This window comes from Mytilus californianus, unplaced genomic scaffold (genome assembly GCF_021869535.1).
Source record: "Mytilus californianus isolate M0D057914Y unplaced genomic scaffold, xbMytCali1.0.p SCAF_12, whole genome shotgun sequence".
NCBI classification, from domain to species: Eukaryota; Metazoa; Mollusca; class Bivalvia; order Mytilida; family Mytilidae; genus Mytilus; species Mytilus californianus.
Genome location: NW_026262604.1, coordinates 60644082 through 60716170, shown reverse-complemented (window position 1 = coordinate 60716170; position 72089 = coordinate 60644082). Strand labels below are relative to the sequence as shown.

Here is a 72089-nt window from a genome sequence, read left to right as displayed (position 1 = left end):
ACCTGTCTGATAAAATAAAAATCGTACTACATATGAAGTTAAGGTTTAGAAAACCTCCTACTGAAAATGAAATAAAGGACGATGGACCATTAAAACGTTTAAACCCGCTGCATTTGTTTGCATCTGATGTTCAGTAGTTGTCGTTTGTTGATGTGGTTCATAAGTGTTTCTCGTTTCTCGTTTTTTATATAGATTAGACCGTTGGTTTTCCCGTTTGAATGGTTTTACACTAGTAATTTTTTGATGCCCTTTATAGCTTACTGTTCGTTGTGAGCCAAGGCTCCGTGTTGAAGACCGTACTGTGACCTATAATGGTTTACTTTTATAAATTTTTACTTGGATGGAGAGTTGTCTCATTGGCACTCATACCACATCTTCCTATATCTATATGAAAGACATAATCCTCATGAATTATGATATCTGCTTACAAACTATGACGTATCCAGGTCTTCTAGTTTCTGAAATTTAAAGCGTTATACAAATAGCAAAAGGATGTAAATAAAAATTTATCAAATTCGTGATTCCGAAGCGTTTGCGTTTTTCTGGATTCACCTTCATCAAGAACGCTCAAACTAAAACATTTAAAAGTCAGGGATGTAAAAATACGTAACTTTTCGAAGCTTTATGACCAAAAGGGACTAAAAGAAAAGCTAAATTCATCTTAGATCAACATTACCTGATATATTTGAACTTTAGTTTCTAAATTATTTCCTTATTCATTTACGTATACGGGGATTTATATTGTTTGTTATAGATCATCTCATTGCCGAAGTGCTGATTAATGAGCTGTACCCTATACCCAGGGAGAATAACAGTGCAACATCCAAGGTATCGACCCAGTGCTAGAAAAGGAAAATAAATGTTTATAAATTTCGATCTCTTTTCTTTGTTAACCTTCGCCAGGAACGCTCAAACAAAAACATTGGAAAACCAGGAATATTAACATTCATAGATACTTCTATGACCTAAATGGACATAAAAAGAATAGCCAAAGGCATTCAGATCAATTTTGACTGAAGGAATTGGAACTCAACATTCGGAATGATATTTAGATTTATCATCCTTATGTCTCATAGTCTGCATCTTTCTACGCATACGAAACAAAAACTAGTAACAACGGGATATAAAACGTCCATTGCCGTGTTCACAATAATCTACAATGAAACTTTATAGACTCTGGTTTATATTCCCCAAGTCCTTTTTTCTATATCTGACTAAATATATAGCTTCTATAAGATATATACCCACAATTGAATTTTTACATGAAACAAACATCTTAGATATCATAAATTATAACTTAAATTCCTTCCTTAAGATTTAATATAAAAAGATTTTAGTCAATTTACAGATAATTTTAAAAACTCATAATGCAAATGTCTTCATTTTTATATGGTAGTACGATGGTAAAAACAAAAACTCTCAATTATGTACTGATGCAATGTGACATGCATTGCAATTTTGATTTTTTGTATTATGTCTATGGTTAATTTCACTGTTTATTTATCGGAATCCTTAAATAACTTTTTTTTATATTTTGCCAAAATGTAGGTTACCTCATATGAAGATATATCATTTATCATAGGTAACCTAGCTTTTTTAACTCATCTGACCCTATGTGACATTTGAATAACTACTATTTCTTTGGCTTCCGTTTTAAACTGTGAATACGATCTTCTCTAACACAACTGTGCCTACTTAAACCAAACTTAATGATAGTCTGGTATAAAACATAGTGCATATTTTTTTATTGCAAATCAAGCAACAATACTTAAACATGTATATTTTATAATGTTTATAACTTTTGTTGTTATCAATTAGTCCATTTCTATGTATATTGGCGTTTATTCTTGTTGCAGTTCTGTGTTTCTGTTGTTCCGTTGTTTTCCTCTTATTGTTGGTTCGTTTCCCTCGGTTTAAGTTTGTTACCAGGATTTGTTTACTCTTAATCGATTTATGACTTTTGAACAGCGGAATATATACCACTGTTGCCTTTATTTTGCAATACTCTTCAATACATATGTATTTGTATGTACAATTATGTATGTATTGTAATTGCACGACAAAACAAATATCATTGTCTTTCAAAACTTCGCTGATTTAGAATGATTTTTATAATTATTTCATACAAAGTTATTCTTCACAAAATCAAGAGAGGCGCTGGAAATTCAAGGTTGGTGGAGAACTGTCGTAAAAAGTACTTGTGATCAAATACTATAGACCAAATATAGTTAACCTGTTGTTTAATGTATCTGGCATGTCTGCAAAACATTCCTCACAAAAAAAAGAATCATTGACCAATGAACCATGGAATGAGTTTAATGTCAGATGATATCTGCCTGACAGATATGTACATCTAACAATCATTCCATACTCAAAAAAACAGTTGGCATTTTGTTCATAGTCTCTGAAAAATAATCAAATTAAAAAAAATGAAATACGTTTATCACTGATCGGTGAAAAGGAAATCCAAGTCAGATGAGATAAAATAATGATCACTTTTTGTTTAAAGTAAACCAATTACTGTCTCTACGACAGTATTTTAACCTTGATCACTGATATAACATTCATGAAAACTGTAGAAATATTTATATTTGATCTAAAATTCAAATAGTTTTAATATGACATGGTCTGTTTGAATCAACAAAAAACCATTCAAAAGTGTTTTGTACAATTTAGAATGAAGTCATAAATTACACTGATTTTTAAACTTATGATTAATAAAATTACATGCTACATTAACCTCACCTAAGCGTTATGTACAATCTATGAATGATCAGCAGTGAATAAAATTGGAGCATGCTCATAACTTTGTTTTAAAATCACTCTGGTTTCTCTAGTTTGCATCATTGTCATTTCCAACCATGTCCAAATGCTTATAATATTACTTAACCAAATTTAATTTGAAAAAGGAAAACACATATGCTTGGTTCAAATTTATTGTGCTCATTTAGTTTTTGAACTATACAAATAAACAAAACTCATTAAAGATACCAGGCTTTTAATTTTGTACGCCATACATCAAGGTTTAAATCAAATTAAGCGCATAAAATATTTGCCAAGGCATATTTCAATACATAATTGCATTTTGTGTTTTGTCTGTGTCTTAAATCGAAAATTGAAATACAGAACTGTTATCCGCCTGCAACAGCAGCTATGGCGGCGACGGCCTTAACCATTTGAATAAAACTTGATGTTTTTGAAAATACAAAACATGGAGGCTTCATACGTTGTATACAGATACCTTATATAACGTAGTTTCAGTCTGTCATATGTATATTTTGTTTGACCTCATTACAGTGATTGTTACGAATAAGAATAGATTGTTTCTCTCTTATTATTATAGATACAATAAATATATTTAGTGTATGATATCCTTACAAGGCATGCTTGTTTTTCAGATATGGGTACTTGAAATCTTATATATTTCATGGATAAATGAACAAGTTAACGTTTTCCTGGTCCAGTCCGTATTTCAAATACTAAAAGCAATTTATCAGCTATTGTGTAAAAAATGATAGTTAATCGTGCTTGGCCGTCTGTGAGGTTTCATCTGACCTTGACATCACTTTAATGGATCATTTGTCAATGTAATGTTGTTGTTTTTTTCCGGTTTCGACTGTTTTTTTCCGGTTTCATCCGACCTTGACATGATGTTTTGGTTTATTGGTGTTTGGAATTATTGTAAATGTGTACGTGTCTGTCTGAGAGTAGTAATCTCACATTGAACATAGTTCATGGTTTATTGGTCTATTTTAAATTTTCACGTTTAAGTCGAAATCACTAATATTATAAGCAATGGGTTAATTATTTTAAGAATATGTAATGATTTTAAGGTGTACCTGTCCTTCTGACAGGTGTCATATGTCCTTGAACTAATATTCATTGTTCATTGGTGTATGTTATATTTTAATTTTTAAGTCATTTTATCAGATACTATTATAGTTGCATTATTCACCTTGATTAAAAAAAACACAATAATTTCTGAATTAACAGTTATTGTGAAAAATATAACCATATGTACCTTTGACAAATGTTCAATGATCACATGTTCACGGGTGTTGTCAGAAAACTCCTCTACCAAATGTCTGAACATACAGGTCTTACTCACTAGCATCAAACTTCATTTTGTCTTACTCTACTCCCCAAGGGTGACTGGGCAATAAAGATATGGTCACTTTGATCTTCGTTCGACTGGCAGTAAAGCCCTTGCCAAAGTGGGGTGTCCATTAATTGTGCGAGATGTATAAGTAGGAAGTCACGTCCCATTAGCCTGTGAACGTTAAATTCGATACCTCGTGTATAGGGGGAAAGAGAGTCCCATGCTCTTTGCAGGTTAGCCAATTTGCAAAAAATATTACGGGGTCCGTAGTCGGCCTGGCGAAAGGTTTAATGGTTCTCCCTACTAAACTTAGCCTTATTTTCTGGTGCTGAACATGCATGATATATTTGTCACAGAACGTTTAACAACTCACAATAATTAAATCAATCATGTTTCTCTCTAATTTATACTCTATGTTATGGTTTGACAAACTATTGCATTATTCGGGACACGTTTAAAAATAGCCAATGAACCGAAAGCTTGCATATATTTTGTAATATTAATTTTTATTTTGCATTCAACGGTATTATGTAATATTGTTTTTAACCGTATCGGTGGTCTCGTTAGAGCGTGTTCGCCTCAAGTGCGAGAGGTCGTGGGTTCGAACCTCGGCAGGTTCACTCCGCTAAGCATGCGGTATTAAGGAGTAAGAGCAGTCATATTAAGTGTCGCATTTATTGTGAATCTTTAAAAAATCGTGTTTATCTATTCATAATATTTTAAGACTCCTACCATTTTTTTAACTTGACATACTAGAATTGAATAATATGCAATGTACATGTATTGACAACTTTCTTTAGTCGAAGAACCTGTCTCAACACTCAAAATGTCTTTTTAAATTTTGTGTTGAATATTACTGTTTTAATCAAAAATACTTGACATCCTCTTTTACTCACATCATAGCGTTATACTAAAAAAAAATATTGATACAGGGTTGCTATTTACAAGTAAGCTATTAAATCAAGAGTTCCAAGTGGTGAAGTTGAAATAATCCCTTCAAAAATTTACGAACGCCGTCACGAGTTGGTTGACCCTTATGGAATATTAGTTTCGCATATGACGACGGATATGTTGAGAGAGGCGAAAAATACAAAAAGGACATTCAAACTCATTAGTCGAAAATAAACTGACAACGTCATGACAAAAAAAGAAAAAAGACAAAAAAAAAAACAAACAACAGTATACAAAACATAACATAGAAACTAAAGACTGAGCAACACAAACCCCACCAAAAACCGGAAATATAAGCAGATCCTGCTCCACGTATCACACCCATCGTAAAAACCTGTGGATAAGTCTAATTCGGTATGTCAAGTTTGGGGTAAAGGAGGATATGATAATACTACAAATGCACTGAGCTTGTGAAAGAAAAAAACAAATAGTTAGAAATCACTAACATCGTATTCATATGTTTATATTGCATTAATGAATATATCTTTTTCTTCTAATTTTTGTTTTGTAAATTTAAAGGCTTTTTCCATTTCTAAGTATGTTAGATTTTGAAGACAATCCATATCAAAGTGCTACATACATTAACCATATTTGAATTTTACCTACTTTCTTCTATTTATACATGAAAAAGTGGTCTGCTAACGAATGAGACACTTACAACCAATGACCAAGGAACATTGATGTAAAAAAGTAGAACATGTAGAATTCTCCATTAGGGTATACAATGTATTATAATTTTGTTTATGTATTTTTTTACTAAAACATCAAGCTATTATTCAGTTAACATTAAACAAAAGAAATTGAAATCTTTATAAGAGTATATAAAAATGATCAAGTTGGCTTTTTTTAATTGTAATTTATTTCAGGTAGGTGGTAATAGTAGCTTTTTCTCAATTCCTCTGACCATATAGTAAACTTAGATATGCATGGTAGCTTATTTCGAAGCTGAGACATTTTCACATATGTGATTCAATTTTCGGGGTACGAAGTGAGATTCATTTTTCTGTAATTTAGCACACTCTGAAAAGCCTTTCGTAATGCGGCTTCTCGAGATAAAAAAAAATCTTATTTCACACTATTTTGTTGAAAACTTAGTTCTTTGCATACATTTAATAACTCCATAGTTTTTACACCTTTATTCAATGGTCATCTGCTCTCCAAATCAGGACAAAGGATAAGCTCAGTCACTTGTTAAAAATTGAAACATGTTCAATGTCACTTTACAGAGATTTTTTGTAAACACTTTTCTTTTGAGTTTTTTACTTTGAGGCGCATTAGGGATATTGACCCATTTGTCATGTATTAAAGGAATGATGCGATGGAAATAAATTTATCAGTTTTCAAGAGCTAAATCTATGTTCACGTAACCCCTACAATGGCTTCATTGTCATGATTTCAAAAATAAGTTGGTTAGATTGGAGGATATGTTTTACATAGTAAAATTATGACTGCATGTTTAAAATGAATGTGTGAGAAAATTTTGAATTGTATAAAACCATTAGTTAAAAACAGGTGTTTTCACAATTTCTATTATAAATATAAATCAATTGCTTTAAAAAAGCAATTGTAAACGGTCTTTCCCCTTTGAAACATGATTGATTGCTATGTGTGTTTGTTTGTTTGTTTGGTTTATGTTTGTTTGTTTGTTTGTTTGGGTTATGTTTGTTTGTTTGTTTCTTTTGTTCAATGAATGTTTTAACGTCTACCAGTCAATTGTTCACATTACAAGGAGAGACAGAGAAAGTAAAAAAAACACAAGTAACAGAAAGAAACAGGTTTAATATTACCCCCCCCCCCCCTAAATAAAAAGAGGCGAGGGACCCAAGTTCTCATTTTCAGACAAGGGTCCATATTATTGTGTTGGTTAAGTTTCTATATTTAGTTTGGAAAGTTTTAATTCTATTTCAGGTACAGCGCGCGTCTCTCGCGGCAGACTGTGACATCACGAGGCTGGTTTATAATAGCGAAAACTTAGCTTATTTATTTCTTTTTAGGTGGAGATGTTGGACAGACAACACATACTGATTCAATAAATAAATGTTGCTGTATATTTTTGCCTGTAATAAGGGAGATAGTTGTCAACTTCCGGTTTAAAAATGTCACTTTCAGTCTCACAGGATAGCTTTATTTACACTGATTTCAAAAATATATGGTTTCTATATACTTTTGCCTGTAATAAGGGAGATATTAGGTACTTCCGGTCTAGTGAAGGTCACTTCCGGTCTCAAATGATAGGTTTAAGTATGCATATTTAAAAAAATATATAGTTTCTAGGTACTTTTCCATTAAATAAGTGCAAAAAAGGCTACTTCCGGTTCACTCAAGGTTACTTCCAGTTGGTATTTTTCAAGGTCAACCAACAGTTTGCAAAAGACCCTATGGCTTTATCATGTACCAAGTTGGAGTAATAATCAATTAACCTTAAATTGAATCATTTCAGGGACAATAACTCCTATCAGATGTCATTGGATTGTTTCAGACCAAATGTATCATATTTTAATCACAATTAGGCAAACATTTTGCACTAGTTCTTTTATATATATCTTTAAAAGTGACAGAGGAGATCAAATAACAAGGAAAAGTCCAAATTTAGAATATGACCTTGACCTTTGACCTTGGCCTCAATTTCATTTAACTGAACCAAGGACCTCAAATCAATATACCTTAGGTCTCTATCACTTACCATTCATGCTATACATTAATGTATCACTTATGTCAAATACAGAAGTGGAAATAACTCTCATATGGAGTCTTCGTATAGCTTCAGTCAAATTGGACAAAAAATCCTGAGGATATAACGAGCATTTTGGTAAAATAAATTTGTCGCTTTCTTTTACGGTTTCGGAGGAGATGCAATAACAAGTAAAACAGTGTTCGGAGAGATAACTCCTACAGAGAAAAGTATTCGGTAATGCAGTGGTCAATTTCAAAGGCGCATAAACTGTGCGATATCATATACTAAACATCAAAGCAACATCTTGCGAAACAAAATTTATGCGCTAGTAATAAAAGTGGCGGAAGAAGCAGAAAAACTGAAAAAATTGAAGGTCTTTGCACCAGTAAGGATCTATTTTGATATGAAAATATTAGAATTTGGTTTTAAATGTCAATTTCAGCGTCAAATGACAGCTTATTGTACGCTGATTCCAAAAATATATGGTTGCTATACTTAAAATATAAATAAGGGAGATAATGTTTTCCTACCGGTTAGAAAAATGTCACTTCCGGTATTGTTTGATAGTTTACCTGACACCGATTCCAGAAATATATGGTTCTATATACTTTAACATTAATTCAGTACAAAAAATAGCTACTTCCGGTTTACACAAGGTAACTTCCGGTTGGCTCTTTCAAGGTCAAATAGATTGCAACCTAATGCTTAAAGTCCCATGGCTTTATCATGTATACATATGAGGTAAAAGCAAAGGTCAAAATCTAGAACGTTAAATATACCTATGAACTTGAGCTCAATTTCAAGGTCATAAATCAAAGACCTCATATCAAAAGACCCTGGTCTTAATTACATATGATAAATGAGTTATATCACCATACGTGTAATTTTAAATATAATAGAGGAGAAAACTCCCATTTAATGTCTACGTAACCTTTCAACTAATATTAAGTTGTTACGACATGTCGTAACTAACAATTCTGGTAAAATATATTGTCGATATCTTATAAGATTTCTGAGATTTAGTGATAACAATCCAAAATCAAAAATTTTGAACATGACCTTGACCTTTGACCTTGACCTCATTTTAATTTTTATGGACCAATGACCTCAAATGAAAGACCCTAGGCCTCTATCACTTATTGTTTTCCAGTTACAAATACATTTTACTTATATCAAATACAAAAGGGGAAATAACTCTCATATTGAATCTCTATACAGCTTCGGTCAAAATTAAACGAAACATCCTGAAGATATAACGAGCATTTTGGAAAAATAAATTTGTCGGTTTCTTATACGGTTGCGCAGTTTTAGAAATAACAAGGAAAACAGTGTTCGGGGAGATAACTCTTACATGGAAAAGTGATCGGTTACGCAGTGTCAGTTTCAAAAGCGTATAAACTGTTCGATATCATATACCAAATATCTAAGCGACATCTTGCGAAACAACAAAACAGCGAGGAAAAAAATTAGGCGGAAGAAAAAAAAAAATAATCAGAACAAAATCAATAGGTCTTTCCACGGAAAAGTGGAAAGACCTAATAATAATCAGAACAAAACCAATAGGTTATTCCACAGAAAAGTGGAAAGACCTAATAATCAGAATAAAATCAATAGGTCTTTCCTCGGAAAAGTGGAAAGACCTAATAACATTTACATTCTCTTTACTCTGATTAAAGAAAGATGTATTATCAACAAAGATTAGCCTGTTCATCTCTTTCAGTGTAGGTAACATATAATCTTAAGGTTTTCTCTCTACAAGTATGATTGCATAGCAGGATGTTATGATATACAAAGCATAGATGACACAAGATAAGAAATGTCAAAGTATAGTAGATACAAATTTCTATTTTGAATAGAATACTGTAAATTCAGAAATTAATGTGTGCATTTATTATTGCAATTTTTGAAGAAAGAACAAACAAGTGAGGTTTATTATTTCGATTTCAAGAAAATCTATATACACTAATATATATCGGATATCAGAATACGGCTTCTTATTATAGCGATTATAATCCAGAATCATTATTTGCAATAATAACAACCTCGCAATACTTTATGAATTTACAGTAATCAGTAAAAGAAATAATATAAATGCTGACTGTAAATATCTAATACACTGCAAATCTATGTCCATGTTAAAAGGTCAATATTTGGGAATAATACAACGAAACTAAGCTATTCTATATAATTTGATAATCTTTAGAAATAAAATGCCCAGTATAACCCATTTCGGGAGTAGAAGGGTGATTGCCAAACCCAAATGAACTGGTCCTAAGTCAGCACCATGTTGTTCAGTGGTTGTCGTTTGTTGGTGTGGTTTATAAGTGTTTCTTGTTTCTCGTTTTTTTATATAGATTAGACCGTTGGTTTTCTTGTTTGAATTGTTTTACACTAGTCTTTTTGGGGCCCTTTTTAGCTTGCTGTTCGGTGTGAGCCAAGGCTCCGTGTTGAAGGCCGTACTTTGACCTATAACTGTTTACTTTTTACAAATTGTGACTTGGATGGATAGTTGTCTCATTGGCACTCATACCACATCTTCTTTTTTATAGTAGCATGGGTTACAGTGCATCTCCTTGCCGACCTCTTCTTATTTTCATACGATTCGGAGGTCCTTCAGATACTTGTCAAAAACAGGAAATTTAAAGAAGCCTCATCCTTTGATTTCACATTCAGATATATTGATTTCGGTATTCAAGAGCTTGCAGCTGCTACTCAGACTAAACAAATGTCACCAGTGCCTGAGCAGAAAATTGATGAACCAGGGTTCTGTCAAAGAACGTCTAGTCCTTTTTCTTAAATGCTCATCGAAAGATACCAAGACCTTGTTGATAAATATATTCCGTATCAACTTAATAAATAATACATGAAGGTCTTGAAGTACATATTCTAGGTACTGAAGTTGTTTATCATATCAATTACGTGCTATAGTGTTCTTTTTATTGGCTTCGTATATTTCTAACCTTTACTGTTTAGGCCATTTTTTGGTTATATCCTTTAGGCGTGGCTCGGTATTTATTCATCCCGCCATTGTGTTATTGTGCTATGGTCATTTTTTGTATTATTGTCTATCATTTTCGCTTATGTGCTTTATCTATAGAGTGTCTAATAGTATATGCTATTTTTTTCCCCTTTGTTGACAAAGTTAATTGTTTTTATAGTGATTAAGATTATGACACAATGTTGACTGCTGTACTCCAATTTTTGACATTTGAACCTATCATGTCTGTTTGTTTTGCTCAAAAAGTGTTGGCAATATAATGGAATTCTATGCGACTGTCATACAAGTGAGAGGTTTAGCTAGCTTTAAAACCAGGTTTAATCCACCATTTTCTACCTAAGAAAATGCCTGTACAAAGTCATGAATATGACAGTTGTTTTCCATTCGTTTGATGTGTTTGAGCTTTTCATTTTGCCATTTGATAATGAACTTTCCGTTTTGAGATCGGTTTTTTGTTATTTCACATTTTCCAAGCCCGGTTTAAAAATCCGGGCTATCACAGCTGAGCAACTATTATATATCAGTAAATCATTATATATATCGTTGACGGATGAAATGAAAAAATCTGAATTTTTGGTTATTGATGATCAGAAACATAAATGATAACTGATACAGTGTTTATGGAAAAGACCTGAAAAAGTTGTCTTCATATGAAACAAACATTAAAAAAAAAGAAATTCAACAACAAAACAATCATGAGTTTCATCTGGAATTTCATAAAATTAAAATTTTTATGGCCTGAATTTTGGTCGATTGAAAAGATTTTGCTCCGGTGCTTTTTTAACAGAAACATGATAATACTGAAACAAATTAAATTACCGTTTTTGAAATTGTGATTGTTCTCAGTAGTCATTATTATTACACAGTTGTGCGTTTGTACCAAATTTCACTAAAATCAAAGTACTGAAATTATTAATGGTAGGCCATTTAAAAAAAGAGCCCTTTCACATGGAAGTCCTTAAAAACAGGTCAGGAGAAGGCTTTTCAGAAATAAAAACAAGACACCCAAACCCAACTTGTATGAAAATAAAAGGGCCATCAATACAACATTGCTACATTGTGCTTATTGTTAGATTGCAGAGTGTTGGGTGTTGGTCCCTACAACAGATTAAATCAACTTCAAATGAATTAACTCCAACTGGTTGTTGTTCAATTAAAATAGAACAGCGGATACGGAAGCTTCTCAGATTTTTTTCAGAAGTTGTACTGCCTCTATCAGAGATATCTTCGGCCTGGGTAAATATGATTTTGAAAGGCGAAGATAGTTTTTGTCAAGTACCTCTGCATAATATGTCTTGAACATATGACCTAGAATCTGGATCTGTTACTGTAGGTGTTAGGCCTACTCTTCCTATAGAGGGCATTTTTATGTTCTTATGAAATGGTCTAGCTGAGGATATCGTTATTGCAAATCCACTTGTTTTAAATTAGCCCCAGATTAAGATTAACATAGTTGATAATGTTTATTCTTAACCTGAAGTATTTCCTGAATGCGCTGATACCAAGGCCTTCAGTAAAAAACCTTTTTCATGAACAACCTTCTGATAAAGAGAACAATCTTTCAAATGTCTTTGAAATGGGTCTTCATAGCTTCTTTGCTAATTTACAAAATGTTCATCAAGATTAAATTTTTGGCATGTTAATTAAAAGTGAAAGTCGGGATCCTTTGTGTTTTGAGCGTCCAAAATGAAGGTAAATCAAGAGAGGCATTATGGACGCATACAATTTGTTGTATATTTATATCTTTCCAAGCACTTGCTCGATAACGCAACTGCTGTGCTTTTTGTCCCCGAGGATATCATCAGCGCAGAAGTCAGGTTTATCACAAAACTTATTCATCCTTGGTTTTCAAATTTTGGCTTCAAACGTTCCTGCTGAAGATAAATCTACAAAAGTGCATCAAACGCAATAAGTTAGAAGCGTAATATTAATTTTTAAGCCGAGACCTACTCGTTAAAGAAAAACAAATCTTGAATTAGTTAAACTGAATGATAGAGCCTTACCTAAAATTGAAACTAGAAATGTCCCCATTTTTTATTCATGTTATTTTGAAGGAGATAGTGTACAGATGCAAAAATGGAGATCTCTTGACGTTTAAAGATGAATGGTTTATCAAATTGTTGTGCCTTACAATTTACGGCAATGAGGTCATAAATCTCCGATGACTGGTTTTTCATGAAAACCAAAACACGTTACAGAATAATAGAACATTTGTATTAGCCATAGAAAAGGCATGATGTAGCAGATTTATTTTGATTATGTCAAGCATGTCAAATGATAGGTAAAAAAAATCAGAAAGTTTCATATATTCCCCCTCAGCCTACACGAGCCTATGACGAACTATTTACAATGTGGTCATAGTTGATTTTTAAGTTCATTTCGGGAAACCAGATCAGACAACCAGTATTTCTTGAAAAAATATGCGTGCTTCTATCCGTTTACCAGAAGGTTTTTTTTTAAATGTAAAAGCTTAAATGATAGCTTCACTTTAACTAATGACTTGACACTTTCAAAAGTCAATCTTAATGAATTCAATCAGATCAAGGGCCAAATTTAATGACTAGCTTGTTTTTACAAATATTGCACCAGTTAGATAGCACACAGTTTAATGTAGTGAATACTAAATCTCTACATGAGTGCAAAAACAAGTCGGGCACAATTGGTATTCAATTTTCAACCTCTCACCTTTATGACCAGGCATAACAATAAAAATCAAAACCTTTTAAGATAGATTTTAACTCTACATGAGTATAATTTAGCTTCAGTTATATTAAAGATTAGGAGAATGTCAGTATCTAAAGCCTGTTATTTTTTTCCAATTTAGTAAACAGTATTGTAATATTTTCGTTATATTTATTCTTTTTTTTAGAGGGGAGGTGTATTAAAAAATAACATTTTTGAGAAATTTAAAATTTTATTTAAAAATGTATAAAAACGTGTTTTGTTAGTTCTTCTAGGTAAAGGTTGTATGGTACCTGTCACAAGTCAGAGACCTATTTGTACTTAAGAATGAATAAATCTGGAACTGTTTAGAAAGTTATATTTGAATATATATAATATTTACAATGTTTCTTTCAAAAAGGATAATTTAATTGGTACTCATAATTTAGGATTGAAATTATAGCCATAGTGGAAAGTTTTTTTTAACTTTTTTGAATTATCAACTCGAACATTTCAAGTTACAACTATCCTTTATAGTGGTTCCGAAAGAACTTTACAAATTACAACATGGGAAACATTCGACTACCTGTTATATGAACTAACTTATATCTGAGGACTTACGTTTTGTGGACATGTTATGGACATTGAGGCCAGTCATTATATAAGTGTAATTTGTATTTGTTATTAATTATAATAAGATATATTGCTTGTAGTAATTTTCTTAACTGGATGAACTACAAAGAGTCCGTAACAATCTCTGAAATAAGTACATTCTTTACATCATATCCTATTGTTGTGTAAATAAAGGAAACAGTAGTCTACCGCTGTTTCAGTGTTTTTTCCTCTTATTTGACACAGAATGAATCACTAGAAATCTTGACATAATTAGTTATTAATAAGCGACCTTCGACATGCAATTTTATATGTTTCATTTATAAAGCACTCACATTTTGCAAGGCAATATTAATCAGCGTTCGAATGATTATTATCTGCACTATCTTTTCATGATATGTTTTCGTTCAATAATCAAGCGTTCTCTAAATATACTGCCTAAATTTACCCATTGGTACTTACATTGAATAAATCATATATAAACAGCAATAACTGTCTTTTCTTAATAAATATATTTCAGCCTTAGAAGGGAAACGTTTTTTTTCTTTCCTTATTATTTATTTTCCTTTTTTGGACGTCGAGGTTCCTTTGGCACGCACAATCATATGGTGTTATATAACCAAACGTATGCGCAATGCCCGTGTCTCACCACTAATTACTTAAAACAAGGAGGAAATGTTTAATCTAAGGCGACGAATTCATTGCACCTTGCTATCTGCGTATCGAAATCAATAATAAAAAAGGCAATATAATCATGATCGACTCAATGCCCTGTTCAAAAACAGGGGCTAGTGTACTTTAATGAAAGCCAAACTATTATGTGTTTTATATTGATTTTGGATTAATGCCAGTATTGGTAATCAATAAGTCATTTAAATGCCAAAAAAAACATAATCAAACTCATCAGATGAAAACAAACGATACTGCCATGGCAAAAAAAAAAAACACGAACAAACAACAGTACACAAAACACAACACAGAAAAACTAAATACTGAGTAACACAAACCTGTAAGATGCTAAATTAAATGTCTATTGTTAAGATATTTAGGGCATTTTTTCTTATCTTTAGAAATCTCATTATTATATACATGCATGTATTGATGGGTAAAAGGACATTCAATTGTTTCTTAACCAGTAGATTGATATTGTATCTTATCATATTTTAACATGAATTTCAATTTTTATTCAGATTAATTGTAGTTTTTACTTGTTTTTTTTTTATTTTCAAAAATGTAATTATTGTAAATACACCATTATCATTGTCTGTGTGCCAAAACCTTACATATTATCTTAATATTAACAATTTGCCAATTCAATGACTCTAATCGATGTGTTTACATCCGTGAAGTTTTGTATTATTTTTCATTTTGTCTTAAGTGTTTTTTCCGATGATTAAGATGATATCTCAACATCACATACAATCTTGATGTAATAAGTCGAGTAACCTTTGAACTGCAACTTTTTTAATAACAAATATAATGCACTCTTGAATTAATATCATACAAAATTTGTACGATTATTATCTCTACTAACATTTTTTTCCGCCCTTTGAATATTCACATGGCTCAAATTGGTACGAATCAAGGTAGATGGATCGTAATATTGATTATTATGTATTCCTAATATTAAACAATACAACAAAAACACTAATCAGAGGTTATTGGTAAACTACAAAACGCTATCTAATATATCTTTACGAATTTTTTCAGTGAGTCCAGTAGAATAACAAAATTACCTGAAAGCCAGAAAATGTCCTTATGATTTCATTATTAATCCCCAAACACATCAGGATACCTTTAGCTAATGCCCGAGATGTTTTTGAAATCTTTTATCCATAATGTCTAGCTTCTTGTGGTGAAAATATTTGCAGCTTATACGTTTTTGTAGTAAGTACTACAACCAGACAAATCTGTCATTATCAAGATAAAAAAATGCCAAAAAAATAATTTTCAAGTGTAAACATTCTAAAATGGAAATACCTGAGTAATTCCTGCTTTTTATTGTCAATTATATGTCAATGTTTATAAATTAAACAAGTATGTATTGTAACAGATAGAATGCAACCCAAAAAATTCAACTTTATTACTATTGAACTATAATTGTAATGTTTCGTATACATGCAGTGTAAGTATTAGGATATAAGACTTGGTGCGAACATAGCGAACATTACCTTGTGTTTTTGTACATGTAGTTACACATTTGTTTGGGTTTTGAAATCTAAAGTATATTATGTTTTTGTTTGAAAAATGCTATGTACTCATTGTTCTCCGTATGGTTTGTACAGATGCACTGTTGTATCCTAATTTGAATGATTGATTCATTGACGGATCTTAAATTTTTATTTAAGGCATATTGATGACAACAATGTGTCAAAATGAAGTTGGCGTGAAGCTAATATTACGCTGCTCCATGTTATAATTTGCAGTTGTCACTACACATAGGCAGACATATACATATATTAATTAACAGTGATTGTATGCTTCTAAAAATAGATTAGCATCCTGTAATTATACTGAAGAGATGAGTAGATGATCATTTCTGTACACTAAAAGAATACTTCGTGTATTGTATCAGATATTCTTGTTTATTTCCTACGAGAAGGTAACACCTCCCGAAACGAAAGCTGATTTTTATCAGCTATATTTAGAGGATGGGATAAGGTGTCTGCGCAATGCTAGGCGGTGTTGTCGTAGAAGTTAGAAATAACAAGTACAGGTTCAAGCCCCGCTCCGGGAGGAAGTAAAGAAACAGATCTACTCTAACATCATTAGGTTGATTTTCTAGGCACTTTATACATATTCTAACGCCTGGTATTTCTTAATCATAAGAAATCCGATGGACAAGGTATAATATGCAGTTGTCACTACACAAAGGCAGACATATATATATATTAATTTACAGTGATTGTATGCTTCTAAAAATAGATTAGCATCCTGTAATTATACTGAAGATTGATGATTGATTGATGGTTGATTTCCTAAAGTCCAGTGGCAAATATTTCATGCATATTCAGGACGAGAACAAGTTAACAATAAATACAATAGGTAGGTTCTGTAATAGGGGCTTCCGGGATTAAGGTCGGAGAAATTTAGACTGCCACGGGAAAAGAGGATATATTGGATAGGGACAGAAATTTAGCCTTGCAACAAGTCACCTACGGACCCCTCAAAGAGTTGTTGCAAGGGTTCTTAACGTGCAAAGAGAGTGGCACTCTCTTTACACGAGACATCGGATTTAACGTCCCCATTCTGACCGGACGTGGCTGCAAATTTGTACATCTCGCACAGCCAAACGGACGCCCCACTTTAGCACGGGTTTTACTGCCGGTCGGAGGAAGACCAATGGTGACCATACTTCTATTCCCCAGTCACCCTTGGGGGGATTATACTGAAGAGATGAGTAGATGATCATTTCTGTACATTTTGTATTTACATTGTATCATAGATAAAATTTATTTGTTCAGTGTATGTGTTAATATATCTTTTTATTGAATTAAGCCATTTCAATTGATATTTTATAGTGTGTCTTTCTATGTTGTGATGTTACACTATTGTTTCAGATAAGGGTGAAGGTTTGGTACCATTAAAACGTTTAAACCCGCTGCAATTGTTTGCACCTGTCCTAAGTCAGGAATCGGATGTTCAGTAGTTGTCGTAGAAGTTAGAAATAAAATTTACAGGTTCCAGCGCCGCTCGGTGAGGAAGTAAAGAAACAGATCTACTCTAACATCGTTAGGTTGATTTTCTAGGCACTTTATACATATATATATATATAAATATAAGAAAATTAATAAAAGATAATAACGGTTTCAATTCATCACTTTTACTGGCTCTTTCACTGCTTTTACAGATCTTCAGGTAATGTGACTTGTATACATAAGTGTTATACATATATATAATTCGTCTAAATAAAATATATATATATATTCTGTATTTTCCGTATTACTTTTTTAAAAAGAAAACTATTCATATGCATGATCCCTTTTTTTTATTACGTTAATCTTTTGAGGTATACAACATGTACAAGTCGATGATAACCAATAATGACCAAGGTAAAAAAAAAGTGAGAGAAATGTAAAAATAAATTGCTTATTACACATGTTACATAAAAGGAATACAAATTGTGGCTTCCTAATACATATGTTATACAAGATAACCAAACATTAACATGATTAAGTTTATCTTTTTTTTCCTTCTTTTTTTTTACAATTTGAAGAATTTGATGTTGTTTTCAGATATTCACATTATTTAAGAAGCGCATCGTTAACGATATAAAAAATTGCTTAGGCTTCTGTCTACTGTTGAGGACCTGCGTAGACATCTTACTATAAGATATGTTTTTGTGTCGTTGGGTTGATGTTTCGGTTTCCTACACCGAATGAAGGTAACATTTCTTATACTTTTATTATCTTAAACAAGCAAGTATATTTTGCATACACCTTTCATCTAATTAAAAATGTTTGTCATCAGATGCCTTGATTTTTAATTTCTAATAAAATAAGTATAATGTTTTGTTTGCTAGAGACTTATTTGACTTTAAATGAACTTTTAAATAAAATTGAGAATAGAAATGGGGAAAGTGTCAAAGAGACCAACAACCCGACCAAGGAGCAGAAAACAGCCCAAGGTCACCAATGGGTCTTCAACACAGCGAGAAAATTCCGCACCCGGAGGCGGGCTTCAGCTGGCCCCTAAACAAAAATATGTACTAGTTCAGTGAAATGGACGTCACACTTAACTCTGAAACATATGAATGAACTACAATTAAAAACAAATACAAGACAAACAAAGGCCAGAGGCTCCTGACTTGGGACATGGGGTTTAACATGTTTTTTTGAGATCTCAACCCTCCCCCTTTTCCTCTAACAAAGGTAGAATAAACAAACACACATCAAGGATATTTGCCATGTAAAATCTGTTTCTATATCTGACCATGCTGCATTTTGGTCATGTTACAAAAGTTGCAGATCATCATTTTATTCTAAAAGGGCAATGGCTCATTCTTAACTATCTAAATCACATTTTTTCCCTCCAAAATTATTTTTTGCAGGTTTACTTCAATTAATCTTTTCAAATGATTTATAGTTAAAATACCCTGCAATCACGCCAAACAAATCTTACAGTATCCACAGTAACTGTATGAATGCAAACTGAAATAGTACCAAATGGCTTGCTTTTCAAATTTCTTATTGAAGATGTTTCGAATGTCTGTCAAGTGCATATCTTTAGTTTTTTTAACCAACAATTTTAAAATAACCTCTCAAAAGAGACATTTCACATACATTAAGATAAAAGTAATAGAACGAATAGAAATAAAACAAGATATAATAATTTGCTTTTTGTATGTCATATTTTATACCCCTAATATAAAGTAGGAAAAGAGGACCTTAAACGTCTTTGGTACAACTTTTTGATATTTTGGGTTTTCAATGCTCTTCAACCTTGTATTTGATTTGGCCTTTCAAATAGTTTAAATCGAGTACCACTGATAGGTTTTGTGTAGAGGAGACGAGCTACTGTCGTACCAACCTATAAATTTGGTATTTCTGACAGCTTACTGACATAATTCCGAAATCTCTTTCTATTTGTGTCTTGGGATGTTCAGGCTCCATCATGTCCATATTCATTCATAATTCGGTGAAATTTTCAATAGCTATGGAATTGAAATACCAACGGATTGGTAATAATAAAAAAAAGTATCTATGTATTATTATCCTATTTTGAAAGAGCAATCTTAGCTTTAGACGAAATTACCAATTCATTCATCTAACTTATATTCTTTAAAATTAGTCCTCTTCCATCCACACGTATTAGTGAAACTACATTCGGAAAGAAGAAATAAACACCCCCTCTAAGGTGCCTGTATGTTTGTTCTTGTGTAATATCTCTTTTTTTTTTATGAATGTTTTTTATGCGTGTATATTAGGTTTCACTTCCCAAAACACTTTTGATATGGTTTCCCGAAGAGGAAAACACCAATTCATCATGATCATCATCATCATCATCATCATGATCATCATCATCATCATCATCATCATCATCATCATCATCATCATCATCATCATCATCATCATCATCATCATCATCATCATCATCATGATCATCATCATCATCATCATCATGATCATCATCATCATCATGATCATCATCATCATCATCATCATCATCATCATCATCATCATCATCATCATCATCATCATCATCATCATCATCATCATCATCATCATCATCATCATCATCATCATCATCATCATCATCATCATCATCATATTATTATTATTATTATTATTATTATTGGCGATTGCAAAATGTTTATGCAGGAGCCTTTCTTGGAAAAATAAAATTCAAGCTGTTCTATAAATTCGCATCAGATACAAAGTTTGATGCAAACCTATACATGCTATACTTTGTATATCATAGATCATCGACAGCATAATACCTTTGCGCCTATATAATCGCATAAACAATAGAGGGATTTGTCTTTTGTATATGTTGATGTTCGGTGTGAGCCAAGGCTTCGTGTTGAAGACCGAATTTTGACCAATAATTGATAACTTTATACACATTGTGACTTGGATGGATAGTTGTCTCATTTGCACTCATACCACATCTTCTTATTTATATTTAAAGATACCAAGACTGCTGATTTGAATACCAGTATATGATTTTAACGCAAAAAAAAAGAGTGTTTATCAAGTAAAGCAAACAAAACTTTTTGGTAACTATACACTGGAAATGATCACATTTCATGCTTACCTAATGAAAATATTTCAAACCGGACGAGGTGTGTGAAATGACTATTTCAAGATATATACGACTAATTTTCTCCCTCGAAGGAAAAAATAGATTCAAGGTCATAAAAACACACGGTTTGGAACTTTAACTGTGATATAAAGTAATGTCTGCCAAATGCATGTTGGCAAAATGTCATCCATTTTGTATTTTACCAGTTAGCAATGTAGATTAGCTCGTTTGTCGTTTTACAGTGTAATCAATATCTTCTTTGTTTAATGGCACACAATGATTTATTTTACTCAATTTTAGTTTGCTGTTACGGAAATTACGAGAAACAAGGATATGTTTCAACAATCAATACAAGACAGTCTAATATAAAAGTTGAGCAGGCGAAACCGAACATTGACTTTAGAACAGGTACAGTTCGATTAAATCAGTCCATATATTGGTTTTACTTTTTTTGCAGGACTGTTTTTTGTCGCAGCTTACTTCTGCAGTCTTGTCGAAAATGATTTGTCTTGATAGTCATAGGATCAAATCTGCTCATCAGGTTTAGTCCACTTTATATATAGAATACAGAACTGACCGGACCAATAAAAACATGTCGCCAATTACCTTTGAGACTGTAATCATGTATTGTTTTAACCTATTAGACACCATCTTCTCTTTCCGTTTTCAGGCCACACACGTCATCTATAGGTAACGTTAAAATACATGTACGGTCCTATTACTAAAAAAGTAAACGACCACGACATCTGTATATGTCTGCGAAAGAATTTCAAGTTATCATAGTTGTAGAATTGAACCACCTAGGATCTAATTGCATAATAAACGTATATGTTTTCGAGCTAAAAAAAGACATCCCAGATTACCATACTGCTGAAACTTTTATATTCTTCTCGGACTTTGAAAGATATTTGGTACAGTATTTAAAAACAAATGAGCTAACTTACAAGGAAAACTTAAGACAAACATTATATTCACCAGGGAAGTCATGTATATTTTTGAATCAGGAGTCAAGTTTTGATCATTTTAAAATATAGCAGTTTGTTTAAGAATTTACACACGTTCTATTCCGTTTTATTCTCGTATTGTAATTTTGTTTGCAAATTTTAGTTCATGTTTATAAAAATTCTATTTAACGGTAAGAACAGTATGTATTTTTGGGTATATTAACAGGTAACCCGAATTTGTTTTTTTCTTAATCGATTTATGAATTTCGAATAGCGGTATACTACTATTGCCTTTATTTTCCAACTTTTATTCGAAATTATTCTAAGTTATTTTTCTTTGTAACTCATGCTAAGGATGGATTTTTAAAAATAAAATATGAAGAGTATTATTAAACAAGAAATTAACTGGTTTGTCTGTTTTAATCAAGACTGTCAACATTTCTTCTTTTTATTAAAAGTAGTGAATAGGTAATTCAAATCGGTACTCTTTTTTATCCCGCATTAACTAACAGTGGCAATTATTTGTACTTTATATTGAAAATTATGTAGCAGTATTATATCTCAGTAAATGTGAAAACACAGGATGGATTTCATCATATAGATGATAGAAATATTGGTTTAAAGTTTCTAAACGAATGTTAATTACGAGGTCCACCATTTTGTCTTTTATAACAGGTTTTTAAATCAATAGTCTAGGGTATCTTAGGATGGGTTGTATAATAATAAAATTGAGAATGGAAATGGGGAATGTGGAATGTGTCAAACAAACAACAACCCGACCAAAGAGCAGAAAACATCCGAATGTCACCAATAAACATGTTTACCTGCATTAATTAACTGAGTCATATCTAGTGTTATATACAAATATTATAAATTACTTGAATTAATCACTAAAGTTGGATTGTACTATATGAGCAGTATATATTTTTTGCGTTTATGATGCCAATATTTGTGGTTGGTAAAGTGTAAAAAAAAACATACTTCAATAGTATACATTTGATTTTACAAGATGTCTTTTCTGCAATCAATTACAGTTTTACGAACAGTTAAGACTAATATATCCCAAGGTTCCAAATATACAAGAAATTGTTGTCGATTTTCCTTTATGTTTGCTGCATGTTATCTTTAAACGTATCACTAAAAGGCCGAGGTGTGATATGAATAAGTGAAACGAACAAAAGCGTTAATTTGGCTAGCTATACTTCATTGTAATGAACAAATTTTTTGTTTGGTCATGTGGAAAGGGAAATAAGTCAAAATGAAATTGTATACTTAAACATAGAAAGTCTCTTTTCATATAAATTTGAATCATGAATAAATTCCCCCATGCCTATGCAATAATTACGTATTGTTGTCTTATTTTGCAATGAAATGATTTGTCTTATATTGAAACTTGGATATGTTATGTGTGTGTGTGATATGGTTGACCTGTTATGGTTAAATGATTATATCATATCCAGAAATCAACGCCACTTTGCTTATTTGAATATTAAACTAAAGAAATCGGATACGGGTCACGGAAATTATATTGAAATGATAGGGAATTTTGAAAAAAAATGTCTGTTTTAACTTTAATTTAAGTGACAGACAGGTTGCTGGGACAGAAAATAAATATACACAGCAATATACACCATTTAAACGAAACATAATGACTCTCGTTGCAAACATCAAGGTTCCTGAGCTATTTTAAAAATCGAAGCTAGAGGCTTATAACATTGCAGTATAAAATATAGGCTAAAATGGCTGAAACGTCAAATTTGCAAACTTCGTGTTGAAAATCGGCATTACAAAAACAGGTTGAGGGGATGAAACTTCAAACTTGAATGTCCAAAGAAAAAACAAGTCCAAACCTTTTATGTGTAGTCGTTGAACTCTAGGTTCCCACGTAAAGTTAAAATGCCCCTATTTCAAGAAGAATAAACTCACGAAAACACGACAAATTCACTAAATTCGCGTTCATTGTTTTGATTTTGACCGCCTGAAACTTTACGGAAATATCAGAGTGATTATAAACAAGGACTCTGTGACGGGCAACTTATAATATCCGTGTTTTAAAGATTTTAATGATATCAAGCCAGTCCAGTTCAAACTATTATCACGTGGTACAATTCTCATTTACATATTATGAATATTAATTAGCAAAAGTACTACTAATTTCTGGCTATGTCTACAGAATTATATTTTAAGATCGATACATTCTTTAGAAAATATACGAGCAAAGAAAACTGTCACGTTTATTTTTAGATTAATGTTTATGTACTTTTTCATCAAATATCAATTAAAAAACACTTCTGTGTTTCTAAACAACCTTATAAACTTAAATTTTGTTCAATCCTTACAACTATAATAAGTTCGATTTTTGTTTCGCAGTGTATGCCGCATTCTTTTGAACACTTGTCGACTAAATTCCCTTCCCGACATCATGACTTATTTGTACTAAAAAAAGTCGACTCATGAGTCTATCTAATATAAACCAAACCAAGTGTTTAAACTATCTTATCATATATATCTGAATCTTGCTAGTTCAAGCTGTCAGCCTGGACAAAAACTTTCGTGATATGACATTTCTCAAAAGTGATATAATAAAGATTTCCTTATCTTTTCGGCATCATGTTATTGTCTGCATTTTACAAACCCGTCTACTTTGATATTCTCCTTGGAACAACATATACTTTTTTTACAAATATGTTTATTCCAGCAATTCTTGTTTTATAAATAGGTATCACATATATAACAGCCTCCCTTGACCATGAAGAAACCAAATGAGTTTTAACTCCCATAGTTTTACATTTTGATTTAACAAGCATTATTGTTATTACCTTGTACACATCATCATAATACCTAATACATCATTGTCGTATATCGGGGTCGCTGAAATTGCACATGACAAACGAAAAAAACTTCTTTTGCTACACACGGATATGCAGAGCAAAAGTTGAACTTATTCGGGGCCTTTTATAGCTGACTATGCGGTATGGGCTTTGCTCATTGTTGAAGGCCGTACAGTGACCTATAGTTGTTAATTTCTGTGTCATTTGGTCTATTGTATAGAGTTATTTTTATTAGTTTTATTGCTCTTAGCTAAAATGTGTGTTCGATTTCATATGTAATTATCTTAATATATTGTATCTTAGGGTATAAAACGTGCAAAATATTTAGATTTTTTGACAGATAGAAAACCCCTATATTGTTTCTTGTAATCGATGTTTGAATTTATGACTGTGCATATATACTGTATTATGTAAATTAGTAAATTACCTCACATATACAAATCTTCATACTACATTACACTTACCACACTTAATTTGTTTTTTTTATAATCCATACATGGGTATATTCCAGATAAATATTGTATCTGTGTCAATCACAACAATTATCTTCATTTCAGAGTATAAATCTTATTTTTGTCAATCACATAAACAATTTCCAATGATAAATCAACATGAAGTCAGTGAACCTATAACTTTTGTTGTTAAAGCACATTAATGAAATCTATTTGTTACTTTTTCACAGGCAAATAGAGAAGCAGGTAATGATACCTTTACACATCAATTTAATTTGGTTACTGAAAAGTACCTAACTAGGTTTGATCAGAATAGTTCTCAATCATATTACGGTCGTTTTGTTCAAATATGTAATAAAAATACAGGAATAAAGTAATCAAATCAATACCAAGTTTTACTTGCTGCAATACAAAAGATAATATCCTTTCGAAAGAATAGAGAAATTCAATCTAAGTAAAGCCTATATAACGCACCTATATGAAATTTTAGATGTGCAAGTAAAAAGTCCGGTGTCTTATTCAAGTAAAATTGAGAATGGAAACGGGGAATGTGTCAAAGAGACAACAACCCAACCGAAGAGCAGAAAACAGCCGAAGGCCACCAATGGTCATCAACACAGCGAGAAAATCCCGCAACCGGAGGGGGCTTCAGCTGGGCCGTAACCAAAAATGTATACTAGTTTAGCGAAAATGGAGGTCACATTAAACTCTGAAACATATAAATGAACCAAAATAAAACAAAAAAAACATATGACTAACAAAGGCCAAATGCTCCTGATTTGGGACAGGCGCAATAATGCGGAGGGGTTAAACATATTTTGTGAGATCTCCAACCCTCCCAATACACCTCTAGCCAATGTAGAATAGAATAAGGTAAATGTATAAGATTATTAGATTTTTATTTCAGACAGATCTGTTCAACGCTTGGTTCATAATACCAATCCACAGCTGTATGTAGTGAGCATTATGCACAACAGCGAAGCTTCACAATCAGTATGATAAGATTTATGTGATTCAGATGTTTGTAATATGACCTGTTTTAATAAAAACTTAGTAGCAGCAAAAACTATACCCTGTCCATTTTGCCACTAGTAATATGTTCGATTGAGTATGTGTTTTTTAGATACATATATTAATAATCCTGTACTCATTGTTCTAATTTTACACTGTGGAAGAAACAAAGAATGTCCTGGCTTGTTCTTGTTCTTTTTTTCCCCGTCCAACTGGGTTTTTTTCTCGAGTGCAGCGGACAATATGGACAAGTCTTGCTAAAATTGAAATTGTTTAATAAAGCTCCAGGTAGTTAAATACTTACTGGAGCACTATTTCACTGTGAAATATATAAATTGAAATAATATTCAATTCAATGATGATTTCGTAGACCGCGGTTTTGGTGAACATCTTTTGTGTTGTCTGGTTAATATAAGGCAATACTCTTCTTCATATAACAATGTTTTGTGGTTTTAGTTATTCACTAAATCATAATAACTTTGATACTCTTCAATCGATTTATTTGATCCTGACAGCAATTAAAATGGAGGGCATTATGTCTTTATTAGACAAAGAAAAAAATACGTTTTTTACAAAAGAGTATGTTTTTTATTCATTATAAAATTACCACAGATATTTTCTAATTTTCGTGATCGGATCCTTTTCGCAATTGTGACATTCTGCAATGAGAATTATCACAAAATTTGAATTACCATGAGCAACACGACGAATGCAACATGTAGAGCACGATGTTTTAACCTTCCAGAGCCCCTACGACCAGCCTAGGTTTCGTGTTAGTTTTTATTTAACCTTTGCATGTCTTGAAGTCGTTTTTCGTTTTTTGCCATGGCGTTGTCGGGTCACCTCGATTTTTTTATTTATAATGTCACTTTGACGTCTTTACTGAAGAAAAAGCAATAGTAGTCCAACGATTTTCAAAAGTGTTAACCTTTTCCAAGCAAAAGTAAAACAGAAGACTGCAATAACTCCAAACAAAACGAGACCGGTTGCATCGCCATGGTAGGCGTATTAGACGCAGTCAAATATGATGGGATACCTGTAATTACTATGTTTTCTTAAGTTTTTACAACCATTCTATTCGTTTTACAGTAAAAAATGGCCTTCAGAAATATTTTGACAATGTATATACAACAAGCTGTGTCAATTAAACGTGGATTCTTAAAAATTCATAAGATCCAATCAAAAATCTTAAAACACACAATTTTAAATTTTGCAATTATATCAAAACCTTTGATTTTTTTACACTTTACCATATTATTCTCCATGCTCAATTGACACTACAACATCTCTACAAATTTTAAGTTTGGAGGAAAAAAGTAAAATCACAAAAATACTGAAATCCGAGGAAAATTCAAAAAGGAAAGTCCCTAATCAAATGGCAAAATCAAAAGCTCAAAAACATCAAACGAATGGATAACAACTGTTATATTCCTGACTTGGTACAGGCATTTTCTTATGTAGAAAATAGTTGATTGAACCTGGTTTTGTAGCTAGCTAAACCTCTCACTTGGTTGATTGATATTTCGGTATTCCAATGACTGCTTATTCTACACCACTACTGGCCGATTTCTTTTGTGCTCATATTAAGCATAATTCCTACAGAACTTTCTCAAAGACGAAATGAAACCGCACAACTTTTCAACTTTACTTTGAGATATGATGATGATTTTCTGACACTCAATAACCCAAATGTCAGTGAGTATAGATAAGAAGATGTGGTAAAAGTGCCAATGAAACTACTCTCCATCCAATTCACAATGTATAAAATGTTAACAATTATAGGTCAAAGTACGGCCATCAACACGGAGCCTTGGCGTTTTGATATTTCTCTTCATTCGTTTTAATTGTGCATGTTCACACTATACGTACTTAATTCACAGTAAAGTGCTCCTTACACAAAACTGCTTCAACAGATTTATGAGGAAGAACAACCTGACTAGACACTTCATACTTATTACATTAACCATCAGATACAAGAGATGCGGGCAATCCGTGCAAAGTTTGTTATTGGATGACAGGACATCATCAGTATATCTGAAAGTGAAATCAAAGAACTTTGAAAGATGCTTTTTCATTTAAAATTTTAGAACGTTCTGCTCCATATGAGTACAAGAAAAATCATGTAATGAGTAGAAGTGCAGATTAAGTACCCATTAGAATACAGTCATTTGGAATATCAATCTTACAAACTAAAAAAAAAAATGTTTCAATTAATTACATGGTAGTCGTTTAAAGGTGTAAATTTTGTTGTTGATTTGTGTGGATTTTCACAAAGTGAGATTTTGCTTTTACTTACACCAAGGAATCCCCTTTTTGAAGGAAATTTTTGTAGATGACACAATGCAGTCGATCCTTTAATGGAACATTTGGAATAGTAATGTTAAGCTTAAAACACCGACAAATATAAGCTTTCACGTATCAAATTATTTAGAACAAAGAATAAAGGTACGATTTGAAAGTTGTGTTTTCCAGTTAAACATTTGAAAGTCAAATTATCTTGTATTCATTATTCCCTTTCATCATAATTCGGGTTTTGTGTGTGTGTGTATTATTATGCAATTAGGCAATGTGGTAAGATATTGCCAATGAGACAACTATCAAGCAGATTTTGGAAACCTATAGGCACCGACATGACAAAATATGTAACAATTCAAACACAAACAGCAATCAACTAACGTAACCACAAAATTACAGGCTCCTGACTTGGGATAGGCATACATAAAATTTAGCTGTGTTTAAATGTTTGTGAGCTCTCAACACTCCACTTGCATGTGACAGTGGTGTAACAGCATAACATAAAAACTATAAAAATCCTGATGGAAATGGCTTTACTTATCATATAGGGAGTTTTATAAACAAATATATTTTTTTACCTTTTAACTGATAAAACTGTTAGTTTTGTAAAAGGTGCCACAATCCTGAATAGCTTTGGTTATTATTCTTTCGATAATTTGGTATAGATCCGAGTGTATTAACCATTTTTAGAAATCCTCACTTTTAAGCTTCAACGACTCATATTAGTGTTTAACAAATAGCTAATGTGATGTAAATTCAAGCAATGCGTATTTTATAGATATTGCGGTCTGAAAAATTACTGATATTCATGTAAGAAATGAGATAGATATATCCACTTAAAGTAAAAATCTCATCTTCAGATCCACCAACCCTCAGCATAAAAAAGAATGTCCAATGTAATGTTTCGTCATCAGTGGAAATTATATGTGATTCATTAGTTGGTTCTGTGATATACGATGACTGGTATCATTCTTTCGACGGAATATTCATTAAAAAATTGAAAGGGAAACAAATTGGCAACATGTCGACTATTTCCATCGGGAGGTGTGGTATAGAAGACTCGGGAGAATATATGTGTTAAGCCGGTTATACAATGGAAAATGAAACGTTTTGGGCAAATGTTTCAACTAATCTGAAGTTTCAAGGTAAGGTCGTTTACTTTCATCGCAAAAATAGTTTAATCTTTTAAAAATGATAATTTTTAAACTAGCGGTATATCTTTAAGTCAGGACTACTGTAGTTAAATTAACTACCTTAATCGTATATTAATGTAGACGTGAGAAGATCGCGACATAACTTTTCAAATTATGTGCTTTATATGTCTTTAATTTCTTTGTTGATTTTATTAGTCAACCTAATAGTTCCATAGTACATGATACAAATGACATTGTAAATTTATGATATCATTTGTATCATGTACACTTGAACTTACATTCCAAAAGGAAAGTTTTTCTTATTTGACAGTGAGGTCAGCTGAACAATTCTCCCAAAACTGTTCCCAAACAGTTTGAATAGGAAAATCCTGATTCATTCAATAATAATTGTACTTTTTGTTATTGACTAAATTGAAATTTAATTCGGCCAATTTTTCATGAGAACGCCTAGGGTTAGACATATATTATATATTTTTTATTGCGGCGGTTCAAGCGCTAAAGACATTATCAATTATTTTTTTGAATTCTTACGTTTTTTTGTCTCGCCTGCAACGAATACATTGTTTCTAGCAGTCACTGTGGTACCTTTAACAGTGAACAAGCGTGCATACAACGTAAACATCGATTGGGGGAAACTATTAAGAAAACAAACTGTATGATGAAATACAAAAATCTTAAATACAAAACAAAAAGTACAAAAATGTAAATGAAAAAGATGACAAGAATCACTCGACAATTTATTATCTTGTAGGTCCACCAATAGCTTTTGAAACTCATACAACTACCCAACCGACAAAGTTTGCCATTGTGTTTTATTCATCAGCAGAAGCGGTAATGATAAAATGGTCTAAAGACGACATAAAGTTGGAAAATTCTACAGAGTTTGAGTTGATGACACATAGACATAACATTTCCGTAGACTCAGATGGAGTTCCAATGGTTCTACACAGATATACGACTAGCCTCGCCATATCAAAGCGATTATCTGGAGTGTATTCTGTTTTGTTAAGAAATGATTTTGGAGAGTATCATCACAGGTTCTCTATACCATGCAGCTGGTGGTAAACTGTTGGTTTCATGCACTGCACACATGTTTTATTTTACATGTTTTGAAGAATATTGATTAAAAACTTTCGCAAGATAGTTTAACATTTCATGGTATTATTTGCACATAGCATTCGTTCAGATATGTCTTATTATTTTTTTGCTTGTTTTAAACATGCTTTTAAATGCATTGTCAACTACTCAATTCTATCAAAAAAAGATATAAAATTTGAAAATATGTTCCCCTAAATCTTTTACTTATATTCATGATAAATTGAAAACATTCATTTGAACATCAGTACAACTTTCCCTTTCATATGCGATATTTGATACTTTATCATAAAAATATTATTTTTACGAATTTTCGTAGTACAAGCAAAGTATTTAAGATGGTTTAATATGTATTTTTTCAGAAAAAAGTGGATTTAGTTTACAAACATTCATTTGGATTTTGATATGTGTTGCTGTATTTTTGATTAATTCAACAATTGCAACATTGACTGACAGGCGAAGAAGTAAGTGTCACCTTAATATGGTTATATCACACACAATAATACACAAATACGGTTTTGATATTCATAAAATCGATCACCCCTTGATATGTTCTCTGACTTTGTCAGCGTATAAACTGTGACGTTTAAATGGAGGTTGCATTCAGGCACACTTTACCCCAAGAAAACTAGTGTGGCCAGTTATTTGTACATCCCTGGCTTTCAACTGATTAGGTTTAAGCAGTGCTGCATGGTGAAGGTAAATCAAGATGAGCGCAATCTAAACCCTCCCGTATGTTCATTTTTGTAGGTGGACTAACAATAGCAACATAATACAAAACAAATTTAATCGAGAAAAAGGCAATGACCTCTAAAAGAACAGTGTGCTTAATATAGCTACTAAAACACATGTCCAAACAAAACAAAAATTAACAATATTATACTGTATGAAAGAATGCTCAGAATTACTTAAAGCAAATTCAAAGTACATAATCTGCTATTGTGAAATCAAGTAGTCTTAGACTCTAATATTGGTGGCTGTACATTACAGAAACAAATCCATATTTAATCTGCTGTTAAGACAACGATGTCTTACCTTCTAATATCGGTGGCTGTACATTAAAGAAACAAATCCATATTTAATCTGTTTTTAAGACATAGAGTTGTCTTACACTCTTGTATCGGTGGCTGAACATTACAGAAGCAAATCCATATTTAATCTGTTTTTAAGACATAGTGTTGTCTTATACTCTAATATCGGTGGCTGTATATTACAGAAGCATATTCATATTTAATCTTCTACATTAAGACATCACGTTGTCTTACATTCTAATACTAGTTGCTGTATATTATAGAAGATTACATACAACAACATAACGAACTGTACACGATCTTGTGCAATGTCCAGGAATATCAAACGTTAAAAATATACAAACAGAAAAAAAACCATCCCAGTTTTCCTTCAAGCAACAAATCGATGTACCGACACTCACGCAGCCAAAACATGAAACGTAAACACCGAACTACAAAATATAACCTCTTTCTCTACCAAAAACATATGAAGCCATATAGAAAGACTCGAAGGAAAAAAATTAACACAAAAAGCTGGTGCAAAACACCAACCTCCACCAAAACCCCCACAAGTCTTTTCGTGAAAAATGGATCTATAACTACCTTTATGGGGAAGGTATTTTCAAAATTGTAACGGATTCTGAAAAGCTAATATGTCATATTTTCATTTCTTACCTGCTTCTGATGTACGGAATGGTGCTATAGACGTAATAGGTAACGGTTCGAGGTGAGGTAGTTGACAAAAATTTTCCTGAATAGACTTTATAAGGCCTGATAAGGGATTCTGAGGGCAGCCAAATCAGATAATAGCTCCAGAACAGAATCTCAAAAGGGATTTTATCTATCCAACTTGTAATTCGTCCTGCATATACGCGACATGTTTATCACTACAAGTTAAACACATAATTCAATCAATCTTATAATATTTACGGGAACAGACATTACAAGTGCATGGTGGTAGTAAACTTTGCTCTAATGCACTTTTAAAAAATAACTGTGTCAATGAAAAATATTTATATCTGTAATCCTAAGTGTTGATATTAAAAAAATTTGACGAGGTTGCGTATGTCACCATACACTCTTTAGATACAAATGGGAAGATAAATCATGGTATTCATCAACACGATAGAGCTTGTCCCAGGTGCTCAAGCTCTGAAGTCGAAGATGAATGGCATTTTTTTTTTAATAGCACCCCACAAAATAATAATAGAAGTATCAAACTATTACTGTGTGTTAGGAAATATTGTGCTTATTTTGATATGTTGACGACCAAGGATCCGTTTATTTGGTTAATGACTAATGAAAATAATGATATCTTGTACGAAATGTGTGCTTTCATAAAACAATAATACAACATACCCATAATGTCTTCCATTGTCTGTTATTTTGATTTTGTGATTTTGTTTTTTCTCGGAGCATTGGGACAAGTTGTGCTAGAGGCTGCATCTTATTCCAAATAAGTTTTGCACTAAAACATTATTATGAGTAATGCCTTCAGATAACTGCTTAGTATTCTTGTCCGTGTGCATCAGCAACGAAAAGGACTAGGTAATACATTTTGCACATTTGTTTTGTTTATAGATGTATTGTAAAATGCTTTAATATTCATATATATGTATAAGCTTGGGGGGGGGGGGGGGGGGGAGGGGGGGTCCAACGCATGCAGGTCATTTGGGGTTTCAACCATATGCCCTTTACAAAGGCTATAGTTGTCAAACAAAAAGGGGTGTTCCAACCCCGGGGCCCTGGATCCGCCACTGTGCCCTTGGTGACATCTCCATTTGGATAACTATATAAAATATTTGTTCATATGTATCGACCACTAGGCGGACTTTACTCACCAAAGTTAATTTCATAATGAATATGATGCTGCTTCTGGTGCATGGTCAACGAACACTGAACATTATGGTTTATATGGCTATATTATTAACTCATATTATATTCCATGTCTGAGCTAGTTTTTTTTTTGTATTACCTATATTGTAATTGTTTAGTATAATAATCATTGTACTGATTTTCGCGTAAGAGTACATTTTAAAGTACATTTTAAATGTATGTGAAGTTAGCAGCCGGTTCGTTATTCGATATTCGATATTCAATATCCAACCGGCTGCTAGCAGTTGGTTCGATATTCAAATTAAGTTGAAAATCATAAAAAAATTAAATACATGATAACATTAAAAGCATGATTTTCATAGTTAAGAGGACCATAGATGTACATCTATGAGAGGACTAATAAAATACGTAAAAAATCTTTAAATGACCCCTTCAAGCTGTCGTTCGAATATAAACCCTTTTGTAAGTTACATATTTGTCTTTATGTAATAAATATTTTTATCAACAAAACGACTTCAAAGATGTAATTTTAAATATGATATTTCTTAAAAACAAAAAGAAAAACCTTTACCCTTACACTAGCCAAACCTAACCCTAAATTAAAAATGGTTCCATAAACTTAAAACAAATAAATGCCCGGCGAGGAGAGCTACAAAAAGGAATAACGTGGTCTATAAACGAAAATGCGATATTGATAAATGTGTGGATACTTGTGTTTGATCGTCTCAAAATAAATAGTCCCAAAAATTGTCACTGAATTTTAGTCGTTTCATTTCCTCCACTTTTTAAAGGTATATCTCCGTGAATTGAGCATGCTGTAAATATTTATCTCTGTTCCGTGGACTTACGCAATCAACAGCCCATCTATTAATCGATCTGTTTCATGGTGTTGGGAAAGGCAGAATACCTTCACAATAAGTTTAAAAAACGTTTCCTTCTTTTACCTCTTCTAAAACTGCACGTCCTATTGGTTTTGAAAGGTATAGTTAAGTTTAACCTTTAACATGTGTCATTTTTAAATTAACATATTTAATCAACTCAAAGCTACGCTTTTCGTGAATTAAATACGTTTGTACGACTTTGCCCCCAGCAGAGCTATAGAAAAACAGTACATTAACGGGTGTTACACGGACACTTTATAGATGATACACGGACACTTTTTAGTTGTTGTACGACTTTGCCCCCAGCAGAGCTATAGAAAAACAGTACATTAACGGGTGTTGTACGACTTTGCCCCCAGCAGAGCTATAGAAAAACAGTACATTAACGGGTGTTACACGGACACTTTATAGATGATACACGGACACTTTTTAGTTGTTACACGGACACTTTTTATGAATAGAATCACTCGTGCATGATCAGTGAGTTCATGGGCACTTTAAATTTCAATTAGATTTGAACTTTTTGTTTCACCGACATATTTCCTGTCTTTCTTATTAAAATATTTACGTTGGCATCAAATAACTATATTTTTTCAAACAATTCCAGTATCTTACTATTCATATCAGTACACTACGGAATTGACCATTTAACTTCAAAAGGGGGGGGGGGGGGGGGGGGGGGGGGGGGGGTTATGTTTTTTTTTACAAAAAAAAAATATTCTGATCCCCAATTTTATGAGAAAAAATATAGTGTGGTCAAGCAGATGACAAAATAATGTTCTGATTCCTGATTTTCCGAAATCAGTATATTATAGTGCTAATTTCGAAAAAAATATTTGGTGATAGCGTTGAAAAAGTAAATAATTTTCTTACTCAGAAAAAAACCATACCCCCTTTTGAAGCCAAATGGGTCGGTCCGTAAGTGTATTTTTTCAATATATGGACATGAATAGTATTCTGGACAATGCTGAAAGTAAAGAAATGCTGGTACCGACGTTTATATTTCAATATAAAAGACCGGAAATATATATAACAAAATCAAATCTAATCAAAAGATAAAATCCTTATCAACTCACCAATGCACGATTGATACTATAAATAAAAAGTGTCCGTGTAATACATGTTCAAATAGGCAGCAAATCTTGAAGAAAATCTTTCAACTTATGTCACCAATTTTGGACGGTAAGCTGCGATTGGATCATATTGTGACACGTGTTTAATCCTGATCAATACTATTAGAGACCTACAAGCATGAACATTAAAAAAAAAAAAATATATGCCTATATATATCTAATAACAAGCCAAAATCTATTTTTTCATAACATTTCATTCACTAATGAAATAAGAAATTCGTTCTTTTTATACATTTATATTGTTATTGAAATCATATATATTGAATTCATATATTTGGAAGCAAACGGACGATTTTACGATTGTTATTATTTTTTTTAAGGGGGAATGGGGAATGGAATGGCACATCCTGCATTCTTTCAACGAAAAAGGATCAAGCCTGTTATTTTAAATGTTTAAACCCCCCCCCCCCTTTCCGTTTTTCCCCAAATAAAAATCAAATGTTAGCTTGCTTACCTCTTAAATCTTTTTCATACATTACTTACTTGCGAAGTTGCATTTTAAAAAGTCTAAAATGTGTACGACATTCATCTTTTACTTGATATGGTTCTTTTTTATAAAATTATTAGATTTTTGAATTTCTTGAGAAAAAAAACTCTCGGCTGAATGAAAGTGAAAAAAAAAGTTTGTTTAAACTGTAACTTACATTAACTTGTATATGGTCATTTAAGTTTCTAATCTGTTTAATTTTGCTACCTCTTCTAAATGCAAAATGTACTACTTCTTTCTTGTAACGTCGTACAAGTCAGATACAAAACAAAGGTAACAAAAAACAGGCCGGAAACAAACTGCCGTATAGTTTTTCTGCACTTGTAGTCAGGTCAAGGTCCTCGGCTATCGCCTCGGACCTTCACCTGACTACTCGTGCAGAAAAACTATCCGGCAACGGTTGTTACCGGCCTGTTTCTTTGTTACCTTTGTATTGTATCTAATACTTACACGGACACTTTATAGATGATACACGGACACTTTTTAGTTGTTACACGGACACTTTTTATGAATAGAATCACTCGTGCATGATCAGTGAGTTCATGGGCACTTTAAATTTCAATTAGATTTGAACTTTTTGTTTCACCGACATATTTCCTGTCTTTCTTATTAAAATAGTTACGTTGGCATCAAATAACTATATTTTTTTCAAACAATTCCAGTATCTTACTATTCATACCAGTACACTACGGAATTGACCATTTAACTTCAAAAGGGGGGGGGGGGGGGGGGGGGGGGGGGGTTATGTTTTTTTTTACAAAAAAAAAAATATTCTGATCCCCAATTTTATGAGAAAAAATATAGTGTGGTCAAGCAGATGACAAAATAATGTTCTGATTCCTGATTTTCCGAAATCAGTATATTATAGTGCTAATTTCGAAAAAAATATTTGGTGATAGCGTTGAAAAAGTAAATAATTTTCTTACTCAGAAAAAAACCATACCCCCTTTTGAAGCCAAATGGGTCGGTCCGTAAATGTATTTTTTCAATATATGGACATGAATAGTATTCTGGACAATGCTGAAAGTAAAAAAATGCTGGGTACCGACGTTTATATTTCAATATAAGGGTCATTTTCAAAAAATGTCGAATTTTCAGTACACCCATGCTAATTTTTTTATTTCTAATGGAAATTTCACTTGTAATTGTTTAAATGAAAGCTTGTAGGAATTATGATTCAGAACATTAATAATAAACACGATTTACATCTATTTTCATAAGATTAAAATGTATTTAAGTCCGATTTTTGGGTAATTTGTGTGCGTACAGTTTCAGAAAAACACATTTCAAATGATTTTTTTTCCGATTTTCTGATCGCCTTGATATCTGCAAAAGGAATTTTTTACGAACGTTAATAATTACTCTAACGAAAAATCGTAGCTTCTTTATCATTAAATGTAACATGTTATCTACAAACTTAATTCAATCCGCGTACATGAAGTTCATGTCCATCCTGTTACCGCTACTTAAATCAGCCGTTAAATTATTCTCCCTATGAATATTGAATTAGTCAGTGTTGATTTCAAAAGTGCAAAGTAACCTTTACATTTAACACAGCACGTTTCTTGAACGACAGTGTAGAGAAGAGAAATTTCAAGACATTTAGTGAAAAAAAATAGAGGGTACTTTTTTCATGTCTATGCTGTTACCAACAATTTTGATTAATTACACCAAAAGTATACTTGTAAAAAGTGCAATAACGTGTTGGAAACCAAATTCACAACAGAAAAACATTATCACCTCACCAAAGGGAGTAGTTATTTCACAACAGCATTCGAAAATGAAGAAATTTGTCTATCCTGTTATGTCTATCCTGTTACTATGGTTGCTATGGTTACAGTAACAGGATAGACAATTGTAGACAGAAACGTCGTTAAAAAGTTTATCATAACATATAGTTGCAAACAGAATGAAATCTTTCGTTGTTTGAACTCATCTTAAGGTTATAACGTCTTAATCTTCCCAATTGAGCATTGCAGGTGCAATACTGATATCGGTAACAGGATAGACAAAAAGGTAACAGGATAGAACTTTATATAGTGATATATCATTAACGTACGTTCCTGTTACCAATGAAATAAAGACAAAAGTAAACCAACATGTGAGGGATTTACTTGATGTTGGGTTTATTTGAAAGAGAGAAAAAATGCCGAACAATATGAATTGCTATCTTAGACTTGCATTACTGGTGGTAATTTTTACAACCTTTGAAAACCAATTTTTAGAGGCATTTTTCAGTACAACCTGGAAAATTGGCAAATAATCTATTATTTCACAAAATGAATATATATAGAAGTTTATTCTCTTGAAAACCATCTAATTGGCTACGAAAAACAAGCTTAAAATTTTATCTTAACCTTTTCTTAATAACCCAAAATTTCTTTTGAAAATGGTAACAGGAGAGACAAAATATTGTACCACCTATCAAAAAATGTTTCAAGATATTCTTGTATGACATTATTAAGATTGCATCTTTTAATATGTTGTTCTATAAGTACTGTTTGTTTTGATTTGCTCATGTAGAGGGTTGTTTGAATAAGTAACTTTTAATAAATTTTTCAATTTCAAAATTCGACATTTTTTGAAAATGACCCATAAAAGACAGGAAATATATATAACAAAATCAAATCTAATCAAAAGATAAAATCCCTATCAACTCACCAATGCACGATTGATCCTATAAATAAAAAGTGTCCGTGTAATACATGTTCAAATAGGCAGCAAATCTTGAAGAAAATCTTTCAACTTATGTCACCAATTTTGGACGGTAAGCTGCGATTGGATCATATTGTGACACGTGTTTAATCCTGATCAATACTATTAGAGACCTACAAGCATGAACATTAAAAAAAAAAATATATGCCTATATATATCTAATAACAAGCCAAAATCTATTTTTTCATAACATTTCATTCACTAATGAAATAAGAAATTCGTTCTTTTTATACATTTATATTGTTATTGAAATCATATATATTGAATTCATATATTTGGAAGCAAACGGACGATTTTACGATTGTTATTATTTTTTTTAAGGGGGAATGGGGAATGGAATGGCACATCCTGCATTCTTTCAACGAAAAAGGATCAAGCCTGTTATTTTAAATGTTTAAACCCCCCCCTTTCCGTTTTTCCCCAAATAAAAATCAAATGTTAGCTTGCTTACCTCTTAAATCTTTTTCATACATTACTTACTTGCGAAGTTGCATTTTAAAAAGTCTAAAATGTGTACGACATTCATCTTTTACTTGATATGGTTCTTTTTTATAAAATTATTAGATTTTGAATTTCTTGAGAAAAAAAACTCTCGGCTGAATGAAAGTGAAAAAAAAAGTTTGTTTAAACTGTAACTTACATTAACTTGTATATGGTCATTTAAGTTTCTAATCTGTTTAATTTTGCTACCTCTTCTAAATGCAAAATGTACTACTTCTTTCTTGTAACGTCGTACAAGTCAGATACAAAACAAAGGTAACAAAAAACAGGCCGGAAACAAACTGCCGTATAGTTTTTCTGCACTTGTAGTCAGGTCAAGGTCCTCGGCTATCGCCTCGGACCTTCACCTGACTACTCGTGCAGAAAAACTATCCGGCAACGGTTGTTACCGGCCTGTTTCTTTGTTACCTTTGTATTGTATCTAATACTTACACGGACACTTTATAGAAGATACACGGACACTTTTTAGTTGTTACACGGACACTTTTTATGAATAGAATCACTCGTGCATGATCAGTGAGTTCATGGGCACTTTAAATTTCAATTAGATTTGAACTTTTTGTTTCACCGACATATTTCCTGTCTTTCTTATTAAAATATTTACGTTGGCATCAAATAACTATATTTTTTTCAAACAATTCCAGTATCTTACTATTCATATCAGTACACTACGGAATTGACCATTTAACTTCAAAAGGGGGGGGGGGGGGGGGGGGGGGGGGGGGGGGGGGGGGGGGGGTCATGTTTTTTTTTACAAAAAAAAAATATTCTGATCCCCAATTTTATGAGAAAAAATATAGTGTGGTCAAGCAGATGACAAAATAATGTTCTGATTCCTGATTTTCCGAAATCAGTATATTATAGTGCTAATTTCGAAAAAAATATTTGGTGATAGCGTTGAAAAAGTAAATAATTTTCTTACTCAGAAAAAAACCATACCCCCTTTTGAAGCCAAATGGGTCGGTCCGTAAATGTATTTTTTCAATATATGGACATGAATAGTATTCTGGACAATGCTGAAAGTAAAGAAATGCTGGTACCGACGTTTATATTTCAATATATAAAAGACAGGAAATATATATAACAAAATCAAATCTAATCAAAAGATAAAATCCCTATCAACTCACCAATGCACGATTGATCCTATAAATAAAAAGTGTCCGTGTAATACATGTTCAAATAGGCAGCAAATCTTGATGAAAATCTTTCAACTTATGTCACCAATTTTGGACGGTAAGCTGCGATTGGATCATATTGTGACACGTGTTTAATCCTGATCAATACTATTAGAGACCTACAAGCATGAACATTAAAAAAAAAAAAAAATATATGCCTATATATATCTAATAACAAGCCAAAATCTATTTTTTCATAACATTTCATTCACTAATGAAATAAGAAATTCGTTCTTTTTATACATTTATATTGTTATTGAAATCATATATATTGAATTCATATATTTGGAAGCAAACGGACGATTTTACGATTGTTATTATTTTTTTTAAGGGGGAATGGGGAATGGAATGGCACATCCTGCATTTTTTCAACGAAAAAGGATCAAGCCTGTTATTTTAAATGTTTAAACCCCCCCTTTCCGTTTTTCCCCAAATAAAAATCAAATGTTAGCTTGCTTACCTCTTAAATCTTTTTCATACATTACTTACTTGCGAAGTTGCATTTTAAAAAGTCTAAAATGTGTACGACATTCATCTTTTACTTGATATGGTTCTTTTTATAAAATTATTAGATTTTTGAATTTCTTGAGAAAAAAAACTCTCGGCTGAATGAAAGTGAAAAAAAAAGTTTGTTTAAACTGTAGCTTACATTAACTTGTATATGGTCATTTAAGTTTCTAATCTGTTTAATTTTGCTACCTCTTCTAAATGCAAAATGTACTACTTCTTTCTTGTAACGTCGTACAAGTCAGATACAAAACAAAGGTAACAAAAAACAGGCCGGAAACAAACTGCCGTATAGTTTTTCTGCACTTGTAGTCAGGTCAAGGTCCTCGGCTATCGCCTCGGACCTTCACCTGACTACTCGTGCAGAATAACTATCCGGCAACGGTTGTTACCGGCCTGTTTCTTTGTTACCTTTGTATTGTATCTAATACTAATTCGTAAAAGGCGTGCTATATATATAACTAAGTCTTATTCTTTTATTGACAAAACATGAAGGATATGTTTCAGGTTTTGAATTACATTTTGACCTAATTACTTTGTTGTACTAATTACATGACCTCGATTTAGATGAAATAAAGAAAACAGTAGCCACGTAGGCGAGGCATGATAACCTGTGGAACTATATTTACATAATACAACTATGCAGACGACGATGAAGAATAAGGATAAAAATTACCCACACGTAAGTTAAGGATGTTCGCTACTCTGTTTCAAAATAACAAGCTTTTTAAAAGACTGTTATAAATTGATAGTATATAAATATAGGAACTAAAAAAGCAGATAAAAATGAAGGGTCCGTGTGCTTGTTTTCGAGATATAAGCCATTGAAAATTTGGCGGGAAATGATTCTCTCTAGATTTTTCATACATTTAACATTGGCACCTTTTTTCTATCTAAAAGTATAAAAAAATAACAAGGATTTAATAAGATTTTCAAAGATGGCATTTTAAACTATATTTAATCAAATTATGAAAAGAAAAGTAGGGGTTAGTGGGCAAAAATTTTTAATGGCACTACATGGATAAAACCAGAGGATTCCGAATATCTGGCAAAAATTCAAAAACAAGAGGAGCGAACATCCTTAACATTTTGGAGACAAATTGAAATATTAAAAGCAATAGACTTATTTTCAGGATCCTGTTGCATTAAACTATACTATCTTATATAGTATGAGTTAACTTTATTGAAAAAGAAATTACTAAAGCAAGTAGTTGAAGCAAGCTCTGAGCACGTAGGCCTACATTTGTACGTACACAGTTTATATGTAAAAACTACTGAGTATTTGTATTTCAGTATGGAATTTTCTTTGTCAGTTTACAAAGCACACAGGACAGTTTTCTAATTAATTATTCCATAATAATAAGTCTTATATTCCAAAATTTTTTTATTGAATGAAATATGTTTTAAACCAGTGAGCAAATGCATTGTGTGCATGTATTTATATTCAAAAATGGCGACTGGAATTTACCACTTTTGCTTTATCGTGTACAATACGTCGAAAAACATCATGCACGTTTTGAAAACGTAAAACTGTCTGACCAGACTTTTTTCAAGTTGCACAAACGTAATTGATAGAGAGCATAAAAAGCCCATATAATTCGCACAATAAATATTTATAATAGTCTAAGCTTGTTTACGTTTCTTCTGAAAACAATCAATATCATTTTGAGTTTGTGATTGTTTGTTTATATTCATTATTTGTGTTTTGTTTTGTTTTAATTCCTTTTTCCTTATTTTTTGGGTTGGAATGTAGGTGGGGGCGGGCGGGGGTGTAAATAGTCAATGGCAACTACTAGTCATCTTTATGTTTGACTTCAATTTCCAATGTTTGAATAACATGTACACAGCAGTCATTCCTATTTTCTGCTATCGACAAAGTCACGGCTGGCATTCGGTATATCGGTAAAAAAGATCGTGATAGAATAAGTAACGGTTGTCAAGCATTGAGATCAGATCGTGAAAGCAATTTCATACAATTCAACTGCAAAATCTGTGAAAATATCCGTTGTATTATAAACGTGCAAAAAGTCAGAATGACGAAATATATCTGTCAATATGGTTCAACTTCCTTAATAAAACTGTGCACTTAGGTAAAGAGAAAAAATGCAGTACTTTTAAAGAGAACACAAAAGGCGACACATAACCTAATGCGATTCATTAAAGGAAGTGCACGTTTTGGATCAATAATTTTCACATTCCAATATATCATGACATATTTGAAACTAAATCTTTTGTTTGTCAGATAGTACAGTAAAATGGAAGTGATGTTTTCCTTCTAAAGGTTAAGATTATTATCTTAACAGAAGGATTTTGTTGATTTTTAATCAAAATTGACCGTGAAAGATAATGCAACTCTTTATTTATGAATGCTTGCATCTATGTCATTTGGTCTCTGGTGAGTAGTTGACTCTGGTGGGTAGTTGACTCATTGGCAATCATACCACATCTTCTTATATTTTTTATATTTATAATTACCATTGATGTACTTTAATTGATTGAAGAATATGATATCTTAATAAAAACTTTTGTTTTGTTGTTGTAATTGACCACCTACTAATTTTCGACAAAACCTGAAAAGAAACTCACCCAAAGGGTGACTGGGGAATAGAAATATGGTCAATTTTAGTCTTCTTTCGACCCGGCTGTGCGGGGTGTACAATTACGCAGCCACATCCGCTCAGAGTAGTCCCGTGCAGAGAGAGTGCACATACCAGAAAATAGTAATTTAATCATTCATAAAATGATAAAAATCATGTTTGCTTTCATTTTTTATGTCATTGAAATGTTGAAGAGCAATCTATCTGCCTTTTGTAGTAATGTAAAAACGGTGATATTTTAAACTCTGATTTTTTTAAGATACTGTTCCTAATGTTGAATCATTGTGACAGAGAGTTTTGTTATTTTTTGAAAATTTTACCTTATAATTCAATAAATTAGATTATCTATTGAGCTTTTGCGTGTGTCTTCTCGATAAGATTTCCTTTATGATCTCATACCAGATCTTTCACGGTCGTATCGCAGTATTAGATCACCGTTACTTATTTCAGTTTCACGATAATTTTTCTCGATATACCGAATTACAGCCGTGAAAGTAGTGAAAAAACACAGAACATTTATATTTGTTTTTAAATGATAGACTAACAAAGCTAATCGACGAAAATACATGAACGATTTTTTTTTATTTGTTTTGTTTTGTTTTGTTGTTTGTTTGTTTTGTTGTTGTTTTTTTGTTACGGAAGAGGAGGTTTAACTTTGAAATAAAATAAATAGATAGATAAACTACCTTGTCAATTTTAATCAACAAAATATATTTATAATTTCACAGGACCACCCACGTAATCTCATACCAGAATTGTGTAACCAGTTTTATCATTTAGGATGGGTAACTGGTACTGGCGGGGGAGTCAGTATCAAGCAGGGGTATGTACATTTATGTATATAGAACTTAGGCCACACAGTTTTGCTGATGCAGGTTCCTTTACTAAGAAATGGCCACACAACAGCTATTGATGCGATAATATAAAAAACGTTTACATATACCAAAGAACAATCACGGCTGGTAATCTACACACGCAGAACAATCGGTTCTGCAATGAAAACCGTGAGAGGATTTTCCGGTTATGCTTGAGTGGAGTAATTGTCACCGCTTCGAAAGGTATGTACATTTCTAAATCGCAATTTTCTAATTTAACTGATCAAAATATTGAAAATCGGAGAATGCTATGCTGTGATGAATACTTTAACGAAGAGACGCATGTATCATTTACTGTTGTGCATGGAGTAAAACTCCTACAAAATCAATCGTCCCACGAGTAATTGCCGAAAAAAGTGACATTTAAATTTTGAGATGGTTCTATTAACAGACCTACAAGTTCAAATTTAGTTTTTTTTTCTGTCAACGGGATTGAATGTCGTTTGGGTGGCATGTACGCTGTCTGAAATTGATAGACGACTTAATAAATCTTAAAACATCCAATTTTCATTATTTCATGCGTGAGGGGATCGGTTCTGATTGAGGACATCGTGAATGCGTGAGGGGAAGTACAATCATATCTTTATATCGAAAAATGCAACAATCACTTCAAAGAAGGGCAAGTTACTTGCATAGTTTTATTGAAGTTCATACTAAATATAAATTGACAATGGAAATGGAAATGGCTACAACGTTACATATAAGTGGTTTAGATTTATGATTGACATTGACTATGTTTTTTTTTCTCGTGTGCATGTATAAAGACTTTAATCTATGTTTTTGATGGATATAGTTCACGCCACCATTGCCTGCAGTGTGATAAGTCATATACTCAACGTCCAAAGCTGAACTTCCAAGTAAAGCTGGTACATGAAAACACACTAGACACAAAGTGCAGCTACTGTGACAAGACATTTTCATCTAAAGATAGTAAAAGAAGGCATGAATCTGTGGTCCACGTGGGAGCCAAGCCTTTTCATGCAGTGTAACACAAATGATTTTCAGGAGGAATTTTCAACTTTGTGCCGTCTCCGGTCGCATATAAGACAGAAGCACGCGGAAAAATTAAAATGTGACATTTGTGGAGGGGAGTTTTCCTATCAGCATACATTGGTGGAACACAAAGAAAGATGCGGCACAAGATCACCTCCAAAATTTATCTGTTGTGGAAATAGAAATTGTTCTGCATCGTTCACAACTGTTACACCTCAATATTAATTAAAAAGACAATATCGAGTTCATATACAATATTTATATATTGCAAACATGTAACCAACTTTTCACATCGAGCAACAACCTTAAAACTGACCAGAATATACATTAAACCTGTTTTTATCTTTGAATGTTAAACATATTAAAATAACCAGAAACTTTAAGTGTTCTTCAGTGGCAACTTTATGGCCATAGATAAATAGCACTAATTAATTGCGACAGTTCTATAGAGTTCATTCAGATGCTAAGAAAATATAACTATTTAACGGTCAACAGGTGTCACAGTTAAAGTTCTTGTAATGTCTATTAAAATTAGCCTTTTAACAACAACTAAAACATAGATTTAAGTCTTAATACATGCACACGAGAAGAAAAAAAAACATAGTCAATCATACATCTAATCTAAATCCACTTATATTTACGTTGTAGCCATTTCCATTGTCAATTTATATTTAGTATGAACTTCAATAAAACTATGCAAGTTACCTGCCTTTCTTTGAAGTGATTGTTGCATTTTTCGATATAAAGATATGATTGCACTTCCCCTCACGCATTCACGATGTCCTCAATCAGAACCGATACCCTCACGCATGAAATAATGAAAATTGGAAGTTTTAAGATTTATTAAGACGTCTATCAACTTCGGACAGCGTACACGCCACCCAAAACGACATTCAATCCCGTTGACAGAAAAAAAAATCTAAATTTGAACTTGTAGGTCTGTTTATAGAACCATCTCAAAATTTAAATGTCACTTTTTTCAGCAATTACTCGTGGGACGATTGATTTTGTAGCAGTTTTACTCCATGCACAACAGTAAATGATATATGTGTCTCTTCGTTAAAGTATTCACCACAGCATAGCATTCTCCGATTTTCAATATTTTGATCAGTTGAATTAAAAAATTGCGATTTAGAAATGTACATACCTTTCGAAGCGGTGACAATTACTCCACTCAAGCATAACCGGAAAATCCTCTCACGGTTTTCATTGCAGAACCGATTGTTCTGCGTGTGTAGATTACCAGCCGTGCAATACAAAATCGGCATTGGAAAATAGACAGACAATACAAGAAATGAAACAAGAAACACTGGACACGAGCAATACATAAACACCAAATTTGAACACATCCTATAGACATGATAGAAGGAATAAACTTAAGTGCTGCTGTAACAGGAGGATAAGTTGTTATTGCTCAATCAGAATGTTAACTTTCAAGTGATGTGAAAATCGTTTTATACTTCATAATAATATTGTGGTAAGGAATCATACCATACCAGTATAGTGAATATCAGTTTAATATAAAACGGTTTATTTATACATTTCTCAAGCTTCTGAAATCTTTGAATTTTAGCAGGTTGCTAAAGTATATATAACCGTATGCAAAAATAAAAAAGTGTTTACTTTTTAGCAAGGGACCGATATACATGTTTTTTTTTATATTTCTGAAACTTGGGTTCGAAAAGTTGGAAGAAACAATTAAAAATTCGTACCTAACATGGTTTACTAAACAACTAGATAATAAAGCATTTATTTTCTTGAAACAAACGTAGCCTGCCCTAGGAAAAATGCCCCCCTTTCACAGCAGTTTTACTCTAATAACAATTACTATTTGAATGGACTGAGTGAGGGTCCGTTGGTGGCCTGTTGCAATATTTAATGCTAAATTTCTGTCCCTATCCAATGTACCCTCATTTTCCAGTGGCAGTCCAAATTTCCCCGACCTCATCCCAGCCTCTATTACAAGACTTACATATTGTATTTATTGTTAATTTATTCTCAATCTAATTAAAATTAAAGGATGTAATTTTAATTCGATTGATTTATTCTCGTCCTGAACATACATGAAATATTTGCCACTGGACATTATGCAACCAAAACTCAATCTTTTTGAATGGAATGAATATACACTAGATAATAATTTACATTGTGTATATCTACGAAAAAGTACAAATAAATTGTTTATTTTATTTTTAGGGAAGAAATATATATAGCTCCGTCAGGTGTACAGAAAGAACGAATCCATGTAAATATATATTTTTCTTTGGTTTTTTTTCTAAGTACAGCAGTCCAAAACTATTGTAAGTATTTGAAAATATGAATACAAGGAGATGTTACAGTATAAATACATGAGACAAAAACAGACAAAAAATACATCACAAAAATCAACATGAATGAGTTTTCTGACTTAGGACAGACACATTTATATTCATTTAAGCACACGTTCAATAAATCATTTTTCTTACTTGCTCTGGTTCAGGAAGTATTGTACTTATTTTTATCATTTTTATCATTTTCAGAACCATCCATGATAGACGATATTTGGAGTAACAGTACAAAAAGGGGAACACATGATAGGGCCACAGTTTTAAATATAGTATAAATATCAATATCAAATAACATTCTTGAAATACTCACAAGACGTAATAATTCGTATTTATTTGTCGTTTAACTCTTCAAATTTCTTGTTTTCGGTGAAACAAAAACCAACCTAAAAACTCCCGGATTGACCCATATTGAACTCTGCGAATTGTCGTTATTATTAAGACATATGCAACAGTCCTACCAAACAGATGTTTGCTATCAATTGACTTGTATAAGTTACAATGAATTTGTAACATCAGGGATTTTGTAAAATCCTTGAAATTTCAGGAATTTTGTAAAATCCTTGAAATTTCAGGAATTTTTATAAAGTGAATTTGTAACATCAATTCACATCCATAATCATTTTGATCAATTGAAAATCACTGAAATAATTTAAATTGTGTTTAAAGGATCTCTGATTTATTTCAGGGAAATCTAAAAAAAAAAGCCATTTTTGATTAAATACTTCATTGAAAAAAAACTACAGCAGTAACAATGATCAAGTTTGAGGTTTATTTGTCCTTTTAAATTAATACAACGTCAGCAGCTTTTAAATAACTGAACACAAATGAAAAAAAATATATTTTGGAAATGAGAAAACATATGAGGATATTGTGGAACTTATTGCGAAAGACACACAAAAAAGACAAAACAAGCTCAGATTTCGAAAAGTGATTTAATGTTTATTATTATAGTGTTTCAATCTGTTATTCCTGAAAAAAAAAAAACATATTTAAAAAGAAAATTGTTTTTAAAATCAAATATAAAGGCTGTACATTGAGTTGATTGCCATTGTAAAAAGAGGGAAAACACACGCAAAGAGTAAGAAATAGATTGATTTAGACCATATCTTCCAGTGGCAAGTTTTAGATGCATATCAGGACGACAATATATAAAACATGAGCCCTGTTTTGTGCTAGACCGACATGCTGAACCGAAATATTATTTAAACGTGCTTGTTCACATAGTAAAAGTCCACAAGAAGACATATCACCGTACCTGGACACATTATTCTGATTCTGGAACTCTGGAGTCCAAGTCCAATATAATCAACATAGATTTTTTTATGTTTGATCTCAGTAGAAAAGATAATCAAAAGATCAAATACTATTAATATGCTGCACAATATAAGTGCCAATCTGCCTAAGAATCAGGCAGTGGTGAAAACATGACAAACAAAAACCCACTCAAGTTGACATTCATTTATGTTCAAATTGTATAATGGTGCACGCATATAACATTCGTTTCCTTTTCCTGTTCTTGTAATTCAAGATACGATTTGGTTGAAATGCACTAAAAATTAACAATTAAGGGGAGCTCCGTAATTTGCTATCATTCTAACCAAAAGTTATCTAGAGATTTCTCGAATTACCAGTCACGCAGAAACGAAAGACCCACCATTTCTAACTCAGGATGAGGATAACTTCAAAAACGACCATGTTGCCTGATTCTTACAGAGACTGGCATTTAAAAGTAATGTCTATCCACAAACAATAGTTAAAAGAAATTATTAAAAGACAACAGATAATATGGACACAAATACTTCGTAATGGACCTTTCAGTTGATAGGTAACCAACGAGGCCAAAGTAGGTCACCTTGACCATTTTTCATGTTTCAGTTTCTTTGGTTTATTTCTTATATACTTAATATACATGCATGCTATTACATAGTGATTACTAGTAATAGTTTTCTATATTTCCTCCCCTCTTTAAATCAAAATCAAATGAAAAGTAAATTTTGATAGATATAGGTAGTGTATATTTAAAAAATGAATGGTCTATCTATGATGAGAAATATACATTCTTAATCTATTAACTTTAAACTAGTAATTAGGGATTTTACGAAACCCCTAGAACTTGTTTCATTGATTTTTAAAATTCCTATACCAGAACTGTTATTCCAATTTGTACTATCATTGCAATTTTTGATTCGATTATTTTTTTTCCAGCCGGAAGATTTATTTGTTCAGACAATACATGGTGAAGATATCAGCCATCCGCCACCGTCGAAAAAATTACGAAAAAGTCAATGTACGCCTTTGTTCATGAATGCCTTTACTATGAGAGGTAAGCAGTGTCCTTAAGTTGAAAAGTTTTACCAAATCATGATCCATTATAGCAACCCCATGTAGTTATAGATTACAACAACACTAAGGCTACTGTTGCACATTTTTCTAATGGAAAAGAAATGTTTTTTTTTACAGAGGCCGGTGCTGTAATACATACGCATTCGAAGCATGCTGTCATGGCAACACTGTTGTATCCAGGGACAGAATTTAGAATAACACATCAGGAAATGATCAAAGGAATACAGAAGCAGCATAATTCAGGTTTTTAATTACTATGAAAATCTACCTTTTTTTTGTAACTGCATGTATGCACTTAAATCATTTATCATTTAGCTTACGGACTCGTGGTATCTTTTTTACGGTCAAACGTTTTACATCGCGTACACCTTCACTTAGTACTTTCTTTAGAATTCAACACCCCTGGGGATATTGGAAAATCTATTGATTTGTAAACTGTTGGATACGTTGATTTCGTCTTTTGAGTAATATGTGTCTTGTTGATAGGCCGCTTGATTGACCGCGGGATATATACATGCTTAGACTTAACCATTCTGAATTAAATATATCCTCATGTTTGGACTGTGGCATGCCTACACAAAGCAACTTTTTTGACAACATATACAAGTCATCATTGGTTTCTGATCCGAACTAATATGCCATTCTTGTCATAACAGTTAAATTTCCCTGGCTATTCTCCAATACGTTTGATCCATATCATTTTCATTACCAGAAATACTCTTTTACTATACGCTGATTCTCACGTTATTTAAACGTTTTATTGGCTAACTGGATCCCTGCATCTTTGAACTGATGAAGTACTTGTGACTGCTTGACATTTTTCAAACACCCATCTTTATTCTTATGTACATAATCCAACCCGGCCTTAAGAAATATATTAATTTTATCATTTAAAAACAGTTTTCAATGCAGTCATATATAATGATGGAAAATTGTATGTTGGAAAAGGAAAATAAAATAAAGTAAAACTTAAATAAATAAACTAATAAATAAATAAAATTGAATTAAATTACATTGCTTAACCTTTGAGACAAATAGGTGACGTAAGATTAAGTAATAAATAGTTTCGTCTTTTTGTAATAATATAGTTAATCTCATTTCTAGAGTTTGTTTGATCATAGCTATTAATGTGACGCTGAGAAATAAATTAAATAAACTGTCATTTTCTTAAAGAATAAAAATGTTTGTAATTTGCCGTAGGAAAATAATCCTAAAGTGTTTCTATTGTCCACTTAGAATATAGCAAAGTACTCTCGACCAATGAAATTGTAGAATTGGATGCCTCTTAATTGTGAAGAATGAATGTAAATCATGTTCTTAGTAAGGGATTATCCTATTATTTGGGTCTATTTACAGTTCAAAACAAAGAGTTTCTATAAATGAGTTACAACTGCCCCGAAGCACATTTATCAGATTGAAAGGTTTTATCACAAAGTGATTGAAACTGACTAAAAGTTGAACTGTGAAACAAACAAAAATCTCAAAATAAGTTGAAGTTTACTGGTGCAATAAAATTGGAACCGTGAATTTTATTATGAAAATATTAATAACTTCAAATTACTATAAAATTAAACATTACCAAAGCAATGCAAAAAAAAAAAGAAAAAAAATCTTTCAGATAAAAAATTAACCTAAATCTTAAGCTTTCCAAAACTTTGATTACTTGATCAGAGGTTGGGGAGAATAGTTATTTCCAATAAATTATTCCGATAAAAAACAGGAATTAAATTTTAAACATATTAAAAACTTTTAAGGGCATTATTTTGAGCATTTCCCTGACATAATGAAACAGTATTTGATGTAAAAAGCCGGACCAAATTATTGGCTGTGAAATAAAATTTAGTTGTAACTCTAATGTATTAATTGATTTAAACTGTAAATAAAACAGGATAATTCCTCACTAATATATTACATGATTTACATTCATACTCACAATCAGGAAACATACAATTCATATCTTTTCTTTCTACTGTTGTGTCACCTAATATCTATAACGTATTTTTTTTAAAAATATTTCCCAAATGATAAGAAAGTCCTCACATCACTAAAACTTATCCATAAATGACATGCAGAAAAAGGAAGTCATGCATCAATTATAAACATAGCACTGACAATGAAACTAATTCTTGAATAGATCATTTGAGCCTTGAGCACTTTACAATATTCTAAGTTTGTAAGAGAATGATAATCCCTTACTTCATGATAAGTACTCGCTAACGCTCGTACTTATTCATGAAGAAAGGGATTATCATTCTCTTACATATACTAAATAATCCTGTAAAATTAAGTAAAGATATTGATAATCCATTAATTGCTTTTACATAACTAAATAAAATATATGTCAATAATATTAATCTTTTACATTGATAAAAGAATAGTTGACCAATAAAAAGTAACTTTAGAAATTTCAAAATTGACGCTAAAATTTCATAGGTGAATAAAATAGTTCCAATCAGCACGTGATGTTGGGTTTAAAAAGGGAAGACCGCAAACTCCCAACATCACATATCACACTTCAAGTGTGATTGCTGTTTTGAATAAATAATTAAACCATCATTGTATTTTATTCACCAGGTATGTAAATTGTTTAAGTGTAAACTATTTTCAATTGAATTTAGTAAAAGTATAGTAATAAAAGTAAGAATTTATCTTCTGATTTAATAACTTTGATATTTAAAACTTCAAGTTAACCTAAATTGATAAAAGATTTTCATTGACATAAATAAGTTAAAACAAAGTTTACTATTTCAATCAATAAATCTCTGATCACATATCACACTTCAAGTTTGATTGCTGTTTGGAATAAATAATTAAACCATAATTATATTTTATTCACCAGCGCCAGGCCTCGAAAGAACAAATGTCCGAGAAGATGGACACACACAAAGAAGGTGTGACGGGATTGCTTCCCTTCATTAGTAGATACTTAGTCAGCCGTAAGCGGTTGAGCTAAGGAAGTACTTCTTTAGCTCAGTCGGTTAACGCGCTGCCTTGTAACACAGAGGTCCCGGTGGAGACATGCGATTTTGCAAGTAGAATCATGCTCTCCGGTTACAAAGGTATTACATAGACCGAAAATGAGTGAGCTAAGATTCCCCAGATACCCGAATAGAAGCTATAATTCCCAGATCACGAAAGAAGCTAGAATCCCCAAATACACCGAAGATATGAATAGTCCCAAAGAGAAAAGATGTACGTCCCCCGTTAGTTTAGAAGTATTTACGTTTTAGAGGGAAAGGGGAGACAACCTGACAGAGCAGCGATTCTTCCCCCTTTTCCTGCATAACACATGGGGAAGTTATCCCCATTAGAATATTCATCCCTTAACTCAACGTACAGACGTAGATCTTATGCCCAACAAACGCACAAATGACGTCAAATAACGTCACCTAAAACCAAACACTTTGACGGAAAGATAACGATTGGAATCAATCGTATTCAACCAAAGCTTGAAAGCGTATAGCATTACTTAACTGAATAATTGGTTTTCGTCTTTGATGTCATCAAACTATGTCACATGAAGACGGACACATAAATGTCAATCACATATACACGCAAGCACATGGTATACATGAATTGAGTTATATTTTTTTTACATTCTAATGCGTCAAGCTTGTTTTGATTTTGTTGTCTTTACATAATAGTGCTTTGATTTTCGTTTATTTGACTTTTTCAGGCGGTCACTACAAATACGACGATAAATTGATCGTGCCTATAGTAGAAAATACACCAGAAGAAAAAGATCTACAGGTAACTTAACTGTTTACCGATTTTCAAACCTCTTAAGTCCGCCTGAAACTAACACAAACCAAGTGAAAGAGACCTGATGGAATACAAAAAAAAAATAAACGGAGCTAACTTGTGCATGTATGTTAAGTGTACGTCTTTAGCTGTGCATGTATTACCTGACATGCAAGTCCATCAAATTTATACCTACATAAGAATAATGACGGGTGTTATATAGGGAAAAGGATCTGCTTACTTTCGGAGCACCCGATATGACCCAAGGTTTTTGGTGGGGTTCGTGTTGCTCAGTCTTTAGTTTTTAAAGTTATTATTACTATTAAACTAACTCGGTTATCAAAAGAACTTCTAGTTTAACATTTGCACCTTCATAACGAGTACATTTACAATAAGGATATGATTCACAATGAGACAACTAATTACCAGACACCAAATGACTTGTTAGTAACAGTAGGTCACCACCGTCTGTCCTTCAAAAATGAGCAAAGCCCACACCGCAGAGCAAGCTATAAAAGGACAAAATATTTTTTTTTTTTTTTTTTAAATGCTGAAATGATGTATTAGACCATACTTATTATCATAGTAATAATATGAGTATCTGACTTTGTTCAATGTATTTACACTTTCATCTTCAAATTTCCACCAAATATGTACAATACAAACTCGTTCTGTTTATAGAAATGAATAATGAAGAGCTTGGTTTAAACGTCCAGCGGCAAATATCATATGCATTTCAGAACGATATTGTACTGGTTTGATAAAATAACGAATATATATAAATAACAAGATGTGGTATGAGTGCCAATGAGACAACTCTCCATCCAAGTCACAATGTGTAAAAAGTAAATAATTATATGTCAAAGTACGGCCTTCAACACGGAGCCTTGGCTCACAACGAACTGCAAACTATAAAGGACCCCAAAATGACTAGTGTAAAACAATTCAAACAGGAAAACCAACGGTCTAATCTATATAAAAAACGAGAAAAGAGAAACACTTATGAACCACACCAACAAACGACAACCACTGAACAACAGGCTCCTGACTTAGGACAGGTGCATACAAATGCAGCGGGTTTAAAAGTTTAAACAGGCGCCAACCTTCACCCTAACCTGAAACAGTAGTGTAACATTACAACATAAAAAGACACACAAAACCTACATTGTACCAGATCGACACGATGAGTTAAAAGTTTAATGTGCTAGCTAGTTCACAAGGTATTGTACACTGAACTACTTTCTTCTCCTTTCTGTCATGCTACCGTGTTCCTTTTTTTTGTCTCCAAGCCTACAAGTCTTTGCTCCTACATCTAAATACCGCGTGCTAGAGGAGAAGCAGCAAGTACCAATTTTCAAATTATGAATTGACCAGATCTAGTATCTGATTCACGACACCCTTCATTCGAATATGCTACCGTGACTCTACCATACGACCACCAAAGCTGTACCTTGAAAGTGCATGCCGAAACATATTGCTCATATTCGTGTAATTTCTGTTAATTGCATCTAACGTTATTCACAACTTTTAGCATTTTATGTTACAGAAAAGAATGGCATTGGCAATGGAAGATTATCCAGAATCCTGTGCTGTTCTTGTTCGTCGTCATGGAGTTTATGTATGGGGTCCATCATGGGAGAAAGCAAAGACTATGTATGTTTTTGGAAAAGGCCTCGATCAGGTTTCGTAATCAATTTTGAAACATTCAAACAAAAGAGATATAGAGCACACATTAATATGACAGCAACCAAAAAACAAGGTGAAAACACATATCATATTGCAACTTAACGAATCAGTGAAACTGAATTGAATACTAGAATCAGATCAGTAAGATTTACAAAATTTCTCTAGTGAATGTTAAATTTATTGACCTAAAAGTTAAACCGTCTACTTATTGATAAAGGCAATTAACTGGGTTTTTTAGCATCCAATGTCTCTGTTAAGGAAAATTGTAAGCTTTGTAGCCAGCATTTTTTTTTATTTCAAAATTATTTTTTTTCGGACTGACACAATACACATGATACACATATTTTCTTTTAACAGATTATCTGTCTACATACAGGTTGCCGGGATTTTGTTCTTCTATGTCATGATTGCCTACAGTAATATAAGGAAAAGTTAAATGTAAAAACTAATTGGTTTTCGGGATTTTCAATGAAAAGTTTGGACTAGCTGTATATCATATTCGTTTTTCGTTCATTGTTTTGAAGATAAATTAGACCTTTAGTTTTCTCGTTTGAATTGCTTTACATTTGTCATTTCGGGGCCTTTTATAGCTTACAATGCGGTATTGGTTTTTCTCATTTTTGAAGGCCGTATGGTGACCTATACATTGTAGTTGTTAACTACTCTGTCATTTGGGCTCTGGTGGAGATTTGCAATCATACCACATCTTCTTATTTAAGTAGCGACTATTTTTCTGACTAGATTAGATTTTGTTATTTACGACAATTTTATCAACTTTATGGTCATTTTTATAAATTTCCTGTTACAAAACTTTGAATTTTTCGAAAAACTAAGGATTTTCTTATCCCAGGAATAGATTACCTTAGCCGTATTTGGCACAACTTTTTGAATTTTTGGGTCCTCAATGCTCTTCAACTTTGTACTTGTTTGGCTTTATAACTTTTTTGATCTGAGCGTCACTGATGAGTCTTATGTAGACGAAACGCGCGTCTGGCGTATTAAATTATAATCCTGGTACCCTTGATAACTATTTACACCACTGGGTAGATGCCACTGCTGGTGGACGTTTCGTCCCCGGGGGTATCACCAGCCCAGTAGTCAGCACTTCGGTGTTGACATGAATATCAATTGCATGGTCATTTTTATAAATTTCTTGTAACAAAACTTTGAATTTTTCGAAAAACTAAGGATTTTCTTATCCCAGGAATAGATTACCTTAGCCGTATTTGGCACAACTTTTTGGAATTTAGGGTCCTCAATGCTCTTCAACTTTGTACTTGTTTGGCTTTATAACCTTTTTGATTTGAGCGTCACTGATAAGTCTTATATAGACGAAACGAGCGTCTGGCGTATTAAATTATAATCCTGGTACCTTTGATAACTATTAACACCACTGGATCGATGCCACTGCTGGTGGACGTTTCTTCCCCGAGGGTATCACCAGCCCAGTAGTCAGCACTTCGGTGTTGACATGAATATTAATTATATGGTCATTTTTATAAATTTCCTGTTACAAAACTTTGAATTTTTTGAAAAACTAAGGATTTTCTTATCCCCGGAATAGATTACCTTAGCTGTATTTGGACAACTTTTTGGAATTTTGGGTCCTCAATGCTCTTCGACTTTGTACTTGTTTGGCTTTATAACTTTTTTGATTTGAGCGTCACTGATAAGTCTTATGTAGACGAAACGCGCGTCTGGCGTATTAAATTATAATCCTGGTACCCTTGATAACTATTTACACCACTTGGTCGATGCCACTGCTGGTGGACGTTTCGTCCCCGAGGGTATCAACAGCCCAGTAGTCAGCACTTCGGTGTTGACATGAATATCAATTATATGGTCATTTTTATAAATTTCCTGTTACAAAACTTTGAATTTTTCGAAAAACTACGGATTTTCTTATCCCAGGAATAGATTACCTTAGCCGTATTTGGCACAACTTTTTGGAATTTTGGGTCCTCAATGCTCTTCAACTTTGTACTTGTTTGGCTTTATAACTTTTTTGATTTGAGCGTCACTGATCAGTCTTATATAGACGAAACGCACGTCTGGCGTATTAAATTATAATCCTGGTACCTTTGATAACTATTAACACCACTGGGTCGATGCCACTGCTGGTGGACGTTTCGTCCCCGAGGGTATCACCAGCCCAGTAGTCAGCACTTCGGTGTTGACATGAATATTAATTATATGGTCATTTTTATAAATTTCCTGTTACAAAACTTTGAATTTTTCGAAAAACTAAGGATTTTCTTATCCCAGGAATAGATTACCTTAGCCGTATTTGGCATAACTTTTTGGAATTTTGGGTCCTCAATGCTCTTCAACTTTGTACTTGTTTTGCTTTATAACTTTTTTGATCTGAGCGTCACTGATGAGTCTTATGTAGACGAAACGCGCGTCATGCGTATTAAATTATAATCCTGGTACCTTTGATAACTATTTACACCACTGGGTCGATGTCACTGCTGGTGGACGTTTCGTCCCCGAGGGTATCACCAGCCCAGTAGTCAGCACTTCGGTATTGACATCAATATCAATTATATGGTCATTTTTATAAATTTCCTGTAACAAAACTTTGAATTTTTCGAAAAACTACGGATTTTCTGATCCCAGGAATAGATTACCTTAGCCGTATTTGGCACAACTTTTTGGAATTTTGGGTCCTCAATGCTCTTCGACTTTGTACTTGTTTTGCTTTATAACTTTTTTGATTTGAGCGTCACTGATAAGTCTTATGTAGACGAAACGCGCGTCTGGCGTATTAAATTATAATCCTGGTACCCTTGATAACTATTTACACCACTTGGTCGATGCCACTGCTGGTGGACGTTTCGTCCCCGAGGGTATCAATAGCCCAGTAGTCAGCACTTCGGTGTTGACATGAATATCAATTATATGGTCATTTTTATAAATTTCCTGTTACAAAAATTTGAATTTTTCGAAAAACTACGGATTTTCTTATCCCAGGAATAGATTACCTTAGCCGTATTTGGCACAACTTTTTGGAATTTTGGGTCCTCAATGCTCTTCAACTTTGTACTTGTTTGGCTTTATAACTTTTTTGATCTGAGCGTCACTGATCAGTCTTATATAGACGAAACGCGCGTCTGGCGTATTAAATTATAATCCTGGTACCTTTGATAACTATTAACACCACTGGGTCGATGCCACTGCTGGTGGACGTTTCTTCCCCGAGGGTATCACCAGCCCAGTAGTCAGCACTTCGGTGTTGACATGAATATTAATTATATGGTCATTTTTATAAATTTCCTGTTACAAAACTTTGAATTTTTCGAAAAACTAAGGATTTTCTTATCCCAGGAATAGATTACCTTAGCCGTATTTGGCATTACTTTTTGGAATTTTGGGTCCTCAATGCTCTTCACCTTTGTACTTGTTTGGCTTTATAACTTTTTTGATCTGAGCGTCACTGATGAGTCTTATGTAGACGAAACGCGCGTCTGGCGTATTAAATTATAATCCTGGTACCTTTGATAACTAATTAGAGAAAGGACGTCTTGGTATATAAGAAATTGTCCGGTTATTCTAGAATAAATTTATTTCAACAATACTTGTACATCAATAGATGAACTTTTGTTGTGTGGTATTATTTAAAAATAACAAGACATTTGCTACAAAATGGTTGGTTATCATTTATTTAGATAACCTTATTTGATATTTGATATTTCTTTCGTGTTTCCCTGTTCCAATTTTTTTTTCTTAACCTCTTTTCTTTTCTTTTATAAAAGAATACATAAAATTGAGAATGGAAATAGGGAATGTGTCAAAGAGACAACAACCCTACCATAGAGCAGACAACAGCCGAAGGCCACCAATGGGTTTTTTGTCGTTTCTCTTTTCCAAATATTCCATTATCTAAAATATATATTATATGTATAAATTCATTCTTTTTAATTTTCAGGTGCGAGTGTTATGATTATTTATTCGAAATTGCCATCGAGATGAAGCAACACGGCCTTGACCCTGAAGAGGTACCGAAACCTCCAAAAGGAGCTTACACCCAGTGATATAAAACACTTTGGTTAACATGAAAACCAAATAATTCAATATTCACAAAGACTTAACCAATCAACATAAACAATGTCTACCGTCATTAAATGTTGAGTTTAAGCGCAAAATTATTTATCGAAAATATTAAACAAATATACTTGTTAAAAATAAATAAATGAATAATCTTTATTTCAAGAGGATAATCCCATTAGTTAAAACTAATCTTCCTGAGAGTACTCAAAATAATAATAACATATTCATAAAGTACATACAGTATTATAATGATAAATTGCCAAACAATGTAATTTTAACACACTATTTAGTATGTAAATATTAAAATGTTAAAAATATTTACAATGCGATAAATATAAACGCAATTAATATTTTGCTAGACAAACTAGCTTCATCGAGCGTGCATCTATCCAGGTGAAATCGGAAGCAGATAAGAAACTTTAGCAGCTCATTGTACATTGAATTTATCTGACTAATAAATATATTCAAATTTTGGATGGAGTTCAAGATTTTTTTATTTGATTACGAAATTTGTTGTTGAAGTTTGCAACGGCCATTGGCCAATGTTACAGAGATATAAAGAACGGTGCAATATAATCATTTATTCTTTTTCTTTCCTGTATCTTTTCTCAACATTAAGCCCATCAGGTTCTAAAGTATGGAGCTGGTGGATCCAAAAGTTGTCTCTTCTCCTTCTAGCCGTGGTGTTCCACTCAGCTAGTGTTCACTTCTATGATTTGAAAAGTAACATTATCAAAAGGATGTTTCTTTGAGCGAAGATGTCTTGTGAGTAGACAGTTTTCGTTGTTTAAATATTATATTTTTATTATTATTCATTTTTTTCGTCTCTATTTTATGGTACACGTATAAGGATAATTATTATCTTGATATCACCAACCCATTATCGTCGATGAATATCTAGCTTATGTGACCACCATTATGCTATAATGAACAAAACGTAACAATATTCGGTAAATGAGACTAAATCCGAATGTCTACTTGCAGTGAGCAACACGACGGATGCTAATAGTAGAGCAGGATTTATTAATATGTTGGAGTAAAGAAGTTCACCCACGGTTACTGTTTGTGTTCGTGTCTTTGTGCGATATTTTGTGGACTGTCGTTTGCCTTTTCGTCGTTTCGGTTGTGGTATTGTCTGTTTTTTTTCGACTAATGATTCTTGAATAATTCCTTCGTATCATCTTCCTCTTTTTCCCATTTTTTCTTCTTCAGGAAAACGTCCAAAACAAATCGATTGCCATAATTATAGCTGATTTATAGTATTGAAAATTTGATATGGATGAAGTAAATATTGCGTTCCACGTGCTTGCATTTGAAACGATAATTAGCTAATGACTATTAAAAAAAAACATTATACACTCCGAATGACGTACAACAAAAGCCTTCCCAATAATAACACTTGTTCGGGCATGAAACTTAGGAAACGTTCTGGTTCTGATAATTTGTCTTTTCTTTTATTATTTGTCTGTCTTTATCGTGGAATAATGTAAATACAGTACTTTTGTTCAACATGAATTCATCTGTCATTTTTGAGTGACAGTATGCCTCATGCACACTTAGGAAAAGTCATTAACAGCACCATTTTAAGACTGTCAAAAGATATCCTATCCATTTGTATAGAACTGCTGTTGACAGACGATGATTTTATATTTATACTAAAAATAATTGATGCCATTACTAGCTTTCCGAAAAACTCATTAAACATGTTAAAAGGCAGATTCAATAAGGAAGAGCGAATCTACATGTTTGTATTCATGGATTGACATGCTATAATTGCCAAATAAGAATTGTAATAATAGAGCAATCACTGGTAAAGAAAATAAGAGGAAATAAAATGTATATTATATTGCAAATCATAATGTTTAGAATGAAATGACAAAATAATAGTCGTCTGCTTTTTTCAGATTAATGTCAAACATGAAAACGTAGCAAATTAATAAAAGTATTCTAAAAAATGAAAGCGATTTTCTGGATTTACCTTTATCAGGAACACCCGAAGCCGAATATTTGAAAGCCATGGATGTATAAGAACCGGAACAGTTGAAGAGCTATATGACCAAAAAAGACCCCAAAAAATAGCCGTATCCATCTAAGGTAAACTTTGCCTGAGGGAGTTGAAACCTTAGTTTCTTATAGCTTCAAAATTCATTTCAACGGACAATTATAGAAAGGTTTGTTATAAATGATGTCAGAAGTACTGACTACTCCGCTGATATCGATTAAATCCATACTAGACTAGTAATTGTATACTTTGATTAAGGATCATTATATATTATTTTTAAAAAATTATGAAGAATTTGTTAAGCTTTTTCCTTATTACCCTGTTGTTCAGTTGGAGTTGTTGCTCTTTGTCTATCTTTTATGAAAAATAACAATACTAGGCGTTAAATAGTGTATTGTAGATATTAATGACGAATCAAGTGAACCAATTAATTAAAACAAGAAGAACACCGAGCAATTGTCCGGCTTTGGCTATACTTTTTTTTGTCCTTTTTGGTTTCTGGCTCTTCATCTTTTTAACAAGCTTTGGATTTTCAAATATTTTGGCCTCGAGCATCACTGATGAAGAGACATTGATTGTTGAAATGCGCATCTGGTGCAGAACATTTGGTACCGTTTATGTTATTACATGTAGCAGCGAAATATCACGGTATTGTCTCTATTATATGTAATAAGAAAATTCTCACATCAAAATTGCTGTATCAAATATGAAGTCAAGTTAAACGACGAGCGCTAAAATCACAGAAGAAAAAGAAAAGGAAAAACAGAATCTTAGGTAAAAAAAGGGAAACTATACCAAGGGATACGACAAACAAATCCAGACAGCAGCATGGACTAAAAAGGACCAAAAAAAGAGAAGAAATGACAAGCAAAAAGAAAACACTCCATACGCAACAATAGATTGAACAAGACCAGCCTAAGGAAACATCGGGGTGAATTAAGATATTCCAGAAAGGTCAGCATAACTAACGTGCTCCCCTAATGCCACCCGACGTGTTGTTCTTCTTGCTTTTAAGCTGACCAATAACAATCTCTTAAAGTAGCAGAGGAGTTGATGGATGGCTGCCGTAGTTCTTGTATTGATTAAATCCATACTAGTAATTTTATACTTTGATTAAGGATTTAGATACATTGTTTAAGACACTTTATGACTAAAAGTTTTTTTACATAATTTAAACCTTACTACTGAAGAGAGTTATTATAACAGTTACATGTCCTAGTTTGAATGTTATTGTGAAAATGTATATTTCCAAATCATGGCCAGTGTGTGCCGTGTTACAAATGGATTGATTGTTTGGCGTTTAACGCCACATTCAGCACTATTGTGCTTTTTCGTTGCGGTAAGTTTTTATTGATTAGAGGAAGCCGGCGGTAGGATAACTGACAATCCTAGTCAATTCAGATTGCAGTCCAGCGCATCTGCCACGTGCACGATTGGAACTTAACAACCTAAGGTTTTTACAGGCTAGTGATACTGTAGTTCTACTACTTAGACATTTCGGCATTCGATGCCCGTGTTACAAATGCAAATTAAGTTGATAGTTGAATTCAGATGAGTTGAGGTTTCTAATTAAGACTACTAGGCTTGCTACCTAACGTTTTTTTTTCGGTACTTGTCTTGCTCTACTTTTGGTATGGACGACCTTTTTCAGAAACACGAATCGCATACAACGAAATCTACATCAAACGTTTTAATAAAAGGAGTATAATACAGTTTGAGAATGGTGCTTTTAACTTTCAAAAAATCGTTGAATATTTGGAAAAAATGAAAAATAAAAGTATTTGTGTAATTTCTTTTCTCTCACTAAGGTGCTGAATGTACATGACAATGTGATGTTGGAAAAATGAAAATACTGTCTTTTGCTATTACTCTTTTATTTATTAAACATTTACGAAGTGCGAGGTATACTTCAAGTGGCATGACATGATTGTGTTTCGATATACCTATGCTTGTTTGCATAGGGGTAAGACAAAAGGAGGGGGAGGGGGGAGTTCCCTTCATTTTGCTATTCTTTAATATTTGACCATTTCTTATGAGTATTGTAAAAAATATTGACATTGACGAAGGCTATTTGTTAAGCCGAAATATTTGTCCACACGATTTTATATCATCATCTTCGTACAGTAACATCTTATATTAGTACCGTTGTGCAAATCTTTAGACTTTTACAAGTTTTTCCCTATCTGCCCAGTATCGTCTATTCTAGACGATCCGGTACATATTAATTTTGCTGGTTGGTCCTTTTTATAGACATATATATATATATATATAAGTCTAAATTGAAAACAACGTTCAAACCTATGATTGCGTTGGATAAAAACCGCAATTTTTATACGTGTGCATGCAAAACAAATTTCTTGGTAGAGGGGTCTAAATACAGCACAAACAACATTTTCCAAAAGACCAAAAAAATGTGAAAAAGTATATTTAAACAAAACGCATTTGACTAGCAGGTCGAACAACGGATGTTCTTAAACCCTGCTGACTGCCATTTGCGATTGCCAAATAAACGGATCACAAGATGTAACAAAATGGATCTTCATTATTAATTTAATACCAAACAGAAAACAATAAACTTGCGGAAAAGATGGTATACCGCAAACATGAGGTGCAAGAATTTGTACACCATATCCGGTTTTCGACAATTAATGACTCTTCAGTGATGTTAGGAATCGAAACGGTATTTGGAAGGCCATATAATTTACCTCAAGTTATGATAGACTCTTGAATTTCGAGGAGTCGAAATAGGATGAACGGATCATATAAACCCTAAGGCAAATATAATACAAGCCCAAACGAAAAAATATAAATAAGTCTAAATTGAAAACAACGTTCAAACCTATGATTGCGTTGGATAAAAACCGCAATTTTTATACGTGTGCATGCAAACCAAATTTCTTGGTAGAGGGGTCTAAATACAGCACAAACAACATTTTCCAAAAGACCAAAAAAAGTGAAAAAGTATATTTAAATATATATATATATATATAAATGCCTAAGAGTGTAACTTTAACACACTAATGAGTGTTATAAAAAATAGTTGTTATATTTTATATATTCACGCAATATTTCCCTTAACAAATTAGCTTCATCAGGCGCGTGCAGCCATCCAGGTAAAAAATCGGAGTCTGTAAAGAAATTTTTGCAGCTTGATGTACATGTCTTTAATATATTTTTGCAGCTTATTGTACATTGCGATTCTTAAATCAAAACAAATAATTGTTAGTTAAATAGTATGAAGTTCAGGATTCATTCCTTTGGTTTTGGATAAAACTATTTTTCATCTCTAATTCAGTCCATCAGGTTCAAGAGTGCGTAGCTGATGCATCCAGAATCTCTTTCTCTCTCTTTGTTTTCCATTTTGGGTGTCCCAATTTTGGTTTACCTCTATTATTTGAAAGGTGATATTTTCAAAAGTATGTCCTGTTCTTAAGAGGTGTCTCGTGATTGGGCAGTTTCTTCCTTTGGTATAAAAAGACCGGTGATTATTAAGTCTGATGTTGAATTTAGTTTATGTTTCGCCAACATATTGCAGCTTGCAAGTTCCACAAGTAAGAATATAAATACTATTTTCCGTTTTACAATTAGATGTACAAATTTCTTTACAGCCTCCGATTTTTTACCTGGATGGCTACACGCCCCTGATGAAGCTAATTTGTTTAGCGAAATATTGCGTGAATATATAAAATATAACAACTATTTTTATAACACTCATTACTGTGTTAAAGTTACATTCTTAGGCATTTATATAATTTAATTTAGTAACTGCATCAGTTTATTTACAAACTGATCCACGCCTAGATAGATTGAATATTGATTGTTGCTATTTTTAGACACTAAATATATATATATTTTAAAAATGTGTCATCTATTGTTCAGAAGCATTGGAAAATTATAGAAAATGACTCCAATTTAAAAAAAAGTATTTTCCTCACTACCAGTCATGGCCTTCAGAAGACCTAAAAATATACGTGACAAATTAGTGACATCTGTATGAACAAAGCAACCTACTCCACCTCCCGGTTGCTACAAACAATGTGGTCGAAGGAATTGCTTATGTTGCAAAGCTGCCAATACAAGTAGTTCTTTCATCAGCTCCGTCACTAAACAAAGTTATACCATCTACTTAAATTCCAACTGTAAAACGGAGAACTCAATTTATATATTAACATGTAACACTTGTGGCATTCGGTATGTGGGAGAAACAATGGATAAATTCAATATTCGGCTCAATAACCATCGTTCATGGTACAAAACCAACAAAAGCTGTCCTCTCACAAGACATCTTCGCACAAAAAAACATCCTTTTGATAATGTTACTTTCCAAATCATAGAAGTCAACACCGAGTGGGACACCACGGCGAGAAGGAGAAGAGAAAACTTTTGGATCCACCAGCTCCACACTTTAGAACCTGATGGTCTTAACGAAAAAGACGAGAAAAGATACAGGAAAGATAAAGAATAATTTAGTACACAGCTTCGTCCTTTTTATCCTGTAATATTGGCCAATGGACGTTGCAAACTTCAACCACCAATTTTGTATATAATCTTGAACTTCATCCAAATTGTGTATTATTTACAAGGCAGCTAAATTCATGTGCAACATGTACATTGAGCTGCAAAAGTTTCCTATCATCTACATCCTATTTCACCTGGATAGATGCACGCTTGATAAAGCTAGTTGGTCTAGCGAAACATTGCGTTTAGTTTTATCGTTTTGTAAATATTTTAAACATTCTAATATTTACATACTAAATAGTGTGTTAAAATTACATTGTTAGGCAATCTATATATATATATATATATAATATATATAAAGTGCCTAGAAAATCAACCTAACAATGTTAGAGTAGATTTGATTCTTTACTTCCTCCCCGAGCGGGGCTGGAACCTGTACTTTTCACTTCATATTTCTATATATATATTTTTATCCAACGCAATCATAGGTTTGAACGTTGTTTTCAATTTAGACTTGTTTATATTTTTTCGTTTGGGCTTGTATTATATTTGCCTTCGGATTTATATGATCCGTTCATCCTCTTTTGACTCTTCAAAGTTCAAGAGTCAATCCAAAATTGAGGTAAATTATATGGCCTTCCAAATACCGTTTCGATTCCTAACATCACTGAAGAGACATTAATTGTCGAAATCCGGATATGGTGTACAAATTTTTGCACCTCAAGTTGCGGTATACCATCTTTTCTGCAAGTTTATGTTTTCTGTTTGGTATCAAATTAATAATTAAGATCCATTTTTACATCTGGAGATCCGTTTATTTGGCAATTGCCATGGCAGTCAGCAGGGATTAAGAACATCCGTTGTTCGACCTGCTAGTCAAATGCGTTTTGTTAAAATATACTTTTTCTCTTTTTTTGGTCTTTTGGAAAATGTTGTTTGTGCTGTATTTAGACCACTCTACCAAGAAATTTGTTTTGCATGCACACGTATAAAAATTGCGGTTTTTATTCAACGCAATCATAGGTTTGAACGTTGTTTTCAATTTAGACTTGTTTATATTTTTTTGTTTGGCCTTGTATTATATTTGCCTTCGGGTTTATATGATCCGTTCATCCTATTATGACTCTTCAAAATTCAAGAGTCAATCCAAAATTGAGGTAAATTATATGGCCTTCCAAATACCGTTTCGATTCCTAACATCACTGAAGAGACATTAATTGTCGAAACCCAGATATGGTGTACACATTTTTGCACCTCGTGTTTGCGGTATACCATCTTTTCCGCAAGTTTATTGTTTTCTGTTTGGTATTAAATTAATAATAAAGATCCATTTTGTTACATCTTGTGATCCGTTTATTTGGCAATCGCCATGGCAGTCAGCAGGGTTTAAGAACATCCGTTGTTCGACCTGCTAGTCAAATGCGTTTTGTTAAAATATACTTTTTAACTTTTTTTGGTCTTTTCCAGTGCGCCTCTCCTTGCCGACCTTTTCTTATTTATATTTTATTCAATCACTTGCAAAAAAAAAGAAGATCAAAGAAGCTAGATCCTTGAATTTCACATACAGGTATAAATATGATGTTCTTTTTATCAACAATCCAGATTGGGTCCCATTTATATAGCCTCCCTGAACCAGTGATTGAAGAAACCACAGATACAGATTCCGTCGCCTCGTTTTCAGACATATACCTGGAGTTTGATTACAGCATTCATCTCAGGACCAGAGACTATGGCAAACAATATAAAAATAAGGAAATGTGGTATGATTGCCAATGAGACAACTATCAACTGGATGTGAGCAAGTATAGGCAACCGTATAGCCTTCAACAATGAAAAAAAAACCATACCGTATAGTCGGCCATAAAAGGCCCCCACATGAAAAATATAAAACAATTCAATTGAGAAAACTAACTGCATAATTTATAACAAAACAATTACGAAAAACAAATATGACAAACATGAACCAACGACAACCACCGAACTAAAGGCCTCCGGACATGGGACATGTACATCAAGAATGTGGCGGGGTTAAACATGTTTGTGAGCGCTCAACCCTCCCCCAACCTGGGACAGTGATATAACAGCGCAACATAAGAACAAACTATAACAAAGAGCTGCGCCATGAGCGCATGATACGCCCGTCGCTTTTTCAAAGAATAACGTTCCATAACTCCTCAATGTCATATCAGAAATTTATAAAAAAAAAACTAAAAGGAGCTTATTTTAATAGATATAAATTAAACCAGTCTCCAAAATTTCATGAAAACTGCTCAAGCATTTTTGAGTTATTGTCCCCCTTTTTTAATGAATAAAACCCCATACTTCGGAAACGTAAAATCTGAAATTATATAAATATCGAAAGGGAGCTCACGTCAATAGATATAAACAATTCATCAAAGTTTCATGAAAACTGCTCAAAGCATTTTTGAGCTATTGTCCGAAAACTGGAAAATCCCCCTTTTGTAATGAATAAAACCCCATAACTCAGAAACTTAACTTCTAAAATTTATAAAAATCGAAAGGGAGCTCACGTCAATAGATATAAACAATTCTTCAGAGTTTCATGAAAACTGCTCAAAGCGTTTTTGAGTTATTGTCCGAAAACTGAAAAATCCCCCTTTTGTAATGAATAAAAACCCATAGCTCGGACACGTAAAATCTAAAATTTATAAAAATCGAAAGGGAGCTCACGTCAATAGATATAAACAATTCAAGAACGTTTCATGCAAATTGATTAAAGCGTTTTTGAGTTATTGTCAGACATGTTGACGACTGACGGATAACAGTACTGTGGATTCATTTATTTTCGTGGGCACCAATTTTCGTGGATGAAGGAAAACTTGCATGTTCGTGGACATTTAATTTTGTGGTTTTGCCGAAGTCTTTATACAAACATTTAGAAAATTTGTCCTTCATTGAACATATAATTTCGTGGTTTACCTCAACCCACGAAATCCACGAAAATTGGTATCCCACGAATAATAATGAATCCACAGTATACCATAATACGCACCCTTAACCGATGTATAAAAATCAGTTTAAAAAGGCTTAACTCATCAGATCGATAAAAAGAAAAACATCAAACAAAATACAGACAATGTGGGAGGGTATATATCCATCCCTCACCCATAACAACAAAAAAGACAACAAGCACAGACCTGAGAGTACTCGCAGTTACTGACAGCTAGTTCAAAGCCAATAATAACTAATAAAAAAAATCTTGTATCTAAGACTAAATCCAACATCCAATGGATTTAGTGTAAAGACGTCATCATCAGTCAGAGAAAAAACATGACCTTGTGCAATGCCAAAATTTAAATATCGAAAGATTGTAGTAACGTGAAAGTACATACATGTATGTGTAATATTTAGTATGGTTTTAATTTACTGATTACAAAATCAATATTTATACCAATAAAAGCAATATTCAAAGATTTAATTCCAGTGTTGAATAGGTAACCTTTTAGAATCAGTTTATTTAAAGGATTGGTAAGTTACCCTGATCGCATCTAAATTTCCCGGCTCGGTTAACAACATCCCAATAAAATTTAGGATGTGCTATTCCGTTTGAAGTAAGTTTTCTGCAGGTACAGGCAAACATGCAAACCAAATCTTTGTATCCATGGAAGAATTTAGTAAAGGTTTTAAGTAATTTATGGTAACGAAATCCCTGACTTAATAATTTACTAGTAATACATATATTACGCTCGTTGAAATCCAAAACGTCACTGCAGACACGGGCATAGCGAACGAGTTTGGATATAGAATCACCGTAAGACTGTGCCAAAGTAACATCACCGTCCAAAAAAGGAAAATTAACAATAGGGAAAGAAAAATATTCCCTTTTGTCGTAAATTTTTGTGTAGAGTTTCCAGTGTAACACTGAAATATCTAAATCTAGGAGAGCAGTAACTGTTATTGCTGTTAATATTTGATTTATATAAAGTAAGCTGGTTTAAGTCGATTTCAATTTTGAAATTTTAATTTTTCCCTACTTTAAGCAATATTTCGTCAACTTCAGCCATGTATGGAGTATACATTTCTCAATTCATACAACATTCCAAGAGATTGCAGCTACTATTCAAACTTTGTAAAGGTCATCGGTGTCTGAGTCAGAGTTTGTCAAAGAATGTCTCGTCCTTTTTCTCAAAAGGTTCATTGAAAAAAACCTAGACCTTATAAATAAATATTCAGTGCCTACTTTACAAATAATACAGGATGGTCTTGAGTTATAGATTCTAGGTGCTGAAGTGTTGTGTATCATTTTATTTACTTTATTTTTCCTTTATTTGTCTTTGTTCTGTTATGTTCCTTTTGGTCATTTTGGACTGTGGACATGGCTTGGTATTTGTGAATTCCTGATATGGGTGCTTACATGGCTTTTATAGTTATGTTTTCAATTTGTATACTCTTGTATTTGTATATGTCTTAAATTGTACTTTTTCTTTATCGGGAAAGTGTGTATAGATATAGGAAGATGTGGTATGAGTGCCAATGAGACAACTCTCCATGTCTTTATTTTGAATTATACAGTATTTTCTATCAACTATAAAAACCCTGTTTCTCCCGGCCTCTTTGTCATATTTATATGTTTTTAAAAATAAGGAGATGTGGTATGATTGTAAACGAGACAACTATTAATCAGAGTTCAAATGAAGTAGATGTAAGCAATTATAGTCCACCTTGGCTTACAAACGTCAACAATGGGAAAAAACCATGCTGTATAGTCGGCTATAAAAGTCCTCAACATGAAAAATGTTAAACAATTCAAACAAAGAAATTAACAGCCTAAATTATAACAAAACAATTTACGAAAACAAATATGACGGAAATGAACCAATAACAACTGAACTTGGGATAGGCAATTAAAAAATGTGGCGGGGACAGCTTACAGAGTTTTGGCTGCTGGATCCCAATTATTGTCACTTTTACCAATTATGTCTATTTTGGGTAACTCACCCAATTTTGTCAATGTAACAGAAAATTTAAACAACCGTCATACCAATTGGAGGTTTAGCTTTCTATAAAACCAGGTTTAACCCACCATTTTCTTCGGAAAATGCCTGTACCAAATCAGGAAATTTCAAATAAGTTTCCATTGTAATTTAAGTATATGAGTTAGCATCAAGAAACGAAAATGACTGCAAGACGGACGGGCTTGTCTACAATTATATATACCCTGCCCCTGCAAAATTATAGGGAGGGATACAAAAATTTAAGTAAAGGCTAGGATGAAATTTGAAAAAAAATAGGCAGGACAGGAGTTTTGAGTAAAAAAAAGGCAGGATGAGACACTTTGCAAAAAAAAAAAAGGCAGGATGACAATTTATGTTAAAAAAAGTCAGGATAAACTAAAAAAAAAAAAAAAAGGCAGGACCGAAAAGAGTGAAAAATAAAAAGGCAGGACAGAGATTACAACTAAAAAAAATGCAGCACAAAGTTTTTCATCCTAGCCCCCCAATAAAAATCAAATGGCAGCTCCCTAAGACAAATGTGCGTGCCATGTGCAGAGTGTCGTCCCTCCTCTATATTTCTTCGGTAGTGTACACGTAGCCTGCTATCCCGGTCCGATCTAGCTGCTTGTTGCAAGTTGAGCCAGGTCACCCCAGGTTAGAGTACACGGGAAAGAGAATTATATATTTGTACATTTTAGAAAAAATGTGTATATCACTAAAACTAAATCTGGAAATACATGTGTACACAGGATGTTAATGTCACCTGATGGCTTTTGATTTGACACGATTCCTTTTCATTACCTGACAATTTGTTGTTATGTAACATTATAACTTAAATCTGAGTTAACCTGTTCCTATATTGGTCATATTGGTCGTAGAAACTTTAAAGGGACATTTAGTTTAATAGGTACGGAGCATTTATCTATTGTTGTGCATGGTTTTTTTTCTCAAAATGAAAGTATTTTTTTTTTCTAAAAAGAATACATTATTTTTCTATATAAAGATAAATTGTTCAGAAAAAAGAGAAAAAATCTTTAAAATAATGAAAAATATTTTTCTTACAAATTTGAATGGTAAGTATTTTTTTTTCACTTCACACTTGAAATAATTTATTTTTTATCAAGAAATTTAAAAATCAAACACATCAGAATATTAACGAACAGAAATAGCACAAATTCTGCATGAAAATTACAAGATGTATAAAAATACAATGCGACACTTCCAAACACATCCGCCATTTTGAAAAATTCCGCAAAATTAACTTTTTTAAATCGATGTGGGACGTAATTTCCCCTC

The 72089-nt window shown here is 32.6% G+C and overlaps 1 protein-coding gene across 1 annotated transcript; it reads left to right on the top strand.

The window, feature by feature from the left end:
* Positions 1–41418: 41418 nt before the first annotated feature.
* On the top strand, positions 41419–59362 carry LOC127721162 (methylthioribulose-1-phosphate dehydratase-like). The gene is made up of 8 exons (XM_052227834.1): positions 41419–41448; positions 44092–44186; positions 47428–47476; positions 49764–49881; positions 50019–50144; positions 53578–53651; positions 55189–55295; positions 59257–59362. The coding sequence occupies exons 1-8, from the start codon at positions 41419–41421 to the stop codon at positions 59360–59362; spliced, it is 705 nt and encodes a 234-aa protein (XP_052083794.1).
* Positions 59363–72089: the final 12727 nt, after the last annotated feature.

Excerpts from the sequence above, each read along its gene's own strand:
- LOC127721162 (XM_052227834.1), top strand. The coding sequence starts at position 41,419 with ATGAAGAATAAGGATAAAAATTACCCACAC. Across the intron at positions 41,449-44,091 it reads AGGATAAAAATTACCCACAC|GACCACCCACGTAATCTCAT; the intron begins GTAAGTTAAGGA and ends ATAATTTCACAG. Across the intron at positions 47,477-49,763 it reads TACAGAAAGAACGAATCCAT|CCGGAAGATTTATTTGTTCA; the intron begins GTAAATATATAT and ends TTTTTTTTCCAG.